This window comes from Sturnus vulgaris, unplaced genomic scaffold (assembly GCF_052056855.1).
Source record: "Sturnus vulgaris isolate bStuVul1 unplaced genomic scaffold, bStuVul1.hap1 Scaffold_198, whole genome shotgun sequence".
Classification (NCBI taxonomy): Eukaryota; Metazoa; Chordata; class Aves; order Passeriformes; family Sturnidae; genus Sturnus; species Sturnus vulgaris.
The window spans coordinates 1,645,529-1,706,476 of record NW_028276185.1 but is presented as its reverse complement, the minus strand read 5'-3'; the positions used below and the strand labels follow the sequence as shown (position 1 = coordinate 1,706,476).

General features: G+C 51.1%; 3 protein-coding genes and 3 long non-coding RNA genes across 9 annotated transcripts; 2 read left to right on the top strand and 4 right to left on the bottom strand.

Moving 5' to 3' along the window:
- Nucleotides 1–11,995: 11,995 nt before the first annotated feature.
- LOC148217879 (uncharacterized) lies at nt 11,996–39,856 on the bottom strand. Its single transcript, XR_015800690.1, has 3 exons — nt 38,874–39,856; nt 14,636–15,091; nt 11,996–13,879 (listed from the first exon to the last, which is right to left on the bottom strand). It is a non-coding gene; the product is annotated as an uncharacterized LOC148217879 (long non-coding RNA).
- On the bottom strand, nt 19,061–22,557 carry LOC148217883 (class I histocompatibility antigen, F10 alpha chain-like). 2 transcript variants are annotated; one of them, XM_088158435.1, is made up of 8 exons: nt 22,398–22,557; nt 21,293–21,556; nt 20,691–20,966; nt 20,200–20,472; nt 20,003–20,107; nt 19,869–19,904; nt 19,693–19,743; nt 19,061–19,233 (listed from the first exon to the last, which is right to left on the bottom strand). In XM_088158435.1, exons 1-8 carry the CDS (start codon nt 22,471–22,473, stop codon nt 19,220–19,222), a joined length of 1,095 nt encoding a protein of 364 aa, XP_088014561.1. In that variant the 5' UTR covers nt 22,474–22,557; the 3' UTR covers nt 19,061–19,219. The 2 variants fall into 2 exon arrangements, with proteins under 2 accessions (XP_088014561.1, XP_088014562.1); XM_088158436.1 differs by having other exon boundaries at nt 19,711–19,743.
- LOC148217882 (uncharacterized) lies at nt 22,590–25,143 on the top strand. Its single transcript, XR_015800689.1, has 2 exons — nt 22,590–22,911; nt 24,758–25,143. It is a non-coding gene; the product is annotated as an uncharacterized LOC148217882 (long non-coding RNA).
- Nucleotides 29,899–34,973, bottom strand: LOC148217881 (class I histocompatibility antigen, F10 alpha chain-like). Of its 2 annotated transcripts, none has more exons than XM_088158439.1 (8): nt 34,871–34,973; nt 32,938–33,201; nt 32,402–32,674; nt 31,052–31,324; nt 30,852–30,959; nt 30,718–30,753; nt 30,567–30,598; nt 29,899–30,137 (listed from the first exon to the last, which is right to left on the bottom strand). In XM_088158439.1, the coding sequence occupies exons 1-7, from the start codon at nt 34,944–34,946 to the stop codon at nt 30,573–30,575; spliced, it is 1,056 nt and encodes a 351-aa protein (XP_088014565.1). In that variant the 5' UTR covers nt 34,947–34,973; the 3' UTR covers nt 29,899–30,137; nt 30,567–30,572. The 2 variants fall into 2 exon arrangements, with proteins under 2 accessions (XP_088014565.1, XP_088014566.1); XM_088158440.1 differs by having other exon boundaries at nt 29,899–30,134.
- LOC148217880 (uncharacterized) lies at nt 35,111–36,561 on the top strand. The gene is made up of 2 exons (XR_015800691.1): nt 35,111–35,248; nt 36,394–36,561. It is a non-coding gene; the product is annotated as an uncharacterized LOC148217880 (long non-coding RNA).
- A 550-nt stretch (nt 39,857–40,406) lies between the features above and the next one.
- LOC148217878 (class I histocompatibility antigen, F10 alpha chain-like) lies at nt 40,407–47,359 on the bottom strand. 2 transcript variants are annotated; one of them, XM_088158437.1, is made up of 8 exons: nt 47,185–47,359; nt 43,757–44,020; nt 43,253–43,528; nt 42,467–42,739; nt 42,267–42,374; nt 42,133–42,168; nt 41,981–42,013; nt 40,407–41,560 (listed from the first exon to the last, which is right to left on the bottom strand). In XM_088158437.1, the coding sequence occupies exons 1-8, from the start codon at nt 47,318–47,320 to the stop codon at nt 41,544–41,546; spliced, it is 1,143 nt and encodes a 380-aa protein (XP_088014563.1). In that variant the 5' UTR covers nt 47,321–47,359; the 3' UTR covers nt 40,407–41,543. The 2 variants fall into 2 exon arrangements, with proteins under 2 accessions (XP_088014563.1, XP_088014564.1); XM_088158438.1 differs by having other exon boundaries at nt 40,407–41,557.
- Nucleotides 47,360–60,948: the final 13,589 nt, after the last annotated feature.

Here is a 60,948-nt window from a genome sequence, read left to right as displayed (position 1 = left end):
CTGATTGCAGCAAGTCATCCACATCCTGCATTAACCCAATCCCTGCGGGTGGGGTAAATTCTTGTGATATTTTCTGCAAGGCTTGCCCCAATAAGGCTGGTGCTTCCGTGCATCCCTGCAGAAGGACCGTCCATGTCTTTTCCATTTTCCCTTCTAACTTTTGTTCCCACTCAAAGGCAAAATCCAGTTTACCCTCCTGTGTAAGTGGGCATCCCCAGAAAGCATCTTTGCCATCAATTCCTGAATGGTGTCAGTGTGAGGAGGGCACCTGGTTGAAGATGGTGTAAGGATGTGAGAGCCCCTGGGTGCTGGGGCCCCCTTGGGCCCTGGGGTTCATCCCTCAGGGGCTGTAGAAACTCTGCCATGGCCTTTGCCTTTGCCTTGGCCTTTTCCTCCTCCCTTCTTGCATTCCCCTGCTGTGCCTTTGTGACCAAGTGCTCCAGGGGCTTCTTCTGCCCCTCCTGCAGCCCCCTCAGTGCCTGGGGGTGCTCATCCTCTGACAGCTGCTGAGCTTTCTGCAAAATCATTCCTTTCTGCAGTGACCCAAGGAAAATGCTGAAAAGCTAATCTCGGTGCTTGCCCGTCCAATCCCCATTTCCCAGCTGTTCCTTTGTCCTGCTGCTCCTTGTGCTGTGGCTGCCGTGGCCAGCCCGTATCCCAGAGCCGGTGCCTGTCCTGCCGCAGTGTCCAAACGCGGCCCCCCCGGCGGGCAGGGCCGGCAGCTCCACGGGGCCGGGCAGCGGCCGGGGCGTCCCGCAGCCTCCTGGGGGCCGGGGGCCACTGCCGGGCCTGCAATTGCCGGGGGGTGCTGGGCTCAGGCAGCGCCCGGCGCTGAGCCCCGGCTGCCCCACAGCCCCGGCCCGGCCCCGCAGCTCCCCACAGGCCCCCAGCCCGTGCTCCCGGTGCCGCCCCTCTGCGCCCGCTCCTGCCGCTGCCCAGCACAGAGAAACCCCCTGCAATCCTGACCTCCTTGTGTGCCTGTCCTGGCAACCGGGGATACAAAGGATCTGCATCAGCTGGCAACTTCTGAGGATAAGAGCCTGCTGAGAAACATCCCCATCCTCAGTATTTTTCTCTTCCTCCTCTTTTCCATCATCTTTATTCTTCCCACATAGATTTTTCCTGCTTCTTCTTTCCTGAACCATATTCCTGCACACTCCCCTTCACCCAATCCCTTCTCATCACACCAACACCATCCATCCCCTGTTGTCTAAATCCCTTCTGGACTTCCCTTATTGCCCTTCTGGGTGTCCCTGTCCTTGATTACCTCTGGGAGAATGTGCAGACTCCCTCAAGATGCTCCCAAGGGACCCTACAGAGATATTTTGAGATCATCATCCCTTCTGCCGAGAGCCCTTCCTGGCTTTCCCTTTCTACCCTGCATGGGTGCCCTGCCATATTCAGTCCATGAAGATCCCAGTGTAGTCCCTGCTGAGATTTTCAGTGCTCTCTGGCTGCCGACTCTTCCCAGCCCCCCTGATCTGTCACTCGTCTGTCTCCTGGTCACTCTCGGGTACACAGTCTGTAGGAATTACTGCGTTGGGATTGTAGGGACAAACTGAGGCGCTCTGGTCTTGAAGTTTGCAGTTTATTTGGTAGGGCGTGGGTATATATAAGGCCCTGCTAGGAACTGCAGCTGCAGCTCAGAGCAGGACGGAGAGAGAGGGATAGAGCAAGAGTTAGAGCAGAGAGCGTAAGAGAGTAAGAAAGATGGCAAGAGTAAGTGCATAAGAGTGAGATTTTCCCGTTTACAATACAAGAAATTTTCTTCTATGTTGAATATTCTAGTTTCCACTAACCACTCTTCTAGAAGATACAAATTGTCTAACATTTGTATGCAACCTATAGGAATGACTATATTACCATGTTTTACTGCTTTTCTTATCTCTAAATTTTATCTGGGACCCTTCGTGCCATGCCTAGGGAGGATGTCTGTTTGCTTTTTGGTATTCGCAGCATCTAACATGATCGAAACAAAGGGGCCTTCAGGCATTCAGTTGCTTTCAGCCACACAGTCAAAAATGGCTATCATTTCTATTTTGCTTATATTTTTCCTATTCTCAAAGTCTTTTGTTAGGCACTCGTATTGATAAGGTTTCCCTAATTCATCCTTCCCAAGCCCAGTCCATGCCCGATGCCGCTGCCACCCAAGGGAGCTGATCACCCAAACTGGGTGAGGCACCTTCAGCTCCACTCACTGCCCTCCACCCCGGGCGGGGGAAGGAATTCCTGCCGACCCCCAAGGTGTGTGGAAAAATTCACATCACCAGAGGTTTCTGTGCTCAAAGAAGACAGAGGAGTCTTATATGAACGTAGCAGGACCTTGGCTGAGCAGCAGTTTGTGTGGTCAATTAATAACATTTTCTGACCCTGGTGGCTTCTGCTGTCACTTCCTTATGTCCACGTCCCCGGCCCTGTGTCCAAGCGGATTCGCAGCATGTGTCTGTAGAGACCCTTTGCTGTTGTTCCTTGCATGGGGGTCCCCCGTTTTGGGGCCATCCCCCCTGGAGCAGGGTGTCCCGGCTTGGTGCAGCCCCGCCCCTCGGGCAGCGCTGAGCCAATGAGAGCGCGCGGCGGTGATGACGCAACAGTGTCCAGGCAGAGCCGCAGCTCCCAGCGTTGCCCACCTGGAGCCACCTGCGCCCGGCCCGGGCCCCAGCGCCCCCCGGCAGGGGAATTTGGGGAGGTGGGAGGGGGGGAGCGCCAAGGCCGGGCCCCCCCGCGCTGTGGTGGCGGCAGCGGCTGCAGTGGGGAGCGAGTGCGGGCGGGAGCGGCCGAGAGCCCAGCGCTGCCCCAGCCCGAGCTGCCCCAGCTCCATCGCTGCCCCTGCGCTGGGATGCTGTGGGTTTGGGGGGAAGAGGGAGCCGGCAGTGGGTGCTGGGCCTGGGGGCAGCAGCAGAAGGAAAGGAGAAGCGGGGTTGAAGAACAAAATGGTCAAACGCTGCACGTGGGAGGAGCAGGTGGGATTGTGCAGGAGAAAGAAGAATAATGGGCGGGAGTGTGAGGAAGAGCAGGGACACCGCAGGAGGGTCAGAAATGAGAAGCAGCACAATGTTCCACCCCTCCCTGTATCTGTAGCCTCTCCCCCAGCCCCAGGAGCCTTGCTCCCCCCATATGCAGCAAGTGACCGAAGAGGATGATCCATGATTTTCACAGGGGTGTATCTTGGTGTTTGTGAGCTTTATAGGGCTAAATGTTGGTGCTTTGGTTTTTTGCAGGGGCTGAATCTTTATATTTTGGAGGGGATTTGGGCTGCAACTTACTTTTTGGGGAGTGTTTGATCTATGTCTTGATGTTTGGATAATTTTTGTGCTGAATCGTGGTGTTTTGGAGGTTCTTATAGACACAAGATGCCAAATGACTTCCTGAGATGAACTTTGGAAGGAGGAACCCTCAGCCCAAGGTGCTCTTTTTTTTTTTTCCCCCTCAAACTAGGATTTGTCATTCCCATGCCGTGGGTAGATGGAGGAGGAGGAGGAAAAGCCCCAGAGATCTCTCAGGACGAGGAGGGGCTGCAAACCCAGCCCAGGGAGCTGCGAGGAGGAAAGACCCTCCCTGAGCCGGGAAGGCGGCCGGAGATCCAGGCAGAGCTCAGAGCTGGTGGAGAAGCCTCCTGGAGGGGAGAAGCCCCACGAGTGCTTGGAATGTGGGAAGGGTTTCAGGTGGAGCTGCAAGCTGATCTGGCACCAGATGATGCACACTGGAGAACGGCCCTATGAGTGTGGGAAATGTGGGAAGAACTTCAGGACTATTTCTCATCTGATGGAGCACCAGGTGATCCACACAGGGGAACGGCCCTACACCTGCTTGGAATGTGGGAAGAGCTTTGGGTGGATCTCTGCCCTGAGATACCACCAGCACATCCACACCGGGGAGAGGCCCTACGAGTGTCCCAAGTGTGGGAAGAGGTTTCAGACCAGCTCCGATTGCCTCAAATATGAGCGGATTCACACAGAGGAGAGGCCCTTCCGCTGCCCCGACTGCGGGAAGGGATTCAACCGCAACGACATCCTCACTGTCCACCGGCGCATCCACACTGGGGAGAGGCCCTACGAGTGTCCTGAGTGTGGGAAGAGCTTCTCACACAGCTCAGCCTTGACCCGACACCAACGGAGTCTCCACTAAGGGAAGCCCTGTGAGTGCCCCGAGTGTGGGAAGAGCTTCGTGCTCTGCTCCAGCTCCATCCCCAATGGGAGGATTGGTGTTGGATGGTAGAAAAAAACACAAAAACACAACAAACAAACAAAAAACCCCCCCAAACAAACAAACAAAACAACAAAAAAAAACCCAAAAAACCAAAACCAAAAACCCACCAAAATAGTGATATGCACAGAAGCAATATAAAAACACCGAAATCAAGCAAAAGGAATAGTCAGCTTCGAAATAAAGAATGGAGAAAAGTCATGAACTAACATTTCTCTTTTTTTTTAAACTATGGAGAAAAAACTCTTGTTTCCTCTAAAACATGTAAAAATATTTTGAAGTGAATATGACTGTTCCAACTGTACATATAAAGAAAAGCATTAATATTAAAGTAAACAAATGTTAAAATTGCAGTAATCTCCTAGGTTTAAATAATAAGAAAACCCCTGCTGTCCCCCCCAATAAAACAAAAAGGAAAAAACTCTATTCTCAAAAATGAAGTAAGGTTTTGTTTAAACTGTTATAATCCTTAAACTGTGCATCAGAAGTTAATATAGTCCTCAATAAAAGTTATGAGAAAAATTGTTAGTCTGTATAAAGGGTTTTTAGATAGTAATCAGATTTCCATTCTCCTGGGAAGCTAATCACTGTAATATCAAAACAAGAAGAATCCGTTTTCTTATGAAGAAATCTCCATAGACTGAAAAAAAGTCTCCTCTTTCAAGTAAATGAGTGAAAAACTATTTTAGAGATGGTAGACTGAGTTGTTTTTGTACGTGTTTAGTATTAAAAAAATGTATGGAAGAAAAAGTAGTAGACTAAAGTTTTCTTCTAAGGGTTTTTTCTTATAGTTTCTAGTAATAAAATTTCTCTTTATACCATTTAAAGTAAAACCTGTTTTTTGTCTACTTCTTAATCCTCTCTCACAACAAAAAAATTCAAATTAATAAACCAAAACTACTACATTTAACCTCAGTGATTCCAGGATTTTGATTTCCTATTACTCTAGGGTATCTTCTGGAGCCAAATGGTGATTGACTGGGGCAAAGACCAAGATTTTGGAGACAGTGGGGTGGAAACTCCTCCAAAAATGTTCTTCCCTCCCTCCCAAGCACGTGGATCCTCTACTTGCACAGACACAGAAATTCTTTTCTTTTGGCCTTGATTTGCTTTTCATTTCTCTTCATCCCTTTAAAACATCCAACACTGGCTAAAAATAAAGACACTGAACTGAGACATGAGTGGGGACACGGGGGGACAATGACATGGTGGGACACAGACATGGAGAGTGACATGGGGACACATGGACATGGAGGGGGATGTGGCCATTCGTGGGGACATGGGGGGACACAGGTATGGATGGAGATGTGGGGGACAGTGACAGGGATGGAAACATGGTGGGGACACAGCCATGGGTGAGGACATGGTGGGACATGGCCAGTGACATGTGGGGACACGGCCACGGCCGGTGCCATGGGGGGAACTTGCAGGGGCTGTGGGGGATGCTGGCTTGGAGGGAGTTGAGGGTTCCTGGCAGGGACTTGGGGCTCGCTGAGGCCTTTGGGGACCCCAGGCCGAGCGGCTCCGGCTGCGCTGGGAGACCCTGGCGGAGGTTCTGGGGCAGCTGCTCAAGGACCCCCTGCCCTGGAGCCCCAGCCGGGCACTGGGCTCCTGGAAGGGAATGAACGTCCTTGTCCCCAGCAGGACAGATTTCTTATTTCTTGCAGGTGCAAATGGTTCTCTTACCAGAATAGCTTGTTGTGTTAATTGTTTTCAGGTTTAAGATTGTTTTCACCTGGGAACAAGCAAGTAACTTAGCTGCACATAGAAGAAGTGACAGGCTAGCTATTAATTTAGCAGAGAGCAAGACCTGATTTTATGAAGCCTTTTATAATTTGTCTGACTGCAACATCTCACCCTTTTTCATTAATTCAAAGAAGGCTCATATGTTCTGATGATAAAATAGCTCTCTCTTGTGAGGCTGTTATCTCATTAAGGTTATCACTGGTTATCTGTTAGATATGGGATAAGATACACAAAAGACCGATTACAATCAACAAAACTTAGTAAATTCTATCATGTCATTGACACAGGGTTTCACAGCATGAGAAAACAAAAGAATAATGTCCAGTGTGTCCTAGGGAAATGGAAATAAATGACCATTGTTTTAAAGTCCAAATAGTCCATTAGCTGGAAATGTTGATCTTTGACATCACTGAATGTGCTCTTGGATCCTGGAACAGGGAATAACTGAAGAAGGTTAGTAGGAACACTATTCCATGATGATGACCTAAGGCTTTTGTTGGCAATTTGCCTGTAAATTTCCAGACACAGCCATGTCTTGGCAGTCCTACTTCTGGTTTTGTTCTGGCCACGAAGGCTGCATGGTGATTAGGTTCTTCTTCTTCTCAATGGGCTTCATTTTCTTGGAGGCAATTGATGTTTGGCTGAATGAACAGGTGACTACTTTGAAGTTGTTGATGATAAAAACACATGCATACCTTCTCCTTAAGTTAATGAATTTATTAGTCTTTGTAAATTCAATTGATGAGCCTTATCTAAAAATATTTACTTTTTTTGTATAAATATAAATATGTTTTGTATAAATATAAATATATATTAATTTCCCCTTCTTTGTTTTAAAAACAACATGCGTGGCTCTTGCCATGCATATGAAGCAAACATCAAAACATAACAATATATACAGTAAAACCAAAAATCTTGAAGTCCCAGGGCTGGAGCTGACATGAGTCCCTTTAGCTGGTTGAAGGCTCGTGATGCTTCTGTTGTCCACTGAAGATCCCTGCTCCCTTCCCTGATTAAGGCATACAGGGGTTTAACTAACAGTCCATAGTTATAAATCCACAGTCTGCACCACCCTGTCATGCCTAGAAAGGTTCTCAGTTCTTTCACTGTCTGGGGTTTCAGGGTTTGGCATATTGCTTCCTTATGGTCTTGCCCCAAGGCCCTTCTTCCTGCACTCACTTCATAGCCCAGGTAAATAAGTGTCTGCGTCACCATCTGGGCTTTCTTTTGGGATACCTGATACCCCTGCAGGCCCAAAAAGTTTAGGAGGCTTACTGTGCAATCCACACATGCCTGCTGGGTCTGGGTGCCTATTGAGAGCTCATCCACGTACTGGATCACACATACATTCAATATGCTTCACATACTGAAGCAGCTGTCCTTCTCCTGGTGGGGATTCCCAAGACTCCAAATCCATTGCCAGCTGCTCTCCAAATATGGTGAAGGAGTTCTTGAACCCCTGGGGTGGTACACATCATGTGAGCTGAGTTTTATGTCCAGTTTTGGAATTCTCCAATTCAAATGCAAAAATTTTCTGGCTGGCTTTGTGGAGAGGGAGGCAAAAGAAAGCATCCTTCAAATCTAAAAGGATTAACCAGGTTAGTTCAGGTGTTAAATGAGTTAACAAGGTGTAAGCGTTGGCAACCACTGGATATAAATCTTTTCTTATTAACAGCCCTTAAATCTTGTACTAACCTATATGATCCATCAGTCTTTTTCATGGGCAAAATAGGAGTATTAAAATCAGATTGACATCTTTTAATACTCTTATTTGCAAAAAGTTCTCAATGATTAGGCTGATCCCTTCTCTGTATTCCTTTTTCAAAGGACATTGTTTGACCCTTACTGATGGTTTTCCCTCTTTGAGCCTGATTTGCACTGGTAAAGCATTCTTTGCCCTCCCTGGTATTTTAGAGGCCCACACTCCAGGGAACACCAGATCCGTTATTTTCTTAATAAATTCCTTCTTCATTTTCAGCTTCAATTTCTCTGGTTACTAGCATTAAGTTTAACAATTCCATGTATTGTTGATCTTTTACCTCCAAACTAATTTTCCCATCTTTAAATATTTTTACTTCCAACTGCTCTAGCAGATCCCTGCCCTAAAGTGCAGATGGAGCTTTAGGCAAGTACAAAAATCAATGAATTCCCCCTCTAGGGTAGGGCCCTCTGGTCCCCTTCAATCCTCCTTTACCTGAGCCACCACCCCTTTTTCGGTCACCTTTTCTCTGTTTGTCACCCCTTCTTAGTTCTAGACACTGTTTTTTCCAGTGTCCAAATTTCTAGCAAAATGTTTTTTTCCTGGTCGAGGTGGTCCTTGTTTTGGGGCATCTTGCTCATGTTTCCCTTTTACATTTTCCTGTATTATTGATAGTTATTTCTTCGTCCCTGGTTTACACCCCTGTTCCTGATTGCTGAAAACTCTCCACGCCTTGTCCAGCAAAGTCTCTAAGCCCCAGCTCGTTGGGCCCCGGATCTTCTGGAGCCTGATGTCACTTTTAGATTGCCCTAAAAACAAGTTTACCAACTGTTGTGTTCTGTCAGTGGATTCAGGATCCAGGGTGGTGTGTCGGTGCATTGCCTCTCACAACGGGTCTAGAAATTCAGAAGGGACCCTGTTTAATAGCATACAGGGCTGACCAGTTCATGGTTCTAGGAATTGCTCTTTCCAGCCCCTTCACTATCAATTCCTGGTATTTTGTTAGCTGTGCTGATTCCTCTGGCCTATTAGGGTTCCAGCCTGGATCCTGAAGGGGAAATAAATCCTTAACATCCTCCTGTGTTGTTCTGCAATCATCCTCGGCCAGATCTTTAGCCACCTTCAAAGCCAACTGCTTCTCTGAGTCTGTTAAAGAATCAAGCAGTAGCTGGAGGTCAGTCCAACCAGGCCTGTGCTGTCTAACCATAAACTTCATTCTCTTAGCACCACCCATTGGATCGCTCTGATAACTCTTAGCAATCTTTTCCCAGGAATCCAGATCCAATGCAGAAAAGGGAACTTTAACTGGCACTGTTGTTCCCTCAGAGGTTACTGTCTCCCTCAGAGGAGCCTCTCTAATTTGTTTTCGGGACCTTGATGCTGCAGGACCCTGTGGGGAGGGCCCTTCCTCCTCACTGTCACTGGGGTGACGGTGGGTACAGTCAGGTTGGCTCTTATGCTTTGGGAGTTGGTGGGAAATCCTGCTTTAATTCCTGTTCTCCCGAGGGAAGGTGATACGGGGGATGAAGTGGGGATAGAGGCTGGAGTTGATGGCTACTCTGAATCTACTTTCTCTATCACCCCTCCCCTTTCCTGCCTTTTAGAGGGTGTTTTAAGCAATTCTTCTGTTTCTTTTTCCTGAGCTTCCATACTATATTCCTTGTCAGGATGTGTGCATCTTTGGTTTACTGAATACTTACTGCAACATCTCCTGGATTTTCCCCCGTTAGCTTTATTATCTTTTTCCAGAGGCAACACTAAAGGGTCAGATGGTGGCCTAATCCCACAATCCCTTTGCCACTTGTAGTGATTCCAAAGGGTGGAAAACTTCAGGATAATGACCTCCTGCAATTTTTGTTCACGCCTAAGTAAAAGCATTAGCTGTAACAAAGTTTCATAGCCACGCATCCCGGCTGGTGGCCATTTCACCCCTCCTCAAGTCTTTAAAGTGGCCACCACTGCGGGCACAGCTTAACAAGCTCTCTCTTGGTTTCTGTACCAACATGGCCCACCAGCTCTTTCCAACGTGTCAAAATACATCCCAAGGGGCTGTCTTTAGGAATCTCTCTGCTCTCACTCGCCCCCATGCTCAGAGTTCCTCCTCTCTCAACGCCTTTTAATCTTGTCCCAACTCCGAAGCTTCACCTGGTAATAATCAGGTACAAAGGTACACTGAGCACACTCACCCCTAAGGATCTCTGCTGGTTTCTGTGGGGTTCCTGAAATCCCGTTTTCTAACAGCTCAAATATTCTATTGCTACCGTGTGCCTCCTGACCAGTGACCAATAAAATCCATATAACTATCTGGGTAGCCTTTTAGTCCTTTCTGTGACAAAGATCGCAAATTCCATTTCTAGGCATCCTCCACTTGTGTACTTGTCAGACCCACAATTCTCGAAAAACCACGCAACGAAACACAACCCACAGGTTACAGTCACAGCTCCCCCTTGGACAGGGAAGTTCCTTTGGCCTGGGATCCCCCTCCCTGAACCTTCTATTCCTAGGCATATAATTTTACCAGCAGGAGAGAAAGGGAAAAAATAAAAGCAACTGAAGGAAAAGGGTTAACAGTGAAAGCAGCGAACCAAATCACTTAAGCTCTGCAATTATAATCTTTGACACAAGATGGCTGTGTTGCCTAAAGAATGAAACCTTTCCACACAAAATGGCGATATCTTTCTAAAATACTCACAATGCGTACTACACAACTAAAAAAAAAAAAAAAAAAAAAGTTCCTTTTTATTCACCTCTAAAGGAATTCATGTATCACAACCAAACACTTCCAAACACTTCACTCACAACACTTTTACAAAATGGCAAAATGCAAAACAAAAATTCGTTTTCTCCCCCTTCAAATTTCTGATCACAGTTCGCTGGCAAACCAAGCCTCTCTCGTTGTACCTTGGGCTGAATATTCACAAAGCCACGCCGAAAATCCGGCAAACTTCGGCCAAGGCACAATTCCTCTGCGGGGGGAGGGTAGCTCTGAACTCACGTCTGCCTCTCCCCTCCGCACCTAGGGACCAACAACACATGTCAGAATAGTGCCCCACACACTGGTGATTTTAAAGCCTCACAAACAACTAACTATATTTTCTCGCTGTTAAAACAGCCGCAATTAAAACTTCGGGGTTGGACGGAAACCGAGAAATGTTGCTCAAAGCTGCAAACCCGCAGTACCGGGTACCGGGGTTACTCCGGAGTGTGCCGGATGTAATTTCAAACCGCACCCACACTGCTCGCTTCCTTTAAACACAAAACAAACAGCTTAAACACAAAACTGCCGCTCTCACCCGGTAATACACCGTTCACAATCTGACTGCTTGCACACACACACAGCCAAAACTCACACACACAGCCAAAGCTCACACACACACAGCCAAATCTCACAAACACACAGCCAAAGCTCACACACACACAGCCAAAGCTCACACACCACCCCAGCCCCCGCGATTCAAGTGTAATACAAGTGCTTTGGGTTCCTCCGCCCTCCCGGGTGTATCCCTTCTGCTAATCAGCGGCAAATCTCAAAATTCTTCCAAAACCTACACATACATAAATTCAAAACACATACAATACTTTGCGAACATGCTCCCAAAACCACACAAACCAAAGTGCATACAGCACACCGCTAACCCACAGTCTAAGCACACAAAACAAGTTCCATCCACACGCTCAAGAACACACGCACATCTGGAGCACACAGACTGTGATCACCATATTCTGCAACCCAAAAATGGAGTCACCCACACACCACCACTCGTGACGGATCCCTCAAGCTAAAAGCCCACCACGCTGCTTTTAAACCACAGATAGAACTGGAGCCACCACAGCTCCCGTACCACAGCCCTGCCATGAACGCTGTTATTGCCCTGCCCCAGCTCTGCCCACGCTGCCGGGCGAGCTCCGCTCCCGGCGGCCGCCACCGGCCCCGCTTCGGGACAAGAGTTCCTGGGGCTGTTACTGATCTCACCCGGAACACAAACCACTGCCAAATTCCACGGAAACTTACAAACAAATCCACTTCAGGCTTCTTCACTGCGCGCTTGACGTCTCGCAGCATCTTATCAGTTTGCCTTTCTTAAAAGTGGTTATCTTTAATTTTTAACCATACCTTTTTTGTCCGTATCTCCGGCAGATCTCGTTCTTTCCCCCGGGGTGCCAGCGGGGAAAAGGAGCCCTCTTCCTAGGAAGATCCCAGGTGGGCGCCCAAGAGGGGTCCCGAACCTCGCTGGCCCTCGGCCAGAGAGAAGAGAGTCCTGCTGCGGTCACCAAATGATTTACCAAAATAAGAGTATTGGCCTATTACTGATACCCAACTGTGACGGACAAAAGACTCTTTAGCAATTTAAAGTTAGAAAGTGTATGTTTATTCAGTGCTGGACAGCAGCCTGAGGTAACCCTCCAATACACACTGCAAAATTACAGGTGATCACAGAGTCGATTTATTGACAAAAGCTTCAAACAAATATATATTCATAATACCAGCCTCTCCCATCCCCCCGCTTCCTGTGGTAATTAGCTTGAATGGCTATTAAGCATGCGTGGTTGGCTTCTTGAATTAAGTCTGGGGTCGTTTTTGTGGGGAGGGGTCTTAAAAAGAGGAAGAAAGGCGAGTCTTCCTCGCCCTGAACTCTCGACCCTTTCTATCGACGACAATACAAATGGCTTCTGGGAGAACTCAAATTTTCCCCCCCTTCATGACTTTGAATAAGTTTCTGCTTGCAATTGAAACTACTTACTAGTTTCATCTGTTCCCGTTGCAAGCACAGCTGAGCAAACATAAAATGACAGTCAATAAATTATTTAAGTTTCAGATAACCATGTGAAGGCCAGTTTCTTCTAACTCTTAATTATTTTCAGCAAGGCCTATGTTTATTCAGTGCCGTTTAATAAACTCTAGTAAATAACTAACTTTTAACTAATCCTAATTTCTCTAAGACTAAGTGTTTCACTTGGGTGACACATTGTAGTGTATGCACCCCATGCCGCAGCAGCTGTACACAAACTAAAGGGGGGACATTGGCTGGCCAGGAATAGGATGCTTAAATACCAATCGCTGTTATTAGAACAGGATGGTGTTACCTTGGGAACAACTTCTGTTGTTAAGCCTGCCATGTTTCTGTCCTCCACCTTAACTGACGATGTGCCTGATCAGGACTGTTTGCAGACAATTGAAGAGGTCTATTCCAGCTGGCCAGACCTGAAGGACGTGCCCCTGGAAAATCCAGATCAGGAGCTTTTTACAGATGGCAGCTAGCCCAGAGAGGACATGAAAACATTTCAACATTTTTGTGTTGAAAATCTTTTGAAACATCTAAAACAGGTAATAGGAAAAGGAATGACTGACATTGTACAATCAGTAGTGAGCAAATATGAAATCTGCTGTAGAAACAACCCGGATATGAGGAAAAGAGTTGTGTTAGGAGTAACAAAGGCCAGGGATCTTCCTGGAGATTACTGGCAAATAGATTTTGCAGCATTACCAGGCAAAGAGGGATACTGGTCCATACTGGTATTAGCTGACACTTTCAGTGGATGGCCGGAAGTTTTCCTCTGTTGCACTAACACAGCCAAGGAAGGAGTGAAAGTTTTGCTCAATTATGTAATTCTGAGGTTTGGGGTTCCCTTGGGGATGTCATCAGATAGGGAACAGCACTTTGTCACAACAGTGGTTAAAGAAGCGAGCCGGATTTTGGGAATTACTTGGGATCTGCACACACCTTACAGACCCCAAGCAAGTGGTGAAATTGAACGTATGCATGGGACCCTCAAAACACAAATTAGTAAACTTGGTCAGGAAACATCCATGACATTGGTTCAAGCCTTGCCTGAAGCTTTACTGAGTATCCACATCCAACCGAGGTGGAGGGATAACATCAGTCCCTATGAAATACTGTATGGCAGCCATATCAGATTCCACATGTTCCAGGTGAAATTCACATGAAGGGCAAACTTGATTCACAGAGATATCTAATGGCTTTGGCTCCACATTGCAGAAGCTCCAGAATTACATCCTGCTATCCAGACCCATAGGACTGGACACACCTGCACATCCCTTCCAGCCTGGAGATTGGGTCTGTGTGAAGTGGTGGGACAGTGATCCTCTGCAAGCCAAGTGGAGAGGACCATTCCAAGTCCTGCTGACCACCTTCACTGCAGTCAAAGCTGCTGGCAAAGGATCCTGGATTCACTGCTCCAGAGTTAAGAAGGGTTCTGCTCCGGAAACTACTAAAAGAACAGAGATTGATGCAGATAAAAATATGTTTTCAATTATTCCTCTTTTATGCCCAAAGAAATGTTCATAACAATCATTATTCTTCTTTGCATGATAGCCAACTGTGCAAGACATTTCTACTGTTAGATATTTATCTATTATTAGATATTTATCTGCTGATAAATATTTCTTATTGTTAATTACTATATTTTAGATACTTATCCATTATTAAACACCTATTATTAGCAGATATTTAGAATAGAGACTTGACAAGGTAAAGGCCTTGTTAAGCTTTTAAAGGGGGGGAAAGATGCCTTAATTTTCAATTTTCATATTTTTCAGATTCTGTGCTGCCCTAGTGCGTGACTCTGAACTTCAAATAAAGTGTTAGCAAGTTCTCTTCACAGCTTAGACAAAACAATCTTTTTACAGTCTGAGAACCAAGGACACTGTTGCAGCTTCAGGCCCAAAAATTGTAAACAACAATGAATTGAGGAGAGCAATCTGGGTGAATGAGACTTCATAACCTAGAGCTCTAATTGGACAATTAACCCCAAGATGCAAATCGACCAAAACTGATAAAAGTGTGGAAATCTGTGACTGCTCGTCCATCTTGGGTAGAGCCACGGCCGGGCTCTTGTGCTGCCCAAGGTGAATCCTTTGAAGGCCTTTTAGTAAAAACCTCCTTGACTCCTTTAACTCTCTCCAGCCTCTCTGGGCATCAGTTGGAGATTCCCCAGTGACCCTGGTGATCCGTGTTGGGAACACACCTGGCTGGGGAGGTTCTGCATCTTCCTGGCTCCCTGTGGACACCTGGATGAATGCAGGGGCAGGAACGTCCATTGGGGCCCAAACTGACATTGGGAATTCCTTGGGGAGAGCAGATTTGTTGACTTTCAACCCAAAAAAATCTTCTGCATCCAGTCCTATCTTCTGGTGGCATCAAAGAATATTGAATGGTCTTGGAGGTCTTTTCCAACCTCAGTGATTCCATGGTTTTTATTTCCTATTGCCCAAGGGTGTCTTCTGCAGCCAAATACTGATGAACTGGAGCAAAGACCAAGATTTTGGAGACAGGGGGGTGGGAACCCCTCCAAAACAGGTTCTTCCCTCCCACCAAAGCACATGGATCCTCAGCTGGCATGGACAAGGAAATCCCTTTCTTTTGGCCTTGATTTGCTTTTCATTTTTCTTCATGGAGTAAAAATAAAAAAATATAAGCTCTTCTTGGGATAAAAAACAAAGACATTGAACTGAGACATGGGTGGATGTAGTAATTATGTTGAGATAGACATGACTGGCATCATCAGCAGTCCTTTATTAAAAACTTTTCATGCCTTATTTCAATGGACTTCTCTATGGAAACTCTGACTCCTTCCCTCACAGGCAGCTCCACACAGCTCTGACTCCTCCTCTCCTCTCTGCAAGTTTCCTTCTTCCTTCTACATCACTGGCTAAACCTCATCCTGTCCCTTATCTGGCCACCTAACCCTGTCACAACAACTTCTTATCTCATCTGCCCCTTGCACAACCCCATGTCCCTTCTCTCCTCACAGCACAGCCAGCAGACTCCACTCCAAACTGCAGCAGATCCTCAGTCTCAAGCTCCAACCGTAACTGTGACTGTGACTAGTGGCCAGCTAGCCCACTCTTTTATAAAACACCCATCCTCATTGGGCAGGCAAGGCTGTTTGCACTCCTCAGTAATTAGTACAGGTGTAATTCATTGTGAAAGATTGCCTTCTAGCCTTTCAACCTATCTTCCCACAAATTCCCCCTTTTTTATTTAATCAAAATAAATTGACATGATGACACATTCACATATTTCATCTCAGACTAACAGTTATACAATTGTTTGGGCAACACATCACAATAAGGACATATACTTGAAATCTCAGTTCTCAAATATCACAAGTAGTTTGCCTAGCTTTACTTCATGATTGTTTCCTTCAGCAAGTTCTTATATAAGAAATAATTGTCTGCATGCTGTAGATTGATTAGACATTTACCTTTCCCCAGAGCCAAGAGTCTTATTATTTTTCTCCTCACATATAACCAATTTATTCCAGTTTCATTACCCAAAGTGAAAGTTTACAGCAGCATAACAACCACATCCAATTAATTCTGATTGATTCTTCATTCTTTTCTCAGTGATTGTTAACTTTCTTTTTAAAATTACTTTGGTTTAAATTTGGCTTTTAGCAGTACAGAACATCAACCTAAGGATTCCCTTAGCTCTGAAATGCCTTTGTGAATTAAGCTTGATACATTACCCAGATACACAGTACATACTATTAAAGCTCAAGAAGCAGAAAGCTGCAATTCATAAACACAATATATATATTTCAGCATCAAACAGACACATTGCATTCAACAGCAGAACCACCATCTCCAGCTTTTCCTGTGTCTTGTGCCTTTAATTACTTGACTTTTTCCTTCTTCAGCTTAGTTGCTTTTGTAAAGTTATTTTAACTAACTTCTGTGCAGGAGTAACATATTTGAACTTGACTCTTAATTCAGCTTTTTGGGGGACACAGAGGCAGCTCTAGCAGGCTCTACTTCAGGGACAGGCACATTCTCAAGCTGAACTTCATTCTTCTCTTGCTCCCCATTAACTTCAATTTCTAGCTCTGATTCTTCTTCTACCTCCTGCTCTGTTTTCTATTCTTTTAGAGTCTCATAGAGCAATCTCCAGGTGGCAGTCAAATTTGCAGCTGCCTTGTCCCCTTTGCATACTGCATCCCATGGTCTTTCCCCAACTTCTTTCCATACTCTAACACCACAGGAAGTGCTTTCATCAACCTTAATAACATATTTTTTTTCCCCCAAGTGTTTTTTTAATACACATAAAACAGTCTGTTGCCAGTGGCTCATCTGGATAAGCATCCCTTCAGGTGTCACAGTCAATCAGGTTCAGACCAGCGGCTTCCCCCACTGCTCTCAGCTTCCCTGGGCTCCGTTCTCTGGCTGTACCTCACCCTACAGCCCAAGTCCAACCACGCTGGCATCACCATTATGTAGTAACTATGTTGAGACGGACTGGACTGATACCATCATCAATCCTTTATTAAAAACTTTACATGCCTTCTTTCTGTGGACTTCTCTCAGCCAACCCTAACTCCTTCCCTCAAAGGCAGCTCCACACAGCTCTGACTCCTTTCTTACAGGCAGCTCCATACAGCTCTGACTCTGTCTCTCCTCTCTGCAAGTTTCCTTCTACATCACTGGCTAAACCCCAGCCTGTCCCTTATCTGGCCACCTAACCCTGTCTGTCACAACAACTTCTTACCTTATCTGTCCCTTGCACAACCCCATGTCCCTTCTCTCCTCACAGCACAGCCAGCAGACTCCACTCCAAACTGCAGCAGATCCTCAGTCTCAAGCTCCAATTGCCAGTGTGACTGTGACTAGTGGCCAGCTAGCCCACTCTTTTATAAAACACCCATCCTCATTGGGCAGGCAAGGCTGTTTCTACCTCTCAGTAATCAGTACAGATGTAATTCATTGGGAAACATTGCCTTCTGCACTATCCTTTCAACCTATCTTCCCACACTTATTCTGTAAGGCTTCTCTTATTTCCTATAGTTATGGTCACCATCATCTCATGGTCATGGTCACCTCACAGTCACCTCATGGTCACAATCGTCTCACAGCCATGGTTGTGTCATGATCATCTCATGGTCTTGATCACCACATAGCCATGGTGTGTTGTGGTCATCTCGTGGTCACCTCTTGGTCAAGATGTGTCATGGTCACAGTCATGATCATCTCATGGCCTCCAGCATTTCATGGCCATGGTGGTGTCATGGCAATCTCGTGGTCATCTCATTGTCACCATCATCTTGTGGTCATCTCATGGTCACGGCCATCTTGTGGTCATCTCATGGTCACGGCCATCTCATGGTCATGGTCCTTTCCTGATCACCATCATCTTATGCTCACGGTCATCTCACTGTAATGGTCACCTCATGATCATGTCACTGTCACCTCATGGTCATCTCATGGCCACGATCACATCAGGGTCACCCCAAGGCCATGGCTGTGCCACAGCCAACCCATGGTCATCTCTTGGTCCAAATCATCTCTTGGTCAGGGTTGTGGTTGTGTCATGGTCATATCATGGCCATGGTCACTCTCATCCCATGGCCATCTTGTACTTGTGTCATGGCCATGGTCATGGCCAGGGAACCTCTCCAAGCCCCAGTTTTGGAACACTCAAGGACCATTGGGGGCAACAATGCCTGGCCTGACCCCTCTCCCATCCCACTGCCCTTCCAGGAGCCTGACATGGCCAAACCTGTCGGGGCTTGGCCTGCCCTGACCCTGGGCTGGTGTCAGTGAAATGGCTAAATAAATAATAAAGGGACTGGAATGACTAAAGGGCTAGAAACTGAAAGTGTAAGGAGAAATAAAAAGGGTGCACAAAGGCCCCTTTAGAAGACCCTAAAATGGGGTTGAGCAGACACTGATACAGACTATGAAGGAATGTTCTAGAAAGCTTCCAGCCAATCACAGACCCTTGTGCAGTCTCTATTTGCATGGTTATGCCCAGTAGTTCCCATAATCCTTTTCTTCTCCTCTACTGCTCGCCATAGTGTGACTGGATGTTGTCTGTCTTGGCTCCTCAGTGTCCAGGGTTGTTACCTGCTGTGGGGCCGGTTCCCAGCCTGTCCCTTCCATGATGGACTGCTACACAGACTCTCCTGGGGACACATGGGATATGGGGCATGGAGCAGGAAACAAAACCTGGGGGATGGAATTGGGTGTGGCTGAGAATCCCTCATTTTGCTCCTGGTGTCCCCATCCCAGTCCTGGTGTCCCCATTTATGTGTCCGCATCCCAGTCCTGGTGTCCTCACACTGATCCTGGTGTCCCCATTCCCATGAATGTGTCCCCCACCCTAGTCCTGGTCTTCCCATCCTGCTCCTGGTGTCCCCGTCCCAATTCCTGCTGTCCCCATTCCCATTCCTGCTGTTCCCATCTCTGTCCCTTGCTGTCCCTATCCCATCCTGGTGTCTCAATCCCCGCGTCCCCATCCCTGTCCCCAGTGTCCTTATCCCTGTCCCCAGTGTCCCTATTCCCACTCCTGGCTCCCAGTGAGGAACTGTCGGCCACTGGAGGAGGGAACATGGATTTATTGCCCCAAGAAGGATTTATTGCCCAAAGTAGGATAATTTCACACCAGAACAAAAGCATTGGGAATATTTGTAATTCTTAGCTTTAAAACACTGGAAAATGGGAAATGTATCTGTTAGCAAAAGCTGTGGGTGGATGGGAACAGTGGGATGAGCTCTGCTGGCATCTCCTGGTTTCCTGGGAAGAGGGAAGGGGCCGGATCCAGCTCCATGGATCGCTCAGGCAATGATTTCTGTCAGGATGAGAGAGGGTCACGGTGTCACCCTGTCCCTGTCCCCATCCCACAGGATGGACCTGGCTGGAGCCCATGGAGAGTGGGAGCTGTTTCGGAATCCCACCTCATCCCGCCCCAATCTTGCTCCATCCATCCCACGCGATCCCGTCCCATTCATTCTGCCCTAATCCCACTCTGGAATTCCACCCAATCCCTCTCCATCCATCCCACACCTACTCCATCCATCCATCCATCCATCCATCCATCCATCCATCCATCCATCCACCCCAACTCACCCTGCTCCATCCAACCTGCACCAATCCTGCCCCATCCATCCCACCTGATCCCACTCCAGAATCCAGCCCCGATTCCACTCCACAATTCCATCTGATCCTGCTCTGGACACCTGCATTGATCCAGAATCCCTCCCTGATCCCAATCAGTCCATTCTGCCCCGATTCTCCTCTGGAATCCCACCCTGATCCCATTGTGTACCTGCACTCAAGGCGTTGGTTCCCACGTCATTTCCTGCAGAAAGAGAAGATCCATGAGATTCCAGCACAGATCCAGTTAATCCACTGGGAATAACTCCAGGATCCATCCTGGGATCCAAACAGAGAGGATTCAGAGCTGGATCCACCACTGGTACTCACCAGCTGCCATGTTGCATCCATTCCTGTCCCTCCTCCCTGTGGAAAAACAGAAGGATCAGCGTTGGTGGCACAGGATTCCCAGAACAGTGCTGGGTGGATCCATGCCCCTTCCCGGCCCCCATCCCGTGTGTTACCGGATTGGCGCTTCCAGATGACAAATCCAATGAGGACAATGAGGATGATGATGGCAGCGATGGACACAGCGACCACCACAGTGAGATTCCTGCCAGATGTTGGCTCTGAAAAATGTGGGATGGTGAGGAGGGGGAGGGGAATCCCCATTTGGGCATTCCAAATTCCCAATTCCCACATTCCACATTCCCAGCCTCACCCCAAGCGTAGATCCCAGGCTCCAACATTCCGGGATGCTCCACCCGGCACCGGTACTGCTCCCGCTCCTCCGGCCGCGCCTCGATCCTGGCCCAGGTGTGGAAGGTGCCGTCGCTGTTGGGAACGATCCCGCCCCACTCCGTCTCCTGATCCCAGATTTCATCCCCCTTCATCCAGTTGACTGCGATGGAGCTGGGGTAGAATCCGTATGCATGGCAGGACAAGATCAGCGTCCCATGTTCCTCTTTTCCAGACACATGGACATCAGGGGGCTCTGGAATGGGATAACGGTGAGAGACATGCATGGAATTCGATTGAGTCCATGGGTGAGATCTGCCCCTGGAATTCCCACTGGAATTGGATGGGGGTGAGACCTGCCCATGGAATTTCCACTGGAATAGGATGGGGTGAGATCAGCCCGTGGAATTCCCACTGGAATTATTACGTTCCCAAGTCCTCCATTCCCAAATCCCACATGAATTCTGCTCCCACCTTTGCGGTCCAGCTCCTTCTGTCCATATTTGACGTATTTCTGGAGCCACTCTGGGCATTCATGCTCCAGGTAATTCGCCTGCCTCTCAACCTCGTTCGTTTCACTTTCCCAGTACCTCCTGCTGATCTCAGCAGCGCTGTCGGCCGCCACGAATCTCCTGGATCCCAGGTCAAAGGAAATGAGTTCCCGCCCATCGTAGCCATTCCGGAAGGACCCACGGACGCTCCCATCAGATAGGAGCTCACAGCCAAAAAGCCATTGTATGGTGTGGAGACCTGGGGGAATTGTACCCACAGAGTCCCAGTCCCACAGAGCCCCATTCCAGCCCTATGGAGCCCCAGAGTCTGATGGGGACCCACAGAGCCTCATCCCAGCCCCATGGATCCACATCCCAACCCATGGATCACAAGGTATCCCATTCCAGCCTAATGGATCCCCATCTCAGCCCCTTGGTGCCTTGTGAATCCACATCCAAGCCTCATAAATCCCATTCCAGCCCTATGGATCCCCATCATAGCCTCATGGAAACCCACCCCAGCCCCATGGATGCCACCCCAACCCCACAGATCCTATCCCAGCCCCACAGATCTCCCCCACTCACCCCTGCTCTGGTTGTACCGGTCCCGCAGTATATCCAGGTTCCTGGCATCCATGTTCTGGTTCCCCACGCAGATCTGGGTCTCCCTATCCCAATATCCCGGCCCGACTCTATCCTTTATCCACTGCGTCAGCGGCTCCATCCGGCCCCGCTCGCTGTCGTAGCGCACGAAGGGGATCCCATCCAGGTACCCAATCATCATGAACTGAGGGATCCCAGGGCTGGGCTCTGACACCGCCACATCCAAGTAATACAGGGAGTGAAGAACTGGGGGGACACAGAGATTTGAGAGGATTGAGGGGGTCATGGATCAATGAAAGGGTAACTGGGAGAGACGGGAATGGGGTGCATGGGGTCCCAGTGTCCAGGAATGGTGGCTCAGGGGACTCCCACTATCAAGGAAAGGGGGATACAAAAACTGTGAGGGGTGGGATGGGAGTTCCAGGGGATTCCTGTGCCCTGGAAACGGGGCTCAGGAGTCCCCGGTGTTGAGGGAAAGGGGGGGTTTGGGAGCTGGGAAAGGCAGGAATGAGGGTCCAGGGGGTCCCTGGTTCAGGGGAATGGGGAATCTGGGGCTGGGAGAGGCGAGCGGATCTTGGAGGCGCAGCCTGGGAGACAGGAAAGACACTGAGGAAGTGCGGTGGGGGAGGGGACGGAAGGAAAGGCCGAATTCCAGGGAGTTCATCTGGATCTTATTGGATTCGCGCTGCGACCTCCCCTGAGACCCCTGGGGCGGCCGGGACCCTCTGGGACCCCGTTTCAAATAGCGGCGGGAGTGGAAAACGGGGGAGACACGAAAGTTGGGAGGTCCGAGGCAAAGGTGAAGGGCGAGACTGAGGTCTGGGAAAGGGGGATGCCCGAAAAGGAGGTGCAGGGTGTCCCAGGCCTTGAAATGGAGATTCAGGGGTGTCCCAGTGCCCAGGAATGGGGGTTCAGGGCGGTCCCGGTGCCTGATGAGGGGGTTCAGGGCGGTCCCGGTGCCGGGGAAGGGGGAGTCACAAAACCCAAAATGTGGCTATGGGAGGTTCCCGAGTCCAAGAATGAAGGTTTACGGTTTAGCCCGGAAATGGAAGTTCAGAGCGGTCGCGGTTTTAGGGGTCCCACTCACCTTTCGTCGCTCCCCCCGGGTCCCAGAGGAGCCCCAGGAGCCCCAAAAGCGGCCCCAGACCCAGCGCTGGAGCCATCGCGCTGCTCCGCTGCGGGCACGCCCGGCTCCCCCCGCCCGGCTCCCCCCGCCCGGCTCCCCCCGCCCGGCTCCCCCCGCCCGGCTCCCCCCGCCCGGCTCCCCCCGCCCGGCTTCGCCCCAGCACTGGCCCCGCCCCCAGGGCGGCCTCCGGCCCCGCCATTGGCGCCGCATGTTCCTGTCCGCCAATGGCAGCAGTATCTCTCAGTGACGTCATCAGTCGACGGGTAGATCCCGGTCTCGCAGGTTGGGGCGCAGAAGCGACAGAGACCGAGAGAGCGCGGTGGGGAGAGGGGTCGGCGGAATCCCAGAGAATTCCTCTCGATCCCCCGGCGGCCCTTTGAGAACTACCTGCAACTCCCTGAAACCCCCCTTAAGAAAGCTCTGGGAGTGGAGAACTGGAGGGACACGGAAATTTGAGAGATCCAGGGGTACAAAGGTGAAGGAAAAGGGAGGGTCCGGGGTCTGGGAAGGGCGAAATGCCCGAGAAGGAGGTGCAGGGGGTCCCAGTAGACGTGACGGGGATCCAGAAGGGGGTCCCAGTGCCGAATAAGGGGGTGCAGGAGGTGTCCTCATGCCCAGTAATGGGGGTTCAGGGGGTCCCAGGATCAAGGAAAGGGGGTTGAGGGCAATGGGGGGTCCAGAGGGTCCCTGTGCCCAGGAAAGGGGGGGCACGGGTTGAGGAAAATAGAGAGTGGGGGCTGGGAAAGGCAGGAATGGGGGTCCAGGGGGTCCCGAGGACAAGGAAAAGGGGGACTGGGGTCTCCGAGAGGGAGAGGGTCGGGAAAGGGGTGCGGGGGGACATTGGTGCTGGATGAAGGGGTTCAGTTGGGTGCCGGTGCTGGATAAGGGGATACAGGGGGTTCTGGTGCGCGGGAATTGGGGGTTCAGGGGAGTTCCGGTCCTGAATATGGGGGTTCAGGGGGTCCCGGAACTGGGGAAGGTGGTCTCAGTTCCTCCGAAATGAAGATTCAGGGAAGTTCCCGTGCCCAGAAATGGGGTTTTCTAGGAGTTCCCATGCCGGTAACTCGGGGTTCAGGGGGTCCCGGTTCCCAGGAAATGGGGTTTCGGGGGTGGTTTCCGTGTACGAGAATGGGGCTTCAGGGGGTTCCACGTTCCAGGTAAGGGGGTTCAGGGTATTTTTCGACTGGGCAAGGGGGTACAGGGGGTCTCGGTGCCCCGAAATGAACGTTCAAGGGGGTCTCTGTGCCCAGGAAGGGGGGTTCGTCCGGAATTGGAAGTGCAGGGGGGTCCCTGTTCCCAGCAACGGGGGTTCAGGAGGGTCCCGGTGCAGGGGGCGGTCACCGGTCCCCGGGCGGATCCCGAAGCCGCAGCTCGGGAGACGCGAAAGTGATCGGGGAACGCGAGGAGGGGGAGGGGACAGAGGAAACCCTGGGAATTCCTCTGAATCCCCTCCGGGACCTCCCAGGACCCCCCGCAGGACGAGCAGAGGGTGGAGAACTGGGGTGGACGCAGAGACTGGGGGGTCTGGGGGCGTCCAAGAGTCAGGAGCAGAACTGGTAGATTCAGGAAGGTTCCAAGGTTCAAGGAAAGGACTGGGAGAGGCGGGATGGGGGCTCCAGCGGGTCACTGTGCCCAGGAAAGGGGTCCAGGGGTCCTCGGTTTTGAGAAAAGTGGATTTTGAGAGCTGGGAAAGGCAGGAATGGGGGTCCAGGGGGTCCCTGAGTCACGGGAAAGAGGGAGCTGGGGCTGGGAGAGGCGGGCGGATCCCGGGGACACAGGATGGGCGAAGGGAAATCGAGATGGGAGTAAAGGGGAATTCCAGGGAATTCATCTGTTCCCACTGGATCTCCTCTGAGATCCCCTGGGACCCCCCGGGACCCCGGGGGACCCTCTGAAACGCCCTTCCAGGAAGCGCCGGGAATGGAGAACTGGGGAGACGCAGAAATTTTGGAGATCTGGGGGTCCAAAAGCCGAGGAAGAGAGCGCATCTGGGGTCTGGGAAGGGCAGCATGGCCGGGAATGGGAGTGCAGGGGTGTCTCAGAGCACTGACGGGGGTGCGGGGGAATCCCAGTCTCGGATAAGGGGGTGCAGGGGAAAGGAGTACGGGGCTGTCCCCGTGCCAAAAATGGGGGTTCAGGGGTTCCCGTTGTGGTAATTGATAAAAGATTCGTGTTAATCACAAAAGTCTTGGGGTTCGTATAAACCAGAATACTAAGGTCTGAAGTGAAGCATGGACGCTAGATAAAGGAAAATATATGATTAAATCGTTCTGTTTTAAATCACCATGTTACGTTATGTTGTGTTGTGTTATGTTTCCCAGATAAGTTATATCTGCTGCCAGCTTGCAAAATCACACTTCCGGATAGCCCTTCCTGCCTTTGTTTGATCACTGCTGCCTATCTCAAGGACCAGACTTCCAGATTTCCCTGGTGGTTGTCTACAAAGACCAGATGTTTATCTGTGAGACTGACTATCGCCCAGAGGCTTTGTGAGTTTGGATACAGATGTTTATTCGACCACCACTGCTTACTTGGCAAAATTATGACAGAAAAAAACCCAAAATTAATGATTATAATGAGAAACCATAGTATAAGAAGAGGCTGCAAACCAAGGTTGGGTGGAGCGTGGAGTGGGCGGTGACCCCTCACGTTCCCCAGCGCTGCTTGATCTGTCTATATCAAATAAAGCAATCTAAATTTTGCTGAATATCGAGACTTTTGTCTCTCATTTATAACAATTGGGAGGTGAGAGGAGTGATGGGATCTGGGGAGATCCAGACCATTGCCAGATCGTGGTCAGCTCATGTTCATCACGTGGTCACTCATGGTCATCTTACGGTCATCTCCCAATCACCATCATCTCATGCTCATGGTCGCCTCATGGCCAGGATCATGTTATGGTCATGGGCATGCCGTGGTCATCTCTTGGTCACAATACCTCATGCCCATGGTCATCTCACAGTCATCATCATGTCATGGTCACAGTCATGGACATTTCTTGATCACCTCATGGCCATGGTTGTGTCATGGTCATCTCATGGTCACTACATGATCCTGGGCACCACATGGCTGTGTCATCATCATCTCATGGTCACAGTCCTCTCATAGTCATGGCCGTCTCTTGGTCATCTCACAGTCACAGTCATGTCATCATCACAGTCATGGTCATTTATTTCCTGATATCCATCATCTCATCTTCATGGTCAACTCTCAGTAATGGTCACCTCATGGTCATGGTCATCTCATGGTCATGGTCATCTCCTTATCGCCATCATCTCATGGTCATGGTCATCCTGTGGCCACAATTATTTCATAGCAGTGGTCATATTGTGGTCACCTCATGGTCATCTCCTGATCTCCATCATCTCGTTCACAGTCATGGTTGCATCATGGTTATTTCTTGTTCTTGGTCATCTCCTGATCCCCATCATCTCATGTCCATTGTCGTCTCACTGTAATAGTCATCTCAGGATGATGGTTGTGTCATGGTCATCTCATGGTCATGGTCATCTCATGGCCACAGTTCTGTCATGGTCATCTCATATCAGGGGTCGAGGGTGGTCCCCAACAATCCTTTTTAGGCTTTGCGGATATCAGGGCAGAAGTGGCAAAAATTAAAAGAAGAGCGGAACAACAACCACAACTCAGAAACATAAAAAAATTTATTAATAATGAAAGGAAATGTGGGATGAGGCCCAAAAATCCAAATACAATAACCGAGGGGACAAGGTCACTTTAGGAGCCTGGGGTTGAAGACAAAGATACAGGGAGGTCCAAGGTGTAAATATGGGGTAAGGGAGGGGGTAGAGTTGAGCTTAGGGTCCAATGGGGAAAGGGGAAAGTGGGGCAGAGGTGGAGTAAGGGCAGGTAGGATCCAATGGGGTAGGTTGGGTGGAACATTGCATCAGCTGGGGGCCAATGGGGATACAAGGAAGGGAGAACAGTCTGGAACTGGGAGAGGTGATAATTAACTGGGAAATGAGGGTTAGGAATATGCATGAGGTATTAACATAGGCAATCCCATAACTCTTCATAACATTCTTCTGAGGTCACCACAACTTAAACAAATGCCTCCCAAAGTTTAGGGTTGGGATATAATTTTTCTTTGGTGATGGTTGCCTGTCCTGGGATACTGGTCAGGCTGACTCCCACATCTCCCCCTTTCTGTTTAACTGTAAAAATAGAACTGAAAGATTTTTGTAAAACTCTGTAAAAACATCCTAACAGACAAGGAACAACTCACAGTATAATGACAACAATTATGAAGATAAGTAACCCCGTATTCATTATAGACAACACCTACCCCTTGATTTCCCAACTTTTAAAGAGTCCATCAAACCAGTCTTTGTCATCATAAATTCTTAACTTTTTGACTCCCATCTTTGAGGACTTGAATACTTTTGTGTATAGACTCACTATGGTCTGAAAGGTTCATGCAGCACATGCCTTCGAAGTCTTGGCATCCGTGTGCCAACAGCAAGAAATCTATGGCAGCTCTGTTTTGTAACGTTGTGTGTCTTAGGCTGTCAACATCTGTTAAAAGGTCATTTAGAGATAGAAGTAGCATTGGTTTATTTACATAACCAACATCCTAATTTTCCTAATTGCGTTATTGCTTGTGCAGCACCTACGCACGGTACAAAAGCAGAGGCAACAATCCTCTGTCCTCTATTCCAAAATTCTATTTCACTGGTACAGTCGAATTGGAATTGATGTGCAAAGCGGTTTATTTCCCTATTTTTGTCATTGCCAATTAGTGTTGTGACATTGGGAGTTAGTAAAGCAAGCCTACCAAGGCTACATGGTCTGCCTTTAATATGAGATGGAATGGCAGGCCATGCTCTGTCCCCACAAATAAGAAACGTGCCTGCTGGTAATTGCAAAGGGCATCGATTTAGATGGATGTCATGAGGTATAATTGCACCATAGGCTCTCATTTTTATACCTTGGATGGTGGGGAGAAACATCCCACAGTGCTGGTTCATCTGGTTTTACAATTTGGGGCTTAGCACCATTAGATGTTACCAATTGAACTCTTTTTATATAATGAAAGGTAAAGCAGTAATCCATTCGAGCTGAGCCAAACAGTTCCAATTCTTGAGCCTCTAATGGTGCATGTGGAAGGCTGCGAGGCCACGAATCTCAAAAATCTACAGGATTGTATTTCAGCTTACCAATGGGACTGTTCCTTTGCATATTACAGATGGCCTTTTTATTTACTGGCCACTCATCTATTGCCAGACCTACCAGCCATGTTGAAGAGGGGTTATTTGGGGTGGGAACAGATAATCATAAAGTCTCCTGGTGTGTTATGTTCGCTAAAGACTTGCTGTTAGGAGTTGTGAGTACTGGAATTTTCTGGTGGGTTGTCCTTTATTGGCTGTAGGTAAGGTTTGATGGTTTTGGCTGGTATCCACCGAGGTCCTCTATCTGTGGAGACACAACTGTATCCCTTCCCCCAATTATTAATTGAAATGGTCCTAAAATTTGATTTGTTTCAGGCTCTTTTACTAACACTGGTGGTCATCAGCATCATCAGCTTGTGGATTTCTGTTACAGCACGAGGCTGGCTCATGCTCCAGTGCAAGTTTTTTTGATGGCAGCCTGGGGAAATTGCCTTTAAAAGAAAATTGTTTAGCCGGGGGTTCGTTTTGACCAGGAACTGCGTATCTCCCTTTTCTCTGTGGACAGTCTTTTCAGAAATGCAAAGCATGTGGGTTGGTATTGTGATTGTGGGCTTTTAAAAGGAAACTGCACAGCCACCAGGGCTTTTGCAACTCCTTGCCCCATGGCCTGGGCCTGTCCTGCTGCCACATTCATCCCGAGACGATTGCACGCCTCGATCATCTGGAGGATCATCAGTGGTGTTTCTCGTGGCAGGGCGTGCAACACCTTTGGACACTCAGAGTTACCATGAGCTACTGCCAATGTCTCTAACAGTTTGTTGCTGGTCCTATCATCAGGGATTTGTTTTTCCAATGCTTGTTTTAACTGGTCTATAAATTCCATGTATGTCTCTCCTGGCTCTTGCCTAATATTAGTATACTCTGAGTTAGGATTGCTGCCATCTGCTACATGGACCAATGCTTTTAACAAAAATTTTTAACTTCATTGAATACTTGCCTGGGGACTGCTGCTGCTTGCTCCTCAGGTTGGCTAAATTGTCCTTCCCCGGTTAGGTGGCCCATCATTTATGTTGTGTCATTCAAACATAACTGAAATTTAACCCAAACTTTACTGAAACAAGCCCACATTGGCTGCCTGTCACTGCAGTGTCACTGTTGATGTGTCCCTTGACCCAGTCAGATCTCTGATCATGTGGTGTCCACGCATCTCCCCAGCCCATCACTGCCTCACACACGAGGTGACCACCAAACCACTCTCTGGCCATCTGACCAGCAGCTGAGCCCTTCCCAGAGTGCCTCTTGGTGGATAAAAGTGAACATAGTGAACAGGATTGAACAAAAATAGAAGAGGTCCTTATTCTCAAAGGCGTTCCTTATTTCCTACAGTTATGGTCATCACCATTACCTCATGGTCATGGTCACCTAATGGTCACCTCACAGTCACCTCATGGTCACAATCATCTCGCAGCCATGGCTGTGTCATCATCATCTCATGGTCTTGATCAGCACATAGCCATGGTGTGTTGTCGTCATCTCATTGTCACCTCTAGGTCAAGATCATGTCATGGTCGTCTCACAGCCTTCAGTATTTAATGGCCATGGTGGTGTCAAGGTCATCTTGTGGTCATCTCATGGTCACGGCCATCTTGTGGTCATGGTCCTTTCCTGATCACCGTCATCTTATGCTTGTGGTCATCTCACTGTAATGGTCAGCTCATGATCATGTCATTGTCACCTCATGGTCATCTCATGGCCACGACCATTTTGACCTTTGAGGGTCACCTCAAAGCCATGGTTTTGACATGGCCAACCCATGGTCATCTCTTGGTCCAAATCATGTCATGGTCAGGGTTGTGGTTGTGTCATGGTCACTCTCATCTCACGGCCATCTCGTGCCCATGTCATGGCCAGGGAACTTCTCCAAGATCCTGAGCCCCAATTTTGGGACACTCAAGGACCTTTGGGGACAATGAGGCCTGGCCTGACCCCTCCCCCCATCCCACTGCCCCTCCAGGAGCCCAACGTGGCCAAACCCTCCTGGGGACACCTCGGACATGGGACACAGAGTGGGAAATGAATCCTGAGGGATGGAGCTGGGTGTGGTCGGCAAGTCCCAATTCTAGTCCTGCTGACCCCATCCTGCTCCTGCTGTCCCCATTCCACTCCTGGTGTCCCCATTCCCATTCCTGCTGTTCCCATCTCTGCCCCTGCTGTCCTTATCCCACTCTGCGGTCCCCGACCCTGCCCCTAGTGTCCCCATCCTTATCCCCAGTGTCCCCATTCCCATTCTTGGCTCCCAGAGAGGATCTGCCAGGCACTGGAGGAAGGAACCTGGATTTATTGCCCCAAGCAGGATTTATTGCCTCAAAGCAGGATAATTTCACACCAGAACTGAAGTATTGTGAATATTTGTGGTTCTTGGATTTAAAATACTGGAAAATCAGAAATGGATCCATTAGCAAAAGCTGTGAGTGTCTGGGAGCAGCAGGATGAGCTGTGCTGGCAACTCTTGGTTTCCTGGGAAGAGGGAAGGGGCCAGATCCAGCTCCATGAATCACTCAGGCGGTGATTCCTGCTGGGATGAGAAAAGGTCATGGTGTCACCCTGTCCCTTTCTGCATCCCACAGGATGGACCTAGCTGGAGCCCATGGAGAGCAGGAACTCCTCCAGAATTCTACCTGATCCCCCTCCAATCCTGCTCCATCCATCCTGCCCCAGTAGCCCTCCGGAATCCCTCCCTGATCCCTCTCCATTCATCATCCATCCAACCATCCATCCATCCATCCCAATTGATCCTGCTCCATCCATCCCACACCAATACTTCTTCATCCATCCCACCTGAACTAACTCAAGAATCCAATCTAACTCAAGCCCTGATTTCATTCCACAATTCCATCTGATCCTGCTCTGGATCCCTGCTCTGATCTGGAATCCCTCCCTGATCCCAATCTGTTCACCCTGCACCAATCACCCTCTGGAATCCCACTCTGATCCCCCTCTGTACCTGCACTCAAGCCGCTGGTCCCACATCATTTCCTGCAGAAAGAGAAGATCCATGAGATTCCACAATGGATCACGCACTGGGATTAACCCCAGGATCCATCCTGGGATCTGCACAGAGGGGATCCGGAGCTGGATCCACCACTGGTACTCACTGGCTGCCATGCTGTATTCATTCCTGTCCCTCCTCCCTGTGGAAAAACAGCGGGATCAGCATTGGTGGCACAGGATTCCCAGAACAGTGCCGGGTGGATCCATGCCCCATCCCGGCCCCCATCCCGTGTGTTACCGGATTGGTGCTTCCAGACAATGAATCCAATGAGGACAATGAGGATGATGATGGCAGCGATGATGGACACAGCGACCACCACAGTGAGATTCCCGCCGGATGTCGGCTCTGGGAAACGAGGGATGGTGAGGAGGGGGAGGGGAATCTCCATTTGGGCATTCCAAATTCCCAATTCCCACATTCCACATTCCCAGCCTCACCCCAAGCGTAGATCCCAGGCTCCAACATTCCGGGATGCTCCACCCGGCACCGGTACTGCTCCCGCTCCTCCGGCCGCGCCTCGATCCTGGCCCAGGTGTGGAAGGTGCCGTCGCTGTTGGGAACGATCCCGCCCCACTCCGTCTCCTGATCCCAGATTTCATCCCCCTTCATCCAGTTGACTTCAATGGAGCTGGGGTAGAATCCGTATGCATGGCAGGACAAGATCAGCGTCCCGTGTTCCTCTTTTCCAGACACATGGACATCAGGGGGCTCTGGAATGGGATAACAGTGAGAGACATCCATGGAATTCCATGGGAATGGGATGGGGGTGAGATCTGCCCCTGGAATTCCCACTGGAATGGGATGGGGGCGAGATCTGCCCATGGAATTTCCCCTAGAATGGGATGAGGGAGAGATCTGCCAATGGAATTCAATGGGAACGTGATGGGGGTGAGACCTGCCCATGGAATTGTCATAGTGCCTGGTTTTATACTGTGTTAATTGGTTTGTACTTAGTTCTACAATGGTTCACTCCTATGTTACACCCCCAGTTTGATATGTTTTGGATTCTCCTCTTCCTGCCTCTACCCATGTCCATCATCCCCGAACCCCTCCTATATTCCAGATTCTTCCCTGCTCGTCACCCTAGCCCCAACCCACATGGCTGTCAATCCCCCTTGGCCCCTCCTATCTTTCCAGCATGTTCTGTATCAGTCATCCCCTTCTTGGTACATGATTCGATGTTGCATTATAGTCTCCGCCTATGTTTTCCTCTATTGGTTGTATGTAAACTTAGTCCCGCCTTATGTTACACCCCTAAGCTGTAGCGATTGGTTGCTGTATTGTACCCGCCCATGGGGGAGGGCCCCTATTTAAGTTGCTGCAAGTCTGTGTTCCCTGCCTTCTGTGGTTCCTCCTCCGTGACCGTGGTTGGTTCTCTATCCCTCTCCAATAAATCCTATCCTGGAATTACAAAAGGACTCTCCTGTGGTCTTTTCCTTCCCTTGGACCGGTATCATCGCAGCAAGAGCTTGGAGCTCTACCTTTATCTCGGGTTCCCAGGATCCTGGGAAAAGGCCACTCTCGGCACAGGCTCGTCTTGGAGCTAGCAGGGCGACCCTAGCTTGAGTGGGCAAAGGGGAACTGTGTCAGAATTCTATGGGAATGGGATGAGGATGAGACCTGCCCATGGAATTCCATGCGAATGGGACAGGGGTGAGACCTGCCCATGCAATTCCCACTAGAATAGAACGGGGGCAAGATCTGCACATGGAATTCTCACAGGAATTACCATGTTCCCAAGTTCTCCATTCCCAAATCCCACATTCCCACAGGAATTCTGCTCCCACCTTTGTGGTCCAGCTCCTTCTGCCCATATCCGACGTATTTTTGCAGCCATTCTGGACATTCATGCTCCAGGGTATTCGTCAAACTCTTAGCATAATTTTCATGTTCCCAGTACCTCCTGGTGACCTCAGCAGCGCTGTTGGCCGTCACAAATCTCCCAGATCCCAGGTCAAAGGAGATGAAATCTTGCCCATCGTAGCCACTCCGGTAGGATCCCCGGACGCTCCCGTCGGACAGGAGATCACAGCCGGTAACTCGCAACAATGTGTGGAGACCTGCAGGGATTGTACCCACAGAGACCCATGGAATTGTCTCCTATCCCCACAGAGCCCCATTCCAACCCTATGGAGCCCCAGAGTCTGATGGAGACCCACAGAGCCTCATCCCAGCCCCAAGGATCCACATCCCAGCCCATGCATCACAAGATATCCCATACCAGCTTAATGGATGTATCCCCATCTCATCCCCTTTGGCACCCTGTGAATCCACAGCCAAATCCCATAAATCTCATCCCAGCCTCACAGATCCCCCCACTCACCCCTGCTCTGGTTGTATCGGTCCTGCAGTGTCTCCAGGTTCCCAGCAGTCACGTGCTGGCCCCTCTCATAGAACTCGGTCTGGCTATCCCAATATTCCGGATCGGCTCCATCCTTCATCCACTGTGTCAGCGGCTCCATCCGGCCCTGCTCGCTGTCATAGCATGTGAAGGGGATCCCATCCAGGTACCCCATGGACATGAACTGGGGGATCCCCGGGCTGGGCTCCGACACCCCCACAGACAGGAAGCGCAGGGAGTGGAGAACTGGAGGGACACGGAGATTTGGGGGGGGTGAGGGGGTCATGGATTAATGAAAGAGGAACTGGGAGAGCCAGGAATGGGGTGCATGGGGCCCCAGTGTCCAGCAATGGGGGCTCAGGGGACTCCCTGTGCCAAGGAAAGGGAGATACAAGAACTGGGAGAGGTGGGATGGGGTTCCAGGGTATCCCTGTGCCCAGGAAAGGGGGATACAAAGTTTAGGAGAGATGGGATGGGGGTTGCAGGAGATCCCTGTGCCCAGGAAAGGGGGTCCAGGGGTCCCCAGCCAAGGAAAAAGGGGTCACAAGGTGGGGAGACCTGGGACAGCTGGAATGGGGAGCTCAGGGGTCCTTGATGCAGAGGGAAAGGAGGCCTGGGGGGCGGAGAAAAGTAGGAATCAATGTCCAGGGGGTCTCAGGGTCAAGGAAAGGGGGAGTCTGGAAATAGGAAAGGCAGGATGGATGGGAAAGGGGGTGCAGGGGGGATTGGTACTGGATAAGGAAAGGCAGGGGGCACCAGTGCTCAGGATTAAAAATTCAGGGGGTGCCCAGAGCCCAGAATCCCCCCGGGACCCTCCACGACCCCCCAGGGCCCCCCCCGACTCCCTGGGACCTACCACAGGACAAGCAGGGTGTGGAGAACTGGGGGGACGCAGAGACTGGGGGGGCAGGAAGCGGAATGTGGAGAGCCGGGAAGGGTCCAAGGTCAAGGAAGGGACTGGGAGAGGAGGGATCGGGGATCCAGGATGTCCCTGTGCCCAGGAAAGTGGTCCAGGGGTCCCGGGTGTTGCGGGAAAGCGGGCTCTGGGAGCTGGGAAAGGCAGGAATGGGGGTTCAGGGGGTCCCTGGGTCACGGGAAAGGGGGGTCTGGGGATGGGAGAGGCGAGCGGATCCCGGAGGCGCAGCCTGGGAGACGGGAAAGAGACCGAGGGAGAGCGGTGGAGGAGGGGATGCGGGAAAGGGGGAATTCCAGGGAGTTCATCTGGATCCCATTGGATCCCCGCTGCGACCTCCCCTGAGACCCCTGGGACGCCGGGGACCTCTTGGACTCCGTTTCGGGAAGCGGCGGGAGTGGAAAACGGGGAGGACACGGAAAGCTGGGAGATCCGGGGGGGTCCAAAGGTCAAGGAAAAAAGCGGATCTGCGGTCTGGGAAAAGCGGGATGCCGGAAAAGGAGGAGCAGGGGGGTCCCAAGGCCGGAAATGGAGATTCAGGGGTGTCTCTGTGCCCAGGAATGGGGGTTCAGGGTGGTCCCGGTGCCAGATAAGGGACTACAGGGGGGTCCCGGTGCCCGGAAATTGGTGCTCAACGGAGTCCCCGTGCCCAGAAATGGGGGTACAGGGGATCCTAGCGCCGGGGAAGGCCTTGGGGGGGGCGGGGGGGGGGTCACAGGACCCAAAATGGGCTATGGAGGGGTTTCCCGTACCCGGGAATGAAGGTTTGGGGGGTCCCGGTGCCCGATATGGGAAGTTCAGGGGGGTTCCCGGTCCGCGATTCGGGGTTCAAAGGGATCCTGATCCTCAGCAATGGAGTTTCAGCGGGGTCCCGGTGCCAGATGAGGGAGTACAGGGGGGGTCCTGGTGCTGGGGAATGGGATGGGGGGGTCACAGGACCCAAAATGGGGATACCGGTGGGAGGGTGTACAGAGTGGTCGCGATTTCAGGCGTCCCACTCACCTCTCGTCGCGCCCCCCGGATCCCAGAGGAGCCCCAGGAGCCCCAAGAGCAGCCCCAGACCCAGCGCTGGAGCCATCGCGCTGCTCCGCTGCGGACCCGTCCCCAGCACTGGCCCCGCCCCCAGAGCCGCCTCCGGCCACGCCATTGGCGCCGATATTTCCTGTCCACCAATGGTGGTTCGATGTCTCAGTGACGTCACCGTCGCCGGGTAGATCGCGGTCTCTCCGGTTCGGACGCGGAAGCGAAAGAGACCGAGGGAGCGCGGTGGGGGAGGGGACGTCGGAATTCCACAGAATTCCTCTGGATCCCTCTGGATCCCCGCTGCGATCCCCCGGAGCCCTCTGAGAACCACCTGGGACCCCCTTAAGAAAATGCCGGGTAAGCCGTTTCGGATCCTTGTTATTAAAAATGTATAAATTGAGACCCAAAGCAAAATTGGATTAAATGATCTGCTGTTACTGTCAGAGACAAAGAAATAATTTATTGGGGAAGGATTTAATAATAGCATTGGATTTGAAAATTGAAGTATCCCGAGGGCAACTTAAAATTTATGCCTTCACCAAAAGGATGAGGAAAAAATATGTCCTGAGGGGTGGCACACCCCTGGGGAAATAGGGAAGTTAAAAATGAAACCCAACAAAGTGAAAATCACTGATCCCGATTTACCTATCCGAGTCTGTCAATATCCAATATCAGTAGAAGGGAGTCCGGGCCTTCAGCCTGTCACAGAAAACCTTTTGCCACAAGGGGCTTTGGAACCATGTATGTCCCCACATAATACTCCTATTCTGCCTGTCAGAAAGACAGACGGGAATTACAGATTGGTACAGGATTTGAGGGCTATAAATCAGCGAACTGTTACCAAATTTCCTGTAGTAGTGTAATAAACGAGGCCAGAACTTTTGGCCCAAAGTCACCCGGTCTTTTAAAACAGAGTCACAACTTTCTTGTAAAAGAGGCACTCGTTTATTAAAATGAGCTGTAGAAAACGGAGGACCCGAGATAAGCTCGAGTCCCCTCGCAGCAAGCCGGAAAACGATACAAATGTGTCGAACCCGACACACCGGGCACTCCCTCGGAACGAACTCCTCAGGAGAGCAACCGGCAGGAGTCTGACAGCCCCTTTTATACCCCACCCCCTTGGGTCCAGGATTGGTGGGGTTTGGATCCCCGTGATAATTGGTCCGTTTTGGGGGCTTTTATTGGTCCTTATCACGGTTCATTCCTGCCCAACCATTCTCTCGGGGCGTCGAGTGACTGGACTGCTCCTTCCACCAATCTCATCTCGCAGCGCTGATGTCACTGCGCTGGCCTCACTCTCGAGATGTTACCACGGCCCTCAGGAACGACCCCCACGCCATCCTGGACCACTTTAAACGTTTAACAAACATTAACTTATTGTAACATTTCAACTAACTTGAAACACAACTTCTTCATAAAATCGCCACAGAACAACACTTAACTTAGAAAATTAACAACCTTAACTTGTAACACACTAACTAAATTTTACCCATAACAATGAGGAATCACAAGGGGGAGGCTGCATTGAGAAGGAGCTACAACCTGAAGAAACCAGCAATGACCAGGTAACATCCCAAGGGGAAGCTTGCATCGAGCAGGTGCTGTCCCCCACTGAAACCAGCCTGTATCAAGAAGAGTCCCATGAGGAAGCGTGCACTGGGCAGGAAGAAGAAGAGGATGAGGGGGATGGAGTGAGCGTCATCAAGCTCTGTGAGGACTAAGAAGAGAGAGAGCACAGATGGGCAGGTGTCTTGGCGTGGCTGTATGATGCCTATATCCCCAAATCGTCTGTTCTGTTGGTGTTGAATATTAAATTCTGCAACTTTAAGACTGGTTCCAGGAATGAACGGAGGGGGGAAGAAGAAGTGCACAATTTGTTATCAGAGACTGCACAGGCTCCCCCACATTCCTGCTCACAGACTGTGTTGTCTGCAGTGGACATAGAGAAAGAGCTCTCCTTTGCTCTTGATTAGTTTTTCTGGCTCGATGAGGCAGAGAAGCCCCCTGGATTGTTTTCTTCCCTTTTTCTGTTTTCCTGGAACTGTTTGAACCTGCTCTGGACTGAAAATCCAGGGGAGCACCGGGAGCTCACACCTGTGTCCCACCAGGCCTGGCCTGGGCCGTGGCATTTCCCAGCACCGGAGGGACTGAGAACAGACTGAGTGAGCCGGGCAGCCCAGGGAAAGAACTCTTCTAAATCTGTCATCTCTTGGGAACAGCGAGGGGTTTTGCTGTTTGATATTGTTCATTGTTGTGCTGGGAGGTGTGTTGCCTGTTGAAGAAACAGTTTTCTTTTTTTCCACTTCTCTCCAACTTTTTTTCTTTTTTTCCCGAGGGACCTCATTCAGAGGTTTCCTCCCAAATTTGTCCTAAACCAGGACACATCCATGCTCATTGGGCAAACAAGGCTGTTTCCACTCCTCGGTAATCAGTACAGGTGTATTTCACTGGGAAAGATAGGTTGAAAGGATAGAAGGCAATCTTCCCACAAATTCCTCCTTTTTTATTTAATTAAAATAAATTGACATGATGACACATTCACATATTTCACCTCAGACTAACAGTTATACAATTGTTTGGGCAACACATCACAATAAGGACATATACTTGAAATCTCAGTTCTCAAATATCACAAGTAGTTTGCCTAGTTTTACTTCATGATTGTTTCTTTCAGCAAGTTCTTATATAAGAAATAATTGTCTGCATGCTGTAGATTGATTAGACATTTACCTTTCCCCAGAGCCAAGAGTCTTATTATTTTTCTCCTCACATATAACCAATTTATTCCATTTTCATTACCCAAAGTGAAAGTTTACAGCAGCATTAACAACCACATCCAATTACTTCTGATTGATTCTTCATTCTTTTCTCAGTGATTGTTAGCTTTCTTTTTTAATTTACTTTGGTTTAGTTTGGCTTTTAGCAGTACAGAACATCAACCTAAGGATTCTCTTAGCTCTGAAATGCCTTTGTGAATTAAGCTTGATACATTACCCAGATTCTCACAGTACATACTATTAAAGCTCAAGAAGCAGAAAGCTGCAATTCATAAACACAATATACATGTTTCAGCATCAAATAGACACATTGCATTCAACAGCAGAACCACCATCTCCAGCTTTTCCTGTGTCTTGTTCCTTTAAGTACTTCACTTTTTCCTTCTTCAGCTTAGTTGCTTTTGTAAAGTTATTTTAGCTAAGTGCTGTGCAGGAGTTACATATTGGAACTCGGCTCTTAATTCAGCTTTTTGGGGGACACAGAGGCAGCTCTGGCAGGCTCTACTTCAGGGACAGGCACATTCTCAAGCTGAACTTCATTCTTCTCTTGCTCCCCATTAACTTCAATTTCTAGCTCTGATTCTTCTTCTACCTCCTGCTCTGTTTTCCATTCTTTTAGAGTCTCATAGAGCAATCTCCAGGTGGCAGTCAAATTTGCAGCTGCCTTGTCCCCTTTGCATACTGCATCCCACGGTCTTTCCCCAACTTCTTTCCATACTCTAACACTACAGGAAGTGCTTTCATCAACCTTAATAACATATTTTTTTCCCCCAAGTGTTTTTTAATACACATAAAACAGTCTGTTGCCAGTGGCTCATCTGGATAAGCATCCCTTCAGGTGTCACAGTCAATCAGGTTCAGACCAGCGGCTTCCCCCACTGCTCTCAGCTTCACTGGGCTCCATCTCTGGCTGTACCTCACCCTACAGCCCAAGTCCAACCACGTTGGCATCACCATTATGTAGTAACTATGTTGAGACGGACTGGACTGATACCATCATCAATCCTTTATTAAAAACTTTACATGCCTTCTTTCTGTGGACTTCTCTCAGCCAACCCTAACTCCTTCCCTCAAAGGCAGCTCCACACAGCTCTGACTCCTCCTCTCCTCTCTGCAAGCTTCCTTCTTCCTTCTACATCACTGGCTAAACCCCAGCCTGTCCCTTATCTGGCCACCTAACCCTGTCTGTCACAACAACTTCTTACCTTATCTGCCCCTTGCACAACCCCATGTCCCTTGTCTCCTCACAGCACAGCCAGCAGACTCCACCCCAAACTGCAGCAGATCCTCAGTCTCAAGCTCCAACTGTAACTGTGACTGTGACTAGTGGCCAGCTAGCCCACTCTTTTATAAAACACCCATCCTCACTGGGCAGGCAAGGCTGTTTCTACCTCTCAGTAATCAGTACAGGTGTAATTCATTGGGAAAGATTGCTTTCTGCATTATCCTTTCAACTTATCTTCCCACACTTATTCTGTAAGGCTTTTCTTATTTCCTATAGTTATGGTCACCATCATGTCATGGTCATGGTCACCTCACAGTCACCTCATGGTCACAATCGTCTCACAGCCATGGTTGTGTCATGATCATCTCATGGTCTTGATCACCACATAGCCATGGTGTGTTGTGGTCATCTCATGGTCACCTCTTGGTCAAGATGTGTCATGGTCACAGTCATGATCATCTCATGGCCTTCAGGATTTCAGGGCCATGGTGGTGTCATGGCAATCTCGTGGTCATCTCATTGTCACCATCATCTTGTGGTCATCTCATGGCCACGGCCATCTCATGGTCATGGTCATTTCCTGATCACCATCATCTTATGCTCACGGTCATCTCACTGTAATGGTCACCTCATGATCATGTCACTGTCACCTCATGGTCATCTCATGGCCACGATCACATCAGGGTCACCCCAAGGCCATGGTTGTTTCATGGCCAACCCATGGTCATCTCTTGGTCCAAATCACCTCTTGGTCAGGGTTGTGGTTGTGTCATGGTCATCTCATGGTCATGGTCATCTCAGGGTTGTGTCACTCATGGTTACTCTCATCTCACAGCCATCTCGTGCTTGTGTCATGGCCATGGTCGTGGCCAGGGAGCCTCTCTGAGATCCTGAGCCCCGATTTTGGGACACTCAAGGACTGTTGGGACAATGAGGCCTGGTCTGACCCCTCTCCCATCCCGCTGCCCCTCCAGGAGCCTGACGTGGCCAAACCTGTCAGGCCTTGGCCTGCCCTGACCCTGGGCTGGTGTCAGTGAAATGGCTAAATAAATAATAAAGGGCTAGAAACTGAAAGTGTAAGGAGAAATAAAAAGGGCGCACAAGGGTTGAGCAGACACTTATACAGACTATGAAGGAATGTTCTAGAAAGCTTCCAGCCAATCACAGACCCTTGTGTAGTCTCTATTTGCATGGTTATGCCCAGTAGTTCCCATAATCCTTTTCTTCTCCTCTGTTGCTCGCCATAGTGTGACTGGATGTTGTCTGTCTTGGCTCCTCAGTGTCCAGGGTTGTTACCTGCTGTGGGGCCGGTTCCCAGCCCGTCCCTTCCAGGATGGACTGCTACACAGACTCTCCTGGGGACACCTTGGACATGGGGCATGGAGCAGGAAATGAACCCTGGGGGATGGAGATGGGTGTGCCAAGGTGTCACGATCCGCTGTTAATACAGGGGAGAGTCCTGATGGTTTGTTTGATCTCAGGGGCGTAAAAGACACAACAGGGGACAAATCAGTTTGCTCACAGCAAAATGAACTTTTATGGAGTGCCAACAACTCAGTTTTGCAATAGAGAGAGAGTTAGAGGAAACAAAGTAAAGAGAGAAAGGAAAAGGGGGAAATGGGGAATAGCTACCAACGGATGAGACAACCATCCCTGTGGTTTGGCCAATACACTCCAGTGTCCTCCTGGTCACGCCAATAGACGTGTCTTCTGTGGGGAGATCTCAAAAATCTTCTTCAGAGAGTCACCTTTTATAGTCCTGTTCCAGAATGAGTGGTGTCTGGCCAAGAGCTGGGGAGATTTATGGGCCTTTGTGAGATGCTCCAATACAGAACATGCAGTGGGTGCTCCGAGAAGCAGCTGTAGGTGCAGTACCTGTTTGAAGGCACTGCACCGTGGAGAGCACAGCGAGCACAGAGCACCAGCAAACAGTCCCTTGGCCAGCATCCACTTCGACCAGGCCAGAACTCCTGCCCAGAAGTAGGTGGGGGGTCCTTGGGGTAGCCTCTATCCTCGTGATGGTTGTGAGGCATATGAGGGAACTCTGGATGGACTCTTACACTGGGAAGTCCTCATTTTGCCCCTGGTGTCCCCATCCCAGTCCTGGTGTCCCCATTCTCCTCCTGTTGCCCCCATTTAAGTGTCCCCATCCCAGTCCTGATGTCCTCATCCTGCTCCTGGTGTCTCCATTCCCATTAATGTGTCCCCCACCCTAGTCCTGGTGTTCCCATCCTGCTTCTGGTGTCCCCGTCCCAATTACTGTCCCTCATTCCCATTCCTGCTGTTCCCGCCTCCATTCCTTGCTGTCCCTATCCCATCCTGGTGTCCCAATCCCTGCTCCCTTTGTCCCCATCCCTGTCCCCAGTGTCCCCATTCCCATTCCTGCCTCGTAGAGAGGAACTGCTGGCCACTGGAGGAAGGAACCTAGATTTACTGCCCCAAGCAGGATTTATTGCCCAAAGCAGGATAATTTCACACCGGAACAAAAGCATTGGGAATATTTGTGGTTCTTAGCTTTAAAACAATGGAAAATAGGAAATTGATCTGCTAGCTAAAGCTGTGGGTGGGTGGGAACAGTGGGATGAGCTCTGCTGGCAGCTCTTGGTTTCCTGGGAAGAGGGAAGGGGCTGGATCCTGCTCCGTGGATCGCTCAGGCAGTGATTCCTGCTGGGATGAGAAAAGGTCATGGTGTCACCCTGTCCCTGTCCTCATCCTACAGGATGGACTTGGCTGGAGCCCATGGAGAGCAGGAGCTGCTCCAAAATCCCACCTGATCCCATCCCAGTCTTGCTCCATCCATCCCATGTGATCCCGCCCCATTCATCCTCCCCCAATCCCGCTCTGGAATCCCACTCAATCCCTCTCCATCCATCCCACACCTACTCCATCCATGCATCCATGCATCCATCCATCCTGCACCATCCATCCTGCCTGATCCAAACTCCAGAATCTAGCCCCAGTCCCACTCCACAATTCCATCTGATCCTGTTCTGGACCCCTGCTCTGATCCAGAATCCCTCCCTGATCCCAATTTGTCCATCTTGCCCCAATCCCCTTATGGAATCCCACCCCAATCCCGCTCCACACCTGCATTCAAGCTGCTGGTTTCCATATCTTTTCCTGCAGAAAGAGAAGATCCATGAGATTCCAGCACGGATCACACACTGGGATTAACCCCAGGATCCATCCTGGGATCTGCACAGAGGGGATCCAGAGCTGGATCCACCACTGATACTCACGGGCTGCCATGCTGTATTCATTCCTGTCCCTCCTCCCTGTGGAAAAACAGAAGGATCAGCGTTGGTGGCACAGGATTCCCAGAACAGTGCCGGGTGGATCCATGCCCCTTCCCGGCCCCCATCCCGTGTGTTACCGGATTGGTGCTTCCAGACAATGAATCCAATGAGGACAATGAGGATGATGATGGCAGCGATGATGGACACAGCGACCACCACAGTGAGATTCCTGCCAGCTGTCGGCTCTGGGAAACGAGGGATGGTGAGGAGGGGGAGGGGAATCCCCATTTGGGAATTCCAAATTCCCAATTCCCACATTCCACATTCCCAGCCTCACCCCAAGCGTAGATCCCGGGCTCTGACATTCCAGGATGCTCCACCCGGCACCGGTACTGCTCCCGCTCCTCCGGCCGCGCCTCGATCCTGGCCCAGGTGTGGAAGGTGCCGTCGCTGTTGGGAACGATCCCGCCCCACTCCGTCTCCTGACCCCAGATTTCATCCCCCTTCATCCAGATGACTGCGATGGAGCTGGGGTAGAATCCGTATGCGTGGCAGGACAAGATCAGCGTCCCGTGTTCCTCTTTTCCAGACACATGGACATCAGGGGGCTCTGGAATGGGATAACGGTGAGAGACATCCATGGAATTCCATGGGAATGGGATGGGGGTGAGATCTGGCAATGGAATTCCCACTGGAATGAGATGGGGGTGAGATCTGCCCATGGAATTCCATTGGAATGGGATGGGGGTGAGATCTGCCACTGGAATTCTCACAGGAATTTCCATGTTACCAAGTTGTCCATTCCAAAATTCCAAATTCCTGTCACCGAATGACACAGAGGGAAAGACACACACTCAGTGACTCTGAGGAATCAAGCAGGAAAAGAACCATTTAATTTACATTTCATGTCTATTTATAGAATTCCAACAGTGACCACGGATTGGACAGTGAGGATAATACCTCCTGACCCGATAGGTCCCATCAATTCTCTCTTCCTCCAAAGAGGAATGCAAAATATTCATTGTTTACAAGAACAGAGTGTGAGAAACTGCAAAAATTATCTGTCAACAATCAGAAGGCTGAACACATGGGCAACACATTCCCACAGGAATTCTGCTCCCACCTTTGTGGTCCAGCTCCTTCTGCCCATATCTGACGTATTTCTTGAGCCATTCCGGGCAGTCGTGCCCCAGGTAATTCGTCCAGCTCTCAGCCACTGTCCCTTCACCTTCCCAGCGCCTCCTGGTGATCTCAGCAGCGCTGTCGGCCGCCACGAATCTCCTGGATCCCAGGTCAAAGGAGATGAAATCCTGCCCATTGTAGCCATCCCGGTAGGACCCACGGACGCTCCCATCGGACAGGAGGTCACAGCTGGAAAGCCACTGTATGGTGTGGAGACCTGGGGGATTGTACCCACAGGGACCCATGGAATTGTGTCCCAGCCCCACAGAGCCTCATCCCAGCCCCATGGATCCACATCTCAACCCACGGATCACAAGATAGCCCATACCAGCCTGATGGATCCCCATCTCAGCCCCTTGGTGCCCTGTGAATCCTCATCCCAGCCTCATAAATCCCATCCCACCCCCATGGATGCCATCCCAGCCCCACAGATCCCCCCACTCACCCCTGCTCTGGTTGTACCGGTCCCGCAGTGTCTCCAGGTTCCTGGCATCCATGTGCTGGTTCCTCTTGCAGGTCTCAGTCATCCTATCCCAATATCCCGGCTCGGCTCCATCCTTTATCCACTGTGTCAGTGGCACCGCCCGGCCCCGCTCGCTGTCGTAGCGCTCGAAGGGGATCCCATCCAGGTATCCAATCATCATGAACTGGGGGACCCCCGGGCTGGGCTCTGACACCGCCACAGACAGGTAATACAGGGAGTGGAGAACTGGGGGGACACAGAGATTTAGGGGGGTTGAGTGAGTCATGGATCAATGAAAGAGGAACTGGGAGAGGTGGGAATGGGGTGCATGGGTCCCAGTGCCCAGGAATGGGACTCAGGAGACTCCCAGTGTGAAGGAAGGGGAATACAAGGACTTGGAGAGATGGAAGAGGGGCTCCAGGCAATCCCTGTGCCCAGGAAAGGAGGTCCAGGGGGTCCCCAGTGCCAAGGAAAGAGGGGTCATAAGGTGGAGAGACCTGGGATGGCTGGAATGGGGGGCTTAGGGTCCTTAATGCAGAGGTCAAGGTGGGGCTGGGGACTGAGAAAAGCAGGAATGGGGGTCTGGAGGGTCTCAAGTTCAAAGAAAAGGAGGGGCTGGGGAAGGCGGGATGGACGGGAAATGGGGTGCAGGGGGGGATTTGTACTGGATAAGGGAGTGCAGGGGGGTCCCAGTGCCCAGGACTGGAAATTCAGGGGGGGGCCAGAGCCCAGAATCCCCCCTGGGACCCTCCACGACCCCCAGAAACCCTCCCGGTCCCCTTGGGACCCCCCCCGCAGGACGAGCAGGGGGTGGAGAACTGGGGGGACGCAGAGACTGGGGGGGCAGGAAGCGGAATGGGGAGAGCCGGGAAGGGTCCAAGGTCAAGGAAGGGACTGGGAGAGGCGGGATCGGGGATCCAAGGGGTCTCTGTGCCCAGGAAAGGGCGTCCAAGGGTCCTCGGTGTTGAGGGAAAGTGGGGTCTGAGGCTGGGAAGAGCAGGAATGGGAGGCCAGGAGGTCTCTGGGTGACGGGAAAGGGGAGTCTGGAGCTGGAAGAGGCGAGTGGATCTCGGAGGCGCAGCCTGGGACACGGGAAAGACACCGAGGGAGTGCGGTGGGGGACGGGACGGGGAAAAGGAGGAATATCAGGGGGTTCATCTGGATCCTATTGGATCTCCGCTGCGACTCCCTTAAAACCCCTGGGACACCCGGGATCATTAGGGACCCAGTTTCGGGAAGCGGCGGGAGTGGAAAACGGGGCGGGGGACACAGAAAGTTGGGAGGTCTGGGGAGTCCAAAGTTCAAGGAAAAGGGAGGGAATGGGGTTTGGGAAAAACGAGATGATCCAAAGGGGGTGCAGGGGTGTTCTCAGGCCGGAAATGGAGATTCAGGGCTGTCCCAGTGCCCAGGAATGGGGGTTCAAGGGGGTCTCGGTGCCAGGCAAAGGGATAGGGGGATTCACAAGACCCAAAATGAGGGTTCAGAGGGGTTCACGTGTCCAGGAAGGAAGGTTTAGGGGGTTCCCGGTGTCCGGAAATGGAAGTTCAGGGTGGTCGCGATTTCAGGCGTCCCACTCACCTCTCGTCGCGCCCCCCGGGTCCCAGAGCAGCCCCAGGAGCCCCAAGAGCAGCCCCGGACCCAGCGCTGGAGCCATCGCGCTGCTCCGCTGCGGCCCCGCCCCCATCACTGGCCCCGCCCCCCAGCACTGGCCACGCCCCCCTGGATCCACCTGGGACCCTTCACAGCCGCGCACTGCGGGACCCCCGGGCCGGGCTGTGCTGCGCTCCCGGACCCTGCGCTCGAACTCTGCCCGGAACCCGCCGGGTTCGGCCCGGAGCGGGGGGAGCACCGAGATCCAATTTTTCCTGCGGGTGCTGATCCCACCCTGGCGGAGCAGGACTGGGCGCTGTGACCCCGATCCCTGATTCCCAGTCTCCTTCTCTCTATCCCTCTCCTGTTCTCTCCTTTTCCTTTGGGTGATCATACATCCCAGAGCGGCTGGAGAGCCCCGTGCCCAGTTCGGGTTTCCCAGGAAAAGGAGGCCTGGGGGTGAGGTGCCCCGGGCTGGCCGGGAATGGGGGTCTGGGGGTCCCCGGGGTCACGGAAACAGGAGATCCAGGGGCTGGCAGAGGAGGATTCCCGGGAAAGGGGGTGCAGGGGGGTCCCAGTGCATGGAAGTGGGGCAGGGCGGCTGCTGGGAAGGGACTGGGACAGACTGAGACACCGAGGTACACCAGGACTGGGACAAGAACTCTCTGGGAGCAGAACTGGGGCACTAGGGATCACACTGGGATATACTGGGACCACACTGAGGGCTACTGGGAGCAACTGGGAGCATGCAGGGGACAAGTGAGATACACTGGAAGAGACCAGTGGATTGACTGGAATCATGCTGGGAATGATCAGATCTGTAGTAGGGGTGAATAAGAGAAACTGGGAAAATGCAGGGGTAACTGGGATCACACTGGGAGCAGCTGGCCCATGCGGGGGTCATACTGGGACTGACAGGGTCACACTTGCAGTGACTGGAATAGTATTGGGAGTATCTGGGAGTAGCTGGGATCCTACTGGAGGTGACAAGGATCAAATCGGACTCACAGTGGAAGTATCTGGGATACGCCTACTGCATGTCCTCGTTAACATGCACCCCTCCTTTTGTATAACATCCGATATTCCTGGCTCTGTTAAGTGTTTCTGCTTCTCTAATTTCAGGAATTGAGCAGGATCTCGGCTGAGCAGCAGTCCGCGTCAATTAGTAACATTTTCTGAAACCGATGGTTTGTCTTCTTACTTCCTTTTGTACAAGTCCCTGGTCCTATCTCCAAGGACATTAATCCTAGTCTGTTCAAACCCTCTTCTCATTTTCTCAGTAATTATCTTCACTAACTTTATTACCATTGACTTAATTTCTTTTCCTGGGTCCTCTTTGGTTTGGGATTATTCTCAGTGACCTCATTCCCTGTCCTTTTGTAGCCGTTTCTGGATCAGGAGGCCTGGCTGCCACCTGCATCCCCTTGCTCACCTGCTGAATGAGCTGCACTCAGCAAGGTGTCGTGCATGGTAAAAAGATGAGAGTTGCTGCAGCACAGCAGAGGAGGAACTGCATTCGTGTAGAGAGCCTGGTGCAGGAATGGCTAGAAGAGAAAGGCCATAGCCAGATCAACTTGGTAAGGCTAGCAGAGTAGGCCTCAGCCTCAAGGACACAGTGTCCCTGATAAGAGGAAGGCATGTAGACTTGAGAAATACAGGATGCAGATGAGGAACTAAAGGAGCTCTGTTAACCACATGAATGCAGAAGTGCTTAGCCAAGCAGCTCATCTACGCAAATGGCAGACAGACCAATGAGGAGCTAAGATTTTGCACTATGCATGAGCTAATTAAGCATTGTATTTAATCGCCACTCTGCGTACCAATAAACGAGACCTTGCTGATGACCACCTGGTGTCCGCGTCTCCCTTCTCCGACACATTCGTTTAATCCATGGTGTGCCAGGGAACCACAAAAAAGTGTCCCATTCTCATCCTTTCTACATTTGGACTGGTACATGAGCTACTTTCTTATTTCCTTTGTTATCGGTTTTACCACTTTTCGGTTGTCATGTATTTGCCAAGAGCAGTTTGAGTAATTTAATTTTCCACAAACTCCTCCTCATTCTGTGAATAGATAATCTGATCCCGTGCCAGGGTGAAATGTCTCGTTCTTTATTTCAGTGGATTGGTTGTCAGGAAGGTCAGGCACTGGAGCTGTCTGGGTTATTATTTTTTCGAGGACTTATAATATATTCTTTAAATAGGAAGAAGAAGAAGAAGAAGAAGAAGTTTTTAACCTAATTATGCCACTCAAATTATGGGTGAATTTTCTGTCTTCTGATATGAATTCATTGGGGTTCTCAGGGGTTGGTCAATCGATTTGTAGCATTTGTTCTGGTCTCTGTTTATATTTTCCCCATTTTTGGCTGTTTCCTCCAGCCAGGAGGCTGCAGGTGGCTGCATCAATTGGCCACTTTTTTCTAATTAAATCATCAAATAATTGAATTACCAACTGATTTCTCTGGACTAGCAAAAACACCCCAGTGCTCTAATACACCACCCTATATAACCTAGACAGGGACAGCACATGTTGGAGTGAGGAGAGGGATGATTTCCCCCCTCATTTTTTAGTGAAGTTTTCCCAACATTCTCCGTTTGCTGTTTCCCTTTGCAGCTTAACCAATTTCTGTTGCAGTCAGATATCCTCACTATGGGCTCTGCCTTTAGTTGTGCAAATTCCATCTGTGCAAGCAGGCAGAGCTTGGGGTGAGGGGCAGAGGGAATCAGCCCAAATCCTCCCCCAGGCAAGAAAAGTTTGTTACGTTGTCCACACATTGTCTCAGCCGTGTTAATTTGCATTTCTAAAGCTCCTCTCCTGGCTCCCTGGAATGAAGCTTCTGTTCAAGACCAGCCATTGGATGACTCGCATTTCATCTCCCTACAATCTGCTTTTTTTCCCCCCTTTTTCTTTTTAACAATATTCTAGTAACTGTTTATGCATTAAAGCATCACCATTAAAGTTCTTCTCGTCTTGCAAAATGCTACCTAAAGGTGAGCACCGAAAAACCCATACCAAAATTTTGTCATCACTAAGAGACATGCACAAAATTACACAAAAAGTTTGCAATGCAGTCAAATTTTTTCTACCTCTCCTAGGAGTAAAAAGTGATTATCACATCCCTGACCCAAACCTAACTGACAATACAGAAGTAGGATTATTACGAAAAATTATTCTTATGGTGTAATCTTGTCCCTGAAACTGCAGGAAAAACAAAATCAATCCAACAATGTCTTTAGTGTTAGAGTCAAGGCATTACTTGATTCTGGTCAGGATGTGCAACAGAAATTATTTCATCCACACATAGCCCGGGTGTGCAGAGAAAATCATTCCATGGCATGTGAATTTTACTAGATTTTTCCTAAACTTTATACAGTCTGAACCCATTGAAATCCATTGGTTTAGTGTTTATTGCTTCCAAATTGTGTAGTTCTCAGTTCTTCCTATTGGACCCGGATTTGTCACCCTCTGATGTTAATTAGGTCCGCACTCCTGGATTTCATTCTCAGCCTTTTCCAGACCAGGTGTCCCCAGCTATGTCGAGGGCAGTGTCTGGGGTGGGTGTTCCTTGATATTTGCTGATGTTTCGTTGATGTTTTGTTGATGTTTGTAATCTTTGAGGGTATCTTTTGGGCTATTCCCAGTCTGTTGAGATATTAAACTCATCTCTGTTGAGTGGTGTAACATCTCTTTAAAAAACCCTTTAAAATTCCTTTCCCCAATGCAAAGGCGAACCAAGCGTGAGTAGACAAATAAGATTTGTTTTTTAAAATTAGACTTAATACGTTTTCCAGCAGTCGAATCCCCGTCAGCCCAGTGTGTGAGTGTAACTGAGGGGCAGAGTGGAATTGTGCCGTTGTCTTCCCCAGCAGCTGTGGCAGTGCAGGCACAGAAAGCAGCGAAGCTCCAGCAGTGGCAGCAAGGATTGGCCCCAGTGTGTGGAGATGCCAAAGGAGGGTGCCCAGGCAGAGGATTTCAGCAGAGGATCTGTGGGCAGGCCCAGGGGCTTGGCCCGATGTGGAGCCCTGGCTGCTGCTGCGTTGCCTTCAGTGCAGGGTCAGTGGTGCCCTCCCATGCTGCTCCTGCAGCCGGGAATTCCAAATCTCCGGGGCTTGAGAGCCCCTGAGCCCAGGGTGAGGGGTCCCCCCGTGTTGAGCTGTGCTGGCGGCTGTTTCTGTGCTCAGGGACTCTTGGAATGGGCCACGGCACTTGGCCACCAGTGGTGCTTCTTTGCACTCCTTAGGCAGGACCCGATGTCCTGGTTGGATGCTGTGAACAGCAAAGTGCCAAGGCAGGCTCTGTGCCAGCCCAGCTTCCTGTGGGAGAGATTTCACCAGAGACAGGATTCTGGCCACAGACTGCTTCAAATATACATCCCTTATCTCCAGCCCGCACTAGGTGGAGAATTACCAGGGTAAGGAATTCTGAAGATCAATTCCAAGGGAGAGAATTGAATATCTGCCCTGGATCTGGCTCTTATTCTTGCCAAAGCCAATGGCAAAAGTGATACCCATGGCATCTTGGATTCTATTAGCAGCTTCCAAAGGAGTTTCTTTATTTCCCTGTTCATTCTTTCTACCTGATTTGACCTCTAGGAATGCCAGAGCAGCGGCCGGGGCGTCCCGCAGCCTCCTGGGGGCCGGGGGCCACTGTCGGGCCTGCAATTGCCGGGGGGTGCTGGGCTCAGGCAGCGCCCGGCGCTGAGCCCCGGCTGCCCCACAGCCCCGGCCCGGCCCCGCAGCTCCCCACAGGCCCCCAGCCCGTGCTCCCGGTGCCGCCCCTCTGCGCCCGCTCCTGCCGCTGCCCGGCACAGAGAAACCCCCTGCAATCCTGACCTCCTTGTGTGCCTGTCCTGGCAACCGGGGATACAAAGGATCTGCATCAGCTGGCAACTCTTGAGGATGAGAGCCTGCTGAAAAACATCCCCATCCTCAGTATTTTTCTCTTCCTCCTCTTTTCCATCATCCATTTTCTTCCCACATAGATTGCTCCTGCTGCATCTTCCCTGAACCATATTCCTGCACACTCCCCTTCACCCAATCCCTTCTCATCACACCAACACCATCCATCCCCTGTTGTCTAAATCTCTTCTGGACTTCCCTTATTGCCCCTCTGTGTGTCCATGTCCTTGATTACCTCTGGGAGAATGTGCAAACTCCCTCCACATGCTCCCAAGGAGCCCTTCAGAGATATTTTGGCATCATCATCCCTTTTTCTGGGATTCCTTCGTGGCTTTCCCTTTCTACCCTCCATGGGTGCTCTGCCATGTTTAGTCCCCGAAGATCCCACTGTAGTCCCTGCTGAGATTTTCAGTGCTCTCTGGCTGCCGACTCTTCCCAGCCCCCCCTGATCTGTCACTCGTCTGTCTCCTGGTCACTCTCGGGTACCCAATCCATGCCCGGTGCCGCCGCCACCCAAGGGAGCCGATCACCCAAACTGGGTGAGGCACCTTCAGCTCCACTCACTGTCTCCGCCCCGGACGGGGGAAGGAATTCGTGCCGAGTCCCAAGGTGTGTGGAAAAATTCACATCACCAGAGGTTTCTGTCTGCTAGGAAGACAGAGGAGTCTTGTAAAAGTAATTTAATTCATAAAAAAAGGAAGAGAGCACTGGCCATTTCCCATGGGGCTTCTGAAATTGTTGGAGGACACAGCCTCCTTTTCATCCTAATTTTACCAGCCTCATCTCCCTCTCCCTTTTCTCATTGGATGAAGTACTTGAGACGTACAGATTTCCCAATGCACTCACTGCTTCATCCCCTGAATATGCACCCCAGTTTTGTATAGCTAACGATATTCACGGATCTGTTTAGTGTTTGTTCTTCTTCTGGGAGTTCCTGAATTGAGCAGGACCTTGGCTGAGCAGCAGTCTGTGTGGTCAATTAATGACATTTTCTGACCCTGATGGCTTCTGCTGTCCCTTCCTTATGTCCACGTCCCCGGCCCTGTGTCCAAGCGGATTCGCAGCATGTGTTTGTAGAGACCCTTTGCTGTTGTTCCTTGCATGGGGGTCCCCCGTTTTGGGGCCATCCCCCCTGGAGCAGGGTGTCCCGGCTTGGTGCAGCCCCGCCCCTCGGGCAGCGCTGAGCCAATGAGAGCGCGCGGCGGTGATGACGCAGCAGTGTCCAGGCAGAGCCGCAGCTCCCAGCGTTGCCCACCTGGAGCCACCTGCGCCCGGCCCGGGCCCCAGCGCCCCCCTGGATGGGAATTTGGGGAGGTGGGAGGGGGGGAGCGCCAAGGCCGGGCCCCCCGCGCTGTGGTGGCGGCAGCGGCTGCAGTGGGGAGCGAGTGCGGGCGGGAGCGGCCGAGAGCCCAGCGCTGCCCCAGCCCGAGCTGCCCCAGCTCCATCGCTGCCCCTGCGCTGGGATGCTGTGGGTTTGGGGGGAAGAGGGAGCCGGCAGTGGGTGCTGGGCCTGGGGGCAGCAGGAGAAGGGAAGGTGAAGCAGAATTGAAGAACAAAAGGATTAAACGATGCCTGTGGGAGGAGCAGGTGGGATTGTGGAGGAGAAAGAGGAATAATGGGAGGAAGAGGAGTGTGAGGAAGAGTAGGGACACCGCAGGAGGGTCAGAAATGGGAAGCAGCACAATGTTCCACCCCTCCCTGTATCTGCAGCCTCTGCCCCAGCCCCAGGAGCCTTGCTCCCGCCACATGCAGCAGGTGTCCGAAGAGGATGATCCATGATTTTCACAGGGGTGAATCTTGGTGTTTGTGAGCTTTATTGGGCTAAATGTTGGTGCTTTGGTTTTTTGCAGGGGCTCAATCTTTATATTTTGGAAGGGATTTGGGCGGAAACTTGCTTTTTGGGGAGATTTTGATCTGTGTCTTGATGTTTGGATAATTTTTGTGCTGAATCGTTGTGTTTTGGAGGTTCTTATAGACACAAGATGCCCAATGACTTCCTGAGTTGCACTTTGGAAGGAGGAACCCTCAGCCCAAGGTGCTCTCTTGTGTTTTCCTCCAACCCAGGATTTTTCATTCCCAAGGCATTGGCAGATGGAGGACGAGGAAACTCCTGAGAGGTCCCTCTCGAGAAGGAGCTGCAAACCCAGCCCAGGGAGCTGCGAGGAGGAAAGACCCTCCCTGAGCCGGGAAGGCGGCCGGAGATCCAGGCAGAGCTCAGAGCTGGTGGAGAAGCCTCCTGGAGGGGAGAAGCCTCCTGGAGGGGAGAAGCCCCACAAGTGCTTGGAATGTGGGAAGGGTTTCAGCTACAGCTCCCACCTGATCCAACACCAGAGGATTCACACAGGGGAGAAGCCCTATCAGTGTGGGAAATGCAGGAAGAGCTTCAGGAGTATTTCTTATCTGATGCAGCACCAGGTGATCCACACAGGGGAACGGCCCTACACCTGCTTGGAATGTCGGGAGAGCTTTGGGTGGATCTCTGCCCTGAGACAACACCAGCGCATCCACACTGGGGAGAGGCCCTACGAGTGTCCCAAGTGTGGGAAGAGGTTTCAGACCAGCTCCAGTCTCCTCAAACATGAGCGAATTCACACAGAGGAGAGGCCCTTCCGCTGCCCCGACTGCGGGAAGGGATTCAAGGATAACTCCCACCTCATCAGGCACCGGCGCATCCACACTGGGGAGAGGCCCTACGAGTGTCCTGTGTGTGGGAAGAGCTTCGCCAGGAGCTCTCACTTGACTAAACACCAACGGAGTCACCACTAAGGGAAGCCCTGTGAGTGCCCCGAGTGTGGGAAGAGCTTCGTGCTGTGCTCCAGCTCCATTTCCCATGGGAGCATGGGTGTTGGATGATCCTCAGTGACCCCCGTTGGGCAGAGCCCTGGTGATCCGTGGTCCTGGTGATCTCCGTGGGGTGGGGGAAAGGTGTTGGAGAGATTTCTCTCTCTTTTCCTTGTGCTGCTGTGATTTGGTTGGTAATAAATTCCCTCGCTGTGCCCAGGCTGGCTCTGTTGTTCCCGTGCCGGTGCTCGGGGCGGGATCTCTCCTGTTCCGTCTCAACGCCCGGGCCTGTTCTCAGCCAATCAGAGAATGCGATGAAGAAGATTCAGCCAATCAGAGAGAGCAGCTGTGATGACTCACCGGTTGCCGGGCAGATCCGCACCACCCAGTGTTCCCCACCTGGACCCGCCCTCCCCGCCCAGTCACGATCCCCCCGCGGGGTCCCCCCAAGTCCCTCCCCAGTCCCGCTCCCAAGTAAATGGAACTGGGTAAAACTTGGAAGCTTTATTGGGAGCGCTGGGAGCAGCTTGGCTTGGACAGAGTAACACAGGGTTGGAGGGGACGCACTGCACTCCCAAAATCAGCGTGGGGACGGAGCGTGGGATCCTGGCTGGGTCCGAGGCCACGGGGAGGGGCTGTAGACACTGCTGGCTCAGGAGTTCTGTGGGCAGAGAAAAGGTGGTGACCCCCGGCTGGCGGTCCCTAGGAGGAGCACACACACTCGGGGAGGGGAAACACGACCCCCGGGACCCCCCCTCTCCTTCTTGCACAGTTTGTAGCTGAGCCCCAGTGCCACGAAGACGAAGCCCAACACAGAGCCCCCATCCCCATCAGCACTTTACTGTGGGCAGCGTCGGGCGACATCTCTAGGGGACCACAGGGGTCAGGACCAACCAAAACCTCTCATGGACATTCCAAGCCACTCGAAGAATCCTCCCAATCTCCCCCAGCCCACCTAGAGCTCCCTAAAACATTCTCCTAATGTCTTCCCAGCTTCCTTGGGATGCACCAAAGCCCTTCCTGTCCTTCTCAAAATGCCATAACTCCCTCCCATTTGCTCCCCGCTGCCCCAGGACCCCCAAACCTTCTACCAGTCCCTTCACAACCCCAGCAGGACTCACCAAGACCCCTCCAGGTCTATTCCCAGCACAACCAACCTAATTCCAACCCCTGCTTTCCAATTCCTGATCTTTTTCCAGCTCCTCCAGGTTCACTCAAATCCCTCCCAGTTACACCCAGCACCCCCAGACTCCCTTCCAGTGCCCTCCAGGATCCCCGGAACCCCATCCCACCCTCCTAACATCCTTCAAACTCCTCAGCCATTCTAGACACCCAATCCATTCTCCCAGTTTAAACCAGGCTATCTCAAACTCTCTCCCAGTTACCCCAGCACAGCCCAATCCCTCTTCCAGCTCCCCCAGCGCCTCCCCAACTCCCCCCACACTGTGGGGTCCGGGCCGTGCCCCAGTGCCGGCTCAGGGGGTGCTCCAGGCTGACGTGCTCCACCTGGAGCTGGAGCTGACCCCGTGCCGGGCAGGGTTTCCAGCAGCACCAGGAGCTGGTAGAAATCCAGTCCCCATTGGGGACCAGGTCAGTGGCCACCACGTGTCCCGAGAGCTCCTGCTGGCCCTGGAACCAGCTCAGCTGGATGTCGGCAGGGTAGAAATCCATCAGGGAGCAGAGCAGGCAGCCGGAGCTGGGAGCTCGAGGGAAGCAGCGAGATGGACACACTGGGAGAGAGTGAGGACACACTGGGATCAGCTGGGGGGGACTGGGAGAGATGGGAGAGGGCTGGTGTGGCACTGAGAGTGACTGGGAATGAAATTGGAGAGAGTAGGGAAACACTGGGAGAGAGTGGAGTGGATTGGGGCAATGGGAGAAAGACTGGAGGTTTGGGATTTGACTGAAAAGGATTTGAGAGGGCACTTGGATAGAGGGGAGAGATTTGGGGAGGCACTGGGATGGCAGTGGGAGAGAGGCTGGAGGTCTGGGAGTGGACTGGGAAAGGAATGTCTGTGGACTAAAAGGAATTGGGAAGGACTCTGGTGACACTGGGAGGGACTGTGAGGACACTGGTAGAGACTGGGATAGACTGGGAGAGCCACCGGAGTCCCTTGGGGTGAGTGGACAGGAGGCCACAGGGATGGGTATCTTAGTTTGAGAGACGATTTTAAAAAGCACACTGGAGTGAGTGCTCTCTTCTCTGCAGGGTTCCAATAATCCCTTTCCACCAATGGGAAATAAATATTAATAGATGAAAGAGGAAAAAACTCCAACAGTTTATTAACAAACAATAAGCCTACAAAGCAAAAAAACCTCCCAGACTCTGGATATTAAATTATCAGACCTTTCCCCACACTCACCAGGGAAAATGACCCAAAATGCCAGAGAAATCCCTGCTCACAACACATTGTACAGGTGGCGCCGCTTCTCCCCCAGGGGAAAAACCAACCAGGGGCTGTCCCGAAGGAGATGAAAGCCCGGGGCTCGCCTGCCCTTGAACTCCTCCCCAGCCGGGCTCCGCGGGCACGGTCCCGGCAGGCGAAGCAGCGGGGCTGAAGCCTCGGGCTGTTTTCTCTCCCGGCTCGGCCCGGCTCGCAGCGGCTTTGGGCTGCAGCGGCGCCGCTCCGCTCCTGCCGGCGCGGAGCCCCCGGGCTGCGACACAGCAGCTGCTCAGTTCGCCTCCAGGCACGGCAAGGCTGCCCCTGCAGCCTCTCCGAGCCAAGAAAAGGGGAAAAAAATCCTTTGTTTGCTTTGGGCAAAACCGCTTCTCAGCAAACAGAAACCCACGGTGCACAGAGAGAGCCGCGGAAAACCCGAGCAGCGAGGCTTCAAAACGCCCGCGGAATGAACAAGGAGCCTCTCCCCGCCCCGGCCCCGCACACATCCCCTCCCGGGCTGCCGGGGTTTAGATACAATAACCATTCTTTGGGCACAAAGCAGAGGATCATGGAATTACCATGGAATTACCATCACAGTAACCTCTCACTGCAAGAGAATCGTGTACACAATAATCACATGTATCTATCTGTAAAAGCACGTACTGCACTCTGGATACAGCAATGTGCTCTAGGACAGGAGTGGAGAGGCTGAACGGACACCAGGGGAGATGGGGAATGTACGGACACAGCAAACCCTCCAAGGTCTTTAACCTCATTCCCAGCTTTTCCGTGTTTCAAGGGCATTGACTGCTGGATTTCAATGAACTGAGATGTCACTGTGAAAAGCAGAACAGTCTGGAACCAGACACTGCTGCTGGAGTCAAAGTCTGGACTTGTCACATCTCAGATTTCAAAATATATTGAAGAAAAAGCTCCATTACCCACAACCTTCCCCAGCCCATCCCTCCTCACACATAACGAAATACAATGGAATTCTTTCTAAAGGGTAAAAAATAAAGTAAAATGAACATTGAAATAGATAGAAAGTTACATTGAGAAAATGCAAAATAATGAAGAGTGTCTAGAAAAGCCGGCTGTTATTTCTCAGGTATTGGGCTCAGTGTCAGCTCCGAGCCGGGCTCTGTCTCCCAGGTGCCCAAGTGCCCGGGCCAGCTCTGAGCAGCCTCTCCCGGCTCTCCAGCCCGGCTTTGCCCCGGCTCTGCCCCGAGCAGGCACTCGGTGTTTCCGTGGTGCCCCTGCCCCGCTCAGCTCCCCGTGCCCTGCAAAGGCGCCGAGGCTGCGCTCGGTGCCCCTGGGTGTCACTGAGCGAGGCACTGACGAGCCCCGGTGCCCGGGCACAGCCCTGAGGGACACCCCTCGTCCCCGGCCTCCCGCGGGACACGGAGCCACTGCCCACAAGGCCCTGGCACGTCCGGCCCGGCCAATTCCTCCTGCCCCGGCCAGCCCGGGCTGCAGCCCCAGGGCTCTGCAGGCCGGGGCTGGGGCTGCCGGCTCCCACCGTGGCCAAAGCCTCCCAGGGCTCTGGCCACGCCAGGGGCTACAAGGCCACGAGGCCGGGGCTGCTCCGGGCCGCTTCCAGGCTGTCCCTCTGCTCTTGGGTGCCGGGGGTGGCCCTTTGTGACACGGGCGTGTGTCAGGGCCCTCGGTGATGCGGGACATTGTGGTGCTGTCATGAATGAGAGCGTTTGAGATCGCTTAAAAATCGGTGACAAGGGCATGAACAAAAGTCAGATTTAATATTAAGCGACAAAATACAACAAGTTTAATGGCAAGATTTACTCTACTGCCTACAGAACAGGTGAGGCACAACAAGGGAAAACAAGCAACAACAAAACCAAACAAAATCCAGGCAACCAAAACAGAAATGAACTGAGAACTCTCTAGGGGAGTGTGGGTGGGTGTGTGCTGTGTTCAGGTGCATGGAACAAAAGAGAGTGCAGGCAAGGATTAAAAGGAACAGCCTAAAAACTAATCTACACTAAGCAGCACTTTAACTTCTCTCTTAATTTGTCACTTAACTTATACCTTAGCCCCAGCAATCCAACAGAGGTGCAACAATGAACTAATACCTGACTTATAACTTAACATTAACAATTCAACAAAGCACTAACACTTAACAGCATTTAACCTAACTTATAGCTATAACTTCCATGTTGTACTTAGTAATTTAATGGAAGAACAACACTTAGCTTATGACTTACATTTAAAAACTTAGCAAAACATTTAACACTTACAGCATTAAAGTAAGTTCATAACTATAACTAAACCTTGCTTACAGGCCTAACTTAGATATCCACAGTACTTCCACATCTAGGAAAGCTGTATTTCTCCCAGATTTGTTATGGCATATGTGCAGGGGCACACACACAGACAGGAACAGTCAGTGCAGGCAATTCCCCCCAGAGCTCAGTGAAATCCTCCCTTCAGATGTTTTTGCATCTCCCACTGACCAAAGGATGGGGCCTTGAGCAGTGAGGCTATGGGCCCAGGACACGTCGTGTTTCAGCGATCCTCCAGGCACAGCAAAGCCGAGGGTTTGCTGGCTCTGAGAGGCCCCTCAGAGGGAGACTGCTGGTCACAACACACGGTGGCCCAGGAGAGCTCAAAGGTCTCCTTTTGGATTTCTGCTGGCAGGGTCACAAGAGAGTGGGCTCCAGTCATAACCATGTTTCATCCTGGCCTCAGTTTGGGTCAGCACTTTCTCTAGGAGTGGGGGAATGCATCACCACACTGGGATCTCAGGGGTGCCCATGGCCTGGGTGACGCTGGCCCGATGCCAGGCACCCACCAAAGCCACTCTGATCCTGCTCCTCCAGCTGCAAGGGAAGAGAAAGTTTAACCAGGAACTCCAGGATCAGATTAAGATGGGACGAGCAAACACAACAAACAGCAAAACGGGTGTCACAGACCCAGCCTGGGCACAGCGAGGGAATTTATTCCCAATCAAATCATAGCAACAGAAGGAAAAGAGAGAGAAATCTCTCCAACAACTTCCCCCCACACAATGGGGATCATCAGGACCACGGACCACCAGGGCTCTGCCCAACGGGGGATGGAGCTGGAGCAGAGCACGAAGCTCTTCCCACACTCGGGGCACTCACAGGGCTTCCCTTAGTGGTGACTCCATTGGTGTCGGGTCAAGGTTGAGCTCTGTGAGAAGCTCTTCCCACACTCAGGACACTCGTAGGGCCTCTCCCCAGTGTGGATGCGCTGGTGTTGTCTCAGGGCAGAGCTCCACCCAAAGCTCTTCCCACATTCCAAGCAGGTGTAGGGCCGTTCCCTTGTGTGGATCACCTGGTGCTCCATCAGGTGAGAAATCGTTGTGAAGCTCTTCCCACATTTCCCACACTCGTAGGGCTTTTCCCCAGTGTGGATCCTTTGGTGCCGGATCAGATGGGACCTGTCTCTGAAGCTCTTCCCACATTCCTCACACTCATAGGGCTTCTCCCCAGTGTGGACCACCTGGTGTCGGATCAGATGGGAGCTCCACCTGAAACCCTTCCCACATTCCAAGCACCTGTGGGGCTTCTCCCCTCCAGGAGGCTTCTCCACCAGCTCTGAGCTCTGCCTGGATCTCCGGCCGCCTTCCCGGCTCAGGGAGGGTCTTTCCTCCTCGCAGCTCCCTGGGCTGGGTTTGCAGCCCCTCCTCCTGAGAGATCTCTGGGGCTTTTCTGCCTCCTCCATCCCTGCACACCTGGGGAATGAAAATTCCTGGTTTGGGGGGAAATAACAAGAAGAGAGCTCCATAAACTGGGTGTTCCTCCTTGCCCAAGTTCATCACTGGAAGTCATTCAGCATCTTGTGTCTGTAATAACCTCACAAACGCCAAGATTCCCATCCAAAATCCTCCAAACTTTAACACACGGATCAAAAACTCCCCAAATATCAAGATTCAGCCAAAATACCCTCCAAAATTGTGCTGGTTTGAAAGCAAAACCAGTGAGAGACTCCAAGTAAGAAATGCAATTTTATAGGAAAAAAGAGAAGAGAATTAAAATACATGCAACAGTAGAAAAGAAAACAATTGACAGAATCAGAATACAACCTGACTCCCCACTAGTTAGGGCGGTGGTAGCAGTCCCGATGAAGTGGTCTTGTTGTAGTAGTGATGCTGTAGAAAGGTCTGGTAGCTCTTGTCCTCTGGAAACAAGTGGGGAAGGGCTGCCTTGGTGCTCCAAATCTCAGATTGTATCTAGGTAGGAAAGGCTTGGCTCCTCCCCCTGGCTGGAGCATCTCCCAATGGGATGATGGAATTTTATCAGTCATGCAGTGGCACTCAATGGCCCATTAACAGAAGATATCTTCCTGGAAGAAGGATGGGTTGTGGAAATGATAAAGAACACTGCCCCACCTGGTTTTAACAGATGGCCCATTAGCAGAGGATATCTCCCACACAGATAAGGATCCCTGCTCCACCTGTTTTTTTCCATCACTCTTTGTTCTTTTGTTTCTGCCCAGGAGCTCTGACTGGTTACTTCATGTTTGCTGCTGATTTCTTCTCCCTTTTGAAGATGAAAATGGTAAAAGTGTCTTTGACCTGCCTTGCTGGATATTGTGAAGAGGAACAGTCATCTACTGCAAGTGGAAGTGTCACAGGTGGAGCAGAGTTCTGTGAGTGCTGTATCAAACCAGACCTCGTCAGAGCTGCCAGAACAACTGGTCCATGCTGCCCTTCACTGCTCTGCCTGTTCCCCACTGTTTCATGCCAGAGTAATTTAACTGCTGTTAATTGGGTGTGTGTTTCACTCGAGCCAGTCCAGCAGGACCAGCAGAAAGCAGCCCCAGAATGAATGGGGCTCTGCAGAGGAGCCCCAGACTATTCATTAGCCTGCCCGCAGAACTGGCTCCAACTCTGAACCCTTATGACCACACTCTGAAGAAGACACACTTCTGCTATTTCTGAGGCACTTATGACTGAGGCACTGCACGTGCTTGTGCAGGGAAGAATCCCAAAGTTCTTTCTTACTTCAGGAAAAACCCTGCAGGAGTGCATACCCAGCATCTGCTATCAGCACATCCTGGCTACACGTGCAGGAGAAGCAGCAGCAGCATTGTACACGTGGGTTTGTTAAGCTGAACTCCCCTACACTTTGAACAGTGCTCATCACAAACATATTTAATGGCACACCGGTGCCATACATTTCTCCTAAAAGCCTCCCTTGTAACTAAACTTTGCTGGAAAGTTAATGCCGAGGATGAACGAGCAACTTCGGTCTCAGTCCGGAGGTGGAGGGGTTCTAAACACTGACTTTGCGAGAGCAGCATCTCTCCTGAAGCGCTCGGGGCCACCCGAGCCGCCGCCGGGAGCGCGGTGCAGAAGCCGGCCCGGACTCAGCCGCAGCGCCGGGCACCGCGCATCGCTGCTCTGCAGGGCGGCCCGCACGTCCTCCAGCAGCTGCCGCAGGCTGCCCTTCTCCTGCTGCAGCTCGGCCATGCGCTCCTCGGCCCGCTCCAGCGCCACCATCTCCTCGCAGCGCTCTCGGGAGCAGGGCCCCGGCGGCCG

Coding starts and splice junctions, on each gene's coding strand:
- LOC148217878 (XM_088158437.1), bottom strand. CDS start 47,320: ATGTACCAGTCCAAATGTAGAAAGGATGAGAATGGGACACTTTTTTGT. Junction 42,169..42,266: donor TGTCTGGAAGCACCAATCCG/GTAACACACGGG, acceptor GTTTTTCCACAG/GGAGGAGGGACAGGAATGAA. Junction 42,014..42,132: donor TGAATACAGCATGGCAGCCC/GTGAGTATCAGT, acceptor CTCTTTCTGCAG/GAAAAGATATGGAAACCAGC.
- LOC148217883 (XM_088158435.1), bottom strand. CDS start 22,473: ATGGCTCCAGCGCTGGGTCTGGGGCCGCTTTTGGGGCTCCTGGGGCTC. Junction 20,108..20,199: donor GCCTGGGATCTACGCTTGGG/GTGAGGCTGGGA, acceptor CACATTTTTCAG/AGCCAACATCTGGCAGGAAT. Junction 19,744..19,868: donor TGGATGCAACATGGCAGCTG/GTGAGTACCAGT, acceptor CTCTTTCTGCAG/GAAATGACGTGGGAACCAAC.
- LOC148217881 (XM_088158439.1), bottom strand. CDS start 34,946: ATGGCTCCAGCGCTGGGTCTGGGGCTGCTCTTGGGGCTCCTGGGGCTC. Junction 33,202..34,870: donor TCCGGGGGGCGCGACGAGAG/GTGAGTGGGACG, acceptor GTGTCCCTCCAG/TTCTCCACTCCCTGCGCTTC. Junction 30,960..31,051: donor GCCTGGGATCTACGCTTGGG/GTGAGGCTGGGA, acceptor CTCGTTTCCCAG/AGCCGACATCCGGCGGGAAT.